The sequence below is a fragment of the Oncorhynchus clarkii genome, chromosome 12 (genome assembly GCF_045791955.1).
Source record: "Oncorhynchus clarkii lewisi isolate Uvic-CL-2024 chromosome 12, UVic_Ocla_1.0, whole genome shotgun sequence".
Lineage (NCBI taxonomy): Eukaryota > Metazoa > Chordata > Actinopteri > Salmoniformes > Salmonidae > Oncorhynchus > Oncorhynchus clarkii.
The window spans coordinates 69809652-69867096 of record NC_092158.1 but is presented as its reverse complement, the minus strand read 5'-3'; the positions used below and the strand labels follow the sequence as shown (position 1 = coordinate 69867096).

General features: G+C 44.1%; 3 protein-coding genes across 4 annotated transcripts; 2 read left to right on the top strand and 1 right to left on the bottom strand.

The window, feature by feature from the left end:
* Window positions 1-5141: 5141 nt before the first annotated feature.
* Window positions 5142-7548, bottom strand: LOC139421139 (large ribosomal subunit protein eL19-like). Its single transcript, XM_071171737.1, has 5 exons — window positions 6609-7548; window positions 6322-6444; window positions 6061-6181; window positions 5544-5654; window positions 5142-5346 (listed from the first exon to the last, which is right to left on the bottom strand). The coding sequence occupies exons 1-5, from the start codon at window positions 6712-6714 to the stop codon at window positions 5220-5222; spliced, it is 588 nt and encodes a 195-aa protein (XP_071027838.1). The 5' UTR covers window positions 6715-7548; the 3' UTR covers window positions 5142-5219.
* A 20443-nt stretch (window positions 7549-27991) lies between these two features.
* On the top strand, window positions 27992-51918 carry LOC139421137 (voltage-dependent L-type calcium channel subunit beta-1-like). Of its 2 annotated transcripts, none has more exons than XM_071171735.1 (12): window positions 27992-28156; window positions 39103-39222; window positions 39566-39688; window positions 40028-40164; window positions 40648-40715; window positions 44238-44266; window positions 47939-48019; window positions 48123-48181; window positions 48330-48439; window positions 50814-50965; window positions 51100-51195; window positions 51391-51918. In XM_071171735.1, the coding sequence occupies exons 1-12, from the start codon at window positions 28121-28123 to the stop codon at window positions 51673-51675; spliced, it is 1296 nt and encodes a 431-aa protein (XP_071027836.1). In that variant the 5' UTR covers window positions 27992-28120; the 3' UTR covers window positions 51676-51918. The 2 variants fall into 2 exon arrangements, with proteins under 2 accessions (XP_071027836.1, XP_071027835.1); XM_071171734.1 differs by lacking the exon at window positions 44238-44266 and adding an exon at window positions 43499-43659.
* A 257-nt stretch (window positions 51919-52175) lies between these two features.
* Window positions 52176-56225, top strand: LOC139421138 (voltage-dependent L-type calcium channel subunit beta-1-like). Its single transcript, XM_071171736.1, has one exon. The coding sequence runs from the start codon at window positions 54040-54042 to the stop codon at window positions 54457-54459; it is 420 nt and encodes a 139-aa protein (XP_071027837.1). The 5' UTR covers window positions 52176-54039; the 3' UTR covers window positions 54460-56225.
* Window positions 56226-57445: the final 1220 nt, after the last annotated feature.

Sequence of the window (57445 nt, the reverse complement as noted above, 5' to 3'; positions counted from 1 at the left end):
GTACAATTCTGGCAAATTAGTTCGCAATGGAGCCAGGCAGCCCAAACTGTTGCATATACCCTGGCAATGAACGCAAGAGAAATGACACAATTTCACCTGGTTAATATTGCCTGCTAAACTGGATTAGTAGTTATAACTAGTGATTATGATTGATTGTTTTTTATAAGATAAGTTTAATGCTAGCTAGCAATTTACCTTGGCTTCTACTACATTCACGTAACAGGCAGGCTCCTGGTGGAGTGCAATGGTTAGAGCGTTGGACTAGTCAACTGTACGGTTGCAAGATTGGGACCCCTGAGCTGACAAGGTACAAATCTGTCGTTCTGCCACTGAACAAGGCAGTAAACCCACCTTTCCTAGGCCGTCATTGAAAATAAGAATGTGTTCTTAACTGACCTGCCTAGTTAAATAAAGGTATAAAAAAATGTACAAATAAATAAATAAATCGGAAATCGGCACCCAGAAATACCGATTTCCGATTGTTATGAAAACTTGAAATGGGCCCTAATTAATCGGCCAATCGGTCGACCTCTAATACTTATCATTTATTTATAGGCTACATGGACCTCATCCACTGCAATTACGAACAGTCTTTTCTTGTAGACTTCAGATGCCGGCATGTTCCTCCACTTGTCGTTGAGGATCCACGCTTTGGTCTGTCAAACAAACTGACAACGGCTGTCCAGTATGTCAGTGTTATTGTTCACCCCAAACTGCATCGCCTACTTTACCTGGTCTTCCATCAGCACGATCAACGGAGATATGGCAATGATAATAGGCCTTTCACGACCCCCAAAAAATTGTATCAGGGGGCATAGCCGTGGGAAGTAAGGGTGCTGACAAAAAAATAACATCTCAAATAGTAGCATTTGAGAAGTCGCTGGGTAGATAAGTGAGCCACAAAGTGGATGTGATGTTTGTGAATAGCTTAGCCAAGCAAATCCATTTGGACAGTTAACATTTTCCATTTGGCTCTATATACCAGCATTTTAGATTAAATGTTTCATATGAGGCGACAGTAGTCACCTTTTGAAGGTATTTGCATTAATATCTGTTTTAAACACTATGCACCTAGTCCCCCATTTGAAGTAATTTGGACAAATTCACTTCTAGTGTATGAAAGTACTCAAAACTTTAGTATTTGGTCCCATATGCCTTGCACACAAATTACTACTTTGTGACTACGGGAGGAGAGTTTAGTAGGAAGGATAGAGCACCCTACTTCAGCTTCTGCGGTCTTTGTGCACAAATGTTGGAATAACACTTGCACTTTTTCTACTAGAACAGACTTTGCTGATAACTACTTTGAGAAAAATGTACTTACTATGATGTGGTTGTCTCGCCAAAGTAAGTCAAAAACCAAAGTTCTCTTAATCCCAATACCACACAGTGTTTACGGTTCTTTAGTACCGATCGTATTATTAAAAAAGGGGTTTAGATGATAAAAGTACAATAAAACAGAAGGACAGGCCGGGGCACACTCACACCACTAGAGTCCATAGTTGTTTGGCATTGGAGCGTTGGTCACGTCAGCATTGTGGTGTTCTGATGCAGTAGTCGTTGCCTCAGCAGTCTTGTCATAGCAGGCCACTTCTGGAGAGGGTGAAGAAAGCTTCATCAGTAACATCACAGGGGCCAGCTTGAGCCTTTTGGGGGGCCTAAGAGAGTTTGGATTGCGGGGGCCCCTGCCCTCGCGGCAAACATTTGTGCTTCACAACATACTCTTTGGGCTTGGGCCTGGATTATATCTAGCTTTTTAAAAGATGTCTGAGCTGGTGATCCAGACGCTACACTTAACAGCACTATATACAGTTGAAGTCAGAAGTTTACATACACCTTAGCCAAATACATTTAAACTCAGTTTTTCACAATTCCTGACATTTAATTCCCTGTCCTAGGTCAGCTATGATCACCACTTTATTTTAAGAATGTGAAATGTCAGAATAATAGCAGAGAGAATGATTTATTTAAGCTTTTATTTCTTTCATCACATTCCCAGTGGGTCAGAAGTTTATATACATTAAATTAGTAATTAGTATTTCTTTAATCCATCTGGAGGCATTTTGCCTCAATAAGTGAGCCTTCCTTCAAGTGGTCCTTTATTTCTTTCATGTTAACAATTTCTTAAACTTCTATAATAACTCCCTTCCAGTTTGATCCAGCATGCCACTATCAACCACACGTTTACATACCTGCTTGAGTTTGTGAGCCTTCTCATACGAAGAACTTTAGCAGAATCAACCTCTCCTACTTTTCTCTCCATATCCCCTGGTCAACTTGATCAGACTCACCGCAGTGACCCCATCCTCGTCCTTAAATTTCACCAACACCATGAACTCCACTTATCTCAGTACAACACTGCGAACTGAAAATGCCTCATCGCAACTCTCCTCCGACAAGAACTCCAAAGACTCCTCATGCTTCCTCTTCTTAACCTTTACTCTCACTACTCTACCTCCAACTGTTCCCACTCTACTCCATCCCGTCTTCTTACCCCCTACCTTTCCAGACATCTCTGCGCCAGTAACAGTCCAGTGTTGCTCAACCACCTCGACAGGATTTCTCTCTCCAAACCACTTTCATGTTCGTTAAAATTTTGGCAACTAGACATAACATTGAACAGATCTTTCACTGGTCTTCATTCAGCACATTCAGGTGCGAAACATGTATTTTGAGGGCTTCCTTTGTGCAGGGTCAGCTCATTAACCCCCCATACCCATTAGGTCCCTAATTAACACTCATTCACATGAAACAAATGTTCAAATGGGATTAAACAATTCAAAGGAAGTCACATAAGCAAACCAAAACCCAGCACACTAAATTAATAAATATGAAAGCGCCTAAGTAGGGAAAATGACTAAATATAATCATAGGTGACATATGCACTAACTGTAAGTCACTCTGCATGAGTCTGCTAAAAGAATCAAATCTAAAATTGCAGTGTAAGGCTGACCTTTAAAATATAATTGTTCATCTAAATCAGCATACAGTGGGGCAAAAAAGTATTTAGTCAGCCACCAATTGTGCATGTTCTCCCACTTAAAAAGATGAGAGAGGCCTGTAATTTTCATCATAGGTACACTTCAACTATGACAGACGAAATTAGGAAAAAAAATCCAGAAAACCACATTGTAGGTTTTTTATGAATTTATTTGCAAATTGAGAGATGTTGATTGATGTTGTCCAACATTTGTGATAAATTGGGGTTTGGTTTATCGAACTGTTCGATAAACCAAACCTCATTAATCTCGCTCTCTTCTATCAGAATTTAGGAATAGTTACTATTGTGACTCTTGATAAGTTATTAGGTCCCACATGTGAGCGAATTATCGTTCCTAATGACTCTTGACTTGTTAATGAACCTTTCCCTTGCTGATATTCTTACTATAATTTTGTCCTACGGTATATTCTGACAATCTACGTATATACCTCCTTTCCATTAGTTTCCCTAGGTTCACAAATAGTTTCCATTCATTTGTAATAGCCCCCTATATCTCGTCTCTTAATTGACCCACTAATATACTCTTGATCAGGTTCCACCTTAGATCTCAATATTAATTAGTTTACATTGGTAGTGCAGATAACCTAAGTCGTTTCGGACCTAAGTCGCTGAGGACTTTTCCCTTCCTAGGTGGCTTCTAAATCCAATTCCTGTCTTCCAATTGCATAGGACACTACCTATATCAGGGTTCTCTACACAAAATTCTAAAAACAGGTCACCAGATCAGAATGCCCCATGGATTTTTTTAAATCAACGCCCAAACCACACAGGAGTCATTAAACATATTTCTCCAAACGTAGCCCGATCATCAATTCCCCAAATAAAGTTTTACTGACCTTGTTTGTAGGCTGGGAAAAGCTATGTTCGTGAGATTCCGTCACCGTCTCTGTCAACCTTAGATATATCGGCCTGTTTTTTTAAACTCCAATTTTCAGGTGCCAGGTCTTTAAATAACGGGTCAAGGAGGCAGGCTTCCAATTTATTTGCGAGAGCTCTCAAGTTTTCACAAATACATTCCTTATACCATCCTAAACTACGCACATACATACACACCAACATGGATTTTCTCAGTCTAACCACAGTTTATCACCCCTCAGCTGACAGTTCCAGGCTCCCCCAGACACCATAACCCTGTCCTCATCTCCACATACATTCCTTTCTTCCTAGGTACATGCCATATAACCCCTTCCTAATGAACAAACATTAATACAAGACAGGGTAGAATTCTTGACAGTTATAGTGCAGTATACCTCATTTAGTCATTATAAAAATCCCATAACACAATGGGAGTCATATTAGTGACTAGTGTTGCGAAGTAGGTGCCACAGTGACCACGAGATCATAGCAATGATTCTACAGGATCTGTTTTGTACAACAGGTAGTCCTACCAGGGTCGATGTAATGATAGCTTATTCCAGAGGAAACCCCACTAAAAGGATTGAAAGTGCACAAGTCATACAGCTTTTCATTTTGTACTTGCAAATGTTTGATAATTTCAAATAAACCATTTCACCATTGGCTTTAGATGAGTCAGCTATTGTACAGCTGAAAAGTACATTCTTATTCCATTCCTTTACTTAGATGTGTGTATTAGGTAGTTGTGGAATTTTTAGATATTGCTGTACTGTTGAAACTAGACTCAAGCATTGCCTTAGTCGCATTATCTGCTAACCACGTGTATGTGACTAATACAAATGTATTTTAAAAGGGTAGGGATACTGTCAGTCGGACAATAAAGGGTACCACATACAACCGCACCCCGCATATCCAAACCACTTGAATATCACCAACACTTATCACATTCTAACACCTTGTGACGAGACAGTTCTACCAACTGTCCTCATAGCTCAACAATGTGGACTCACAAGTTAATAAAAAAAAGATTCTTAGCTCATCATACAGCAAATGTAATGTCATGTAAGGCTTGTCCTGTCAATTTCCTACACGCTTTTTGAAAAGTCTGGACTGAGAAAAAACAGTGAGATCAATCACACAATGTCATTTGTGTAGGACAGGCTATATCCTTGTAAATAGAAGCAATCCAATGACAGTTCAGAACTGCCCACACAATTGATAAACCCATGAAACCATGTCAGGTAGTGTACATCACAGGTGTGATCAAGTAAGAGTGGACTCAGGGTTGTCTTTCATACACTTTTTATTGTCATCACTTGACAGAGGGAAGGGCAGGAGGTGCATGCCAGGGACAAGAAGCTGTTTACTTCTTGGTGGTCTCCTCCTCCTTTGACAGGGTCTTGATGATCTCCTCTTTCTTTGCTGCCAGGCGCTCCTCTCTGCGCTTACGGGCCTCCTTTGTCTTGGAACGACGGGCCTCAGCCTGGTCACTGCAGAGAGAAAAGTGGTCAAACACGAACTTATCTTTTGGCTGAAAACAAATGTACATCTTACCATCTATAAACACTCCCATATAAAGATCTGCTTTCAAGTGCTCATCAGCTCAGTTCCTTCTCCACTAATACAAAACATTGCACATAGAAAAGTCTAAGGCAGATGGGAGTTGTAGTTTTGGTTTTAGACTTACCACAGAAGCTTCTTGCGGGCCTTGTCTGCCTTCAGCTTGTGGATGTGCTCCATGAGGATACGCTTGTTCTTGAACACATTACCCTTCACCTTAAGGTAGAGACTGTGGTACCTGTGGGGAAGGGGCAAAACAAGATGAGCAAATTAATCTAGAATACCAACAATATACGCTTTAAACAATTAAATAAATACAAAATGAATAATTTAGCAATTAATGAACTACATTTGAAATTCCTTCCTAAATCAAATAGGAATTTGAACAGGGGTTCATCAGATAACCAAGAGAAACATGACATCAAATTTCAACAAAGTTTGCAAAACCATTCTCAGGAAACATGTTTACCATTATAACTCTGGGTTGATTGTTAGCCATTATCGCTAGCAAGTTCAGCCTAGGCTAGTAGAGTTAGCTAGTTCAACATAATCCATGTGCAAGAGACATCCTTGAAATGGACACAATAGGAGTTGCTATATACCTTGTGAATCTGTATACTCGAGGGTGGATGTGGAGAACTTACATGTGCCTGTCAATCTTATGGGACTCCCTGTAGCGACGGAGAAGACGACGCAGGATTCTCATGCGACGCATCCAAGACAGCTTCTCTGGCATACGGGCGTTGGCTGTACCCTTTCTCTTACCTGGTAGGGTGAGCAGAGGAAAGGATGGTGTTAGGCCTGAGATTAATACACCCCATAATTCACAATCCTGTTTTCAGTACAAATCAGTTACGTAAATAAAAACATCACTAGTCGATATAGCTACCACAGCATTCACTCACCGATTCCTGTGTGCCTTCCCTTGCGACGCGCCAGCGTGTTCTTGCGGCAGCGGGCGCGAGAGTGCACCGTGACAGGCTTGCGGATGATAAGACCATCCTTTACCAGTTTACGGATCTGCTGGCCTGAGGGGGGACAGAAAATATGGGTTAGACAAAGCAGGTGAATTTACAGCAAAAAAAAAATATCAATATTCAGTCAACTACTGGGTGGATTATGCACAGGCTACATTAACTTCATCACATAGTACCAGAATAATGTGCAAAACACAAATTGGCTGAATCCTTACGGGAGTTGGCGTTAGCAATCTCATTGGTCTCGTTTGGGTCCAGCCATACCTTCTTCTTGCCACAGCGCAGGACGCTGGAGGCAAGCCTCTTTTGAAGCCTGAGCATGCTGGGTTAGAAATTAAGAGTTAGCTAACGCATTACATTGTGTGTAACGCATAACTATGTTGCTAACAACATAATTTAAATGTTTGTAGTGTGAACAGGGGCTAATCACAAATTTGAGCAGTTTGCGAAACCATTCTCAGAATCATCATATTATCCTTTATCCTATATAACTCCGGGTTCATTGTTAGCCATTAGAGCTAGTTAGATGACTAAGAGTTACCTTGGCTGCAACTGGGCTAACGTTACTCGACGTCGGGCTAGTAACGTTAACTACTATAGTCGTATAGCTAAATATCATCCACACGGTTACGGTTCTTAGAAAGTGACATGGTTGACACTGAATCTTACAAGACACAAGTAACCAGTTCGCTAATACAAAGCACCGGGGAACATCAGTCAAGACCAGTGTCCAAGTAGGTGTAGGTAATGTTAGCTGGCAAATGCTAACAAAATGTGGTAGACCAAATGTCAACACTCAGATTATATGTAACATGGATATCGTTGATACCAACTATATGGGAATCAGACGTGTTTTAAACGATCATAATCTAGTCACCTATGATAGCAAAGGGGTTTAACGTTAGGCCTGAATGCCTCGTCTCAGAAATCTTGGTCGACAACATGGCCTCCCTGGCTCGGAACATCGTGTGGCACATTTAAATGAAATGTAGCTTTTCCAATATGACATTTGTTAAGGGACTTTGACGGTAGTGTCGCGTAAAAATGCTGGGACAACCTTAGTAAACGTTTAATGGGCAATTAATGTTTATTTTATAAAAAATATGCGAATTTGGACTCGCACAAAGTCGGTTGGCTTACCTCATGGCTGCTACTGCAATAGAAAAAGGAAGAGTCGAGGGACGGACAGGGCCGTACCATTAAAGCTACAGGAGAATCCAAAATGAGATATACAGCGATTCTTTTGTGAAATAAACGGAATATGACACACATATAATATTTTTCATGTGAAGTGTTAGCATTAAAGTACTAATTGGTAGAGAGAGCGAAAGTAAGAGAGAGCAATATTGTCTGAAATCATAAGATAACGTAAATAGAAAATATGTTCTCCCCTTATCTGGGAATAATAGTATATTCCAAAGGTGGGGAGTGATTTCGCACTGCATTGTGGGTGAAATCATACAAAATGCAGCTCACTACTCCTCACAGGAGAACAATGTCGAAGCCAAAGACTAAGACCGTTAACAGCTGACTGACACTGTCAGAGGAAACGTTTCTGTAAGACTACGTTTAGATAAGCAGCCCAATTGTGATCTTTTCCCCCCATTAATTGGTCTTTTGACCAATCAGATCACCTCTGAAAACATATGTGAAAATATTTGATATATAGCATTTACTTTTACTCAAGTATGACAATTTAGTAGTTTTCCCCATCCCTGTACATTTAAAACAAGATACTTTTCGACTTTTCTCAAGTAGTATTTTACTGGCTGACTTTTACATGAGTCATTTTCTATTAAGGTATCTTTAATTTTACACAAGTATGACAACTGAGTACTTTTCCCACCACCTTGAAGGAGACCCTAAAGTTGAAGAGAAGTTCGTGTGACATGAATGCATTGTGTGATTTCCTCTCTGAACTGAAAGAGATGGAGACCCGCACACTGTTGAGAAAAATAATAAATCCAGAACTGAGGCTTGAATGCAAAATAAAGATTTTTATTAGAACATCATGATGCCCCCCAAAAATCATAAATGGAATGTGAAAACAAAACAAACGTTTTGGTCTCAGGCCATCCTCAGTGTAAATCTTCAGCTTCACTCACTCACACCTGGCTTCCATTTCAAGGATAATTGCATATGCTCAAGCAAGACAGAAAATCAATAAATCTGTACCTAGTACAACATAATGCATGTTCTAGATTATATACAAAAGGTACAAATGCGGACAGAGAAATATCATCAATCATTGCTTTGACATAAACCATGTGAACATTTCCTCTGAATAAATAACACAGGATTGTAATAGAGTATGAAGCTGAAGAGACCACTAGATGGGGCTATCGGTCACCAATAAGAGGCAATATACCAGCTACAGGAAACACTTCAATAACAATTCTTAATTAATAAAATAAAATAAAATGTTATTTGTCACATGTAGTGACGATTTTGGCATGTAAATCTTGGTAGGGCAAAAAAAAAAAAAGTGGATGCATGCCAACAAAGCCACTATAAAATACAACACTAAACAATACACGAATTGCACTATAACGGTGACATACGGTGCCCACAAACTGTTAGGACCTACAGAAATCTGTCCCAACAGCAGTTCCAACATCTTACCACTGCTACACCTGGCTATCAGCGGAGCCTTGTCTGGCAGTGAAACAGTTCATGAAATGCTTACTTACAGGCTCTAACCAATAGTGAAAAAAAGGTATTAGGTGAACAATAGGTAAGTAAATACATGTGGTTTCTAATGACAATTGAGATGTACAAACTATTACATAAGGGGATGACAAGCAGATAAGAGGCAACCCCTAATTTCGATTAAGAAATTAATGAGCAAGCTAGGACGAACGTAGTCAATGTAACTATTTGTTTAGCACTTTTGAAATGTACAGCAGCAGAATTCAGAACATGGGCCGTTCTTACAGTGTTCTCCCTGTGCTCCTAGACCTTAGTGCTGCTTTTGATACATTCGATCACCACATTCTTTTGGAGAGATTGGAAACCCAAATTGGTCTACACGGACAAGTTCTGGCCTGGTTTAGATCTTATCTGTCGGAAAGATATCAGTTTGTCTCTGTGAATGGTTTGTCCTCTGACAAATCAAATGTAAATTTCGGTGTTCCTCAAGGTTCTGTTTTAGGACCACTATTGTTTTCACTATATATTTTACCTCTTGTGGATGTTATTCGAAAACATAATGTTAACTTTCACTGCTATGCGGATGACACACAGCTGTACATTTCAATGAAACATGGTGAAGCCCCAAAATTGCCCTTGCTAGAAGCATGTGTTTCAGACATAAGGAAGTGGCTGCAAACTTTCTACTTTTAAACTCGGACAAAACAGAGATGCTTGTTCTAGGTCCCAAGAAACAAAGAGATCTTCTGTTGAATCTGACAATTAATATTAATGGTTGTACAGTCGTCTCAAATAAAACTGTGAAGGACCTCGGCGTTACTCTGGACCCTGATCTCTCTTTTGAAGAACATATCAAGACCATTTCAAGGACAGCTTTTTTCCATCTACGTAACATTGTAAAAATCAGAAACTTTCTGTCCAAAAATGATGCAGAAAAATTAATCCATGCTTTTGTCACTTCTAGGTTAGACTACTGCAATGCTCTACTTTCCGGCTACCCGGATAAAGCACTAAATAAACTTCAGTTAGTGCTAAATACGGCTGCTAGAATCCTGACTAGAACCAAAAAATTTGATCATATTACTCCAGTGCTAGCCTCTCTACACTGGCTTCCTGTCAAAGCAAGGGCTGATTTCAAGGTTTTACTGCTAACCTACAAAGCATTACATGGGCTTGCTCCTACCTATCTCTCTGATTTGGTCCTGCCGTACATACCTACACGTACGCTACGGTCACAAGATGCAGGCCTCCTAATTGTCCCTAGAATTTCTAAGCAAACATCTGGAGGCAGGGCTTTCTCCTATAGAGCTCCATTTTTATGGAACGGTCTGCCTACCCATGTCAGAGACGCAAACTCGGTCTCAACCTTTAAGTCTCTACTGAAGACTCATCTCTTCAGTGGTCATGTGATTGAGTGTAGTCTGGCCCAGGAGTGGGAAGGTGAACGGAAAGGCTCTGGAGCAACGAACCGCCCTTGCTGTCTCTGCCTGGCCAGTTCCCCTCTTTCCACTGGGATTCTCTGCCTCTAACCCTATTACAGGGGCTGGGTCACTGGCTTACTGGGGCTCTCTCATGCCGTCCCTGGAGGGGGTGCGTCACCTGAGTGGGTTGATTCACTGATGTGGTCATCCTGTCTGGGTTGGCCCCCCCCCCCCCTTGGGTTGTGCCGTGGCGGAGGTCTTTGTGGGCTATACTCAGCCTTGTCTCAGGATGGTAAGTTGGTGGTTGAAGATATCCCTCTAGTGGTGTGGGGGCTGTGCTTTGGCAAAGTGGGTGGGGTTATATCCTTCCTGTTTGGCCCTGTCCGGGGGTGTCCTCGGATGGGGCCACAGTGTCTCCTGACCCCTCCTGTCTCAGCCTCCAGTATTTATGCTGCAGTAGTTTATGTGTCGGGGGGCTAGGGTCAGTTTGTTAAATCTGGAGTACTTCTCCTGTCCTATTCGGTGTCCTGTGTGAATCTAAGTGTGCGTTCTCTAATTCTCTCCTTCTCTCTTTCTTTCTCTCTCTCGGAGGACCTGAGCCCTAGGACCATGCCCCAGGACTACCTGACATGATGACTCCTTGCTGTCCCCAGTCCACCTAGCCGTGCTGCTGCTCCAGTTTCAACTGTTCTGCCTTATTATTATTCGACCATGCTGGTCATTTATGAACATTTGAACATCTTGGCCATGTTCTGTTATAATCTCCACCCGGCACAGCCAGAAGAGGACTGGCCACCCCACATAGCCTGGTTCCTCTCTAGGTTTCTTCCTAGGTTTTGGCCTTTCTAGGGAGTTTTTCCTAGCCACTGTGCTTCTACACCTGTATTGCTTGCTGTTTGGGGTTTTAGGCTGGGTTTCTGTACAGCACTTTGAGATATCAGCTGATGTACGAAGGGCTATATAAATACATTTGATTTGATTTGATTTGATTACACCAAGTCAGAACCGTAGGATAAATAAAGGGGGCATATAGGCAGGCAATGAAAGCTCTTACAATATTCAGTGATTACATTTCTCAAAAACAGGTAGGCTACATGTGCACCACCAAGTCAGAACAGTAGGCGAAATTAAGAGGGGGTAAAAATACTAAATTATTAGGGTGAGGCACATGGGCTACTAACATCTTACTACACAACATACACTTAGTATTACTTTCTTAGCTACAGTATTCATATATCCCTGGCATATTACATCATTTATGCAGCAGCATACAATACATTTTTGGACTCACCTTGTTTTGCAGAGCTCACTTGAACAGGAAGGTGGCGCGGCGGTCCTTCGTGGGCAAATTTTGGCATCAAAGTCTGGCATTCTCTGGATTTATGGTGCTGGGAACTCTGAACAAAAACAAGGTTCAATCATGATGACATCATTGATCTTCAGGTCATAGCTCTAGAAAGAGGCCAGATTTACAATTTCGAGTTGGATGACCATTCAAATCGTATTTTCCAAATCGGAGCTCATTTATTCCCGACTTCTCAGTTGTCTTGAACTCACTGAAGTCAAGTTTTCGCAGTTCCAAGTTAACAGTTGTTTTGAGCACGGCACAAATCATGCTTCATTGACAGCATGGCCAATGTTAAATGTTTAATCCCAGATTTGGGACCACACAGCCACTCCACTGAATAGCAGGCTAGGGATTGCTTTGCAATGCTTGCAGTTAGTCACTGATTCCTTCCAAACTACTCATTGTTGAATTTGCGATATCCAACTTGTTGTATAATGAATATGTCCAATGGCCGATGAGCACCAATACGTTTTATCTATAATTTCTCTTCATTATTTCTCTTCATATGACAAGGATTAAAAATTATTTTCCAGTAGATTGTCGGCTTGATTCATGATGATGAATGCTAGCTAAGATTTTGAAAGCATGATATTGACATGTCAGTCCAATCAAAGCTACTGTACATATAACGTGATTTGACGTAATTTTATCTGTGGCCAATGACCTTAAGCCTTCTTGGATGAGCAGTTCTAATGTAACTCTATGGAGGCACCTAATTTGTAATTTGTAAAGTGAATAAGCATAGATAATAAACAGTGAGTAGCAGCAGTGTAAAAACAAAGGGGGTCAATGCAAATAGTACCGGTGGCATATTTGATTAAATGTTCAATTGTTCAGCAGTCTTATGAATTGGGATAAAAGCTGTTAAGGAGCTTTTTTTTTTTTTAAATGTTTTTTTTTATTTCTTTTTATTTTTTTGAATTTTACCCCTTTTTCTTCCCAATTTCGTGGTATCCAATTGTTGTATTAGCTACTATCTTGTCTCATTGCTACAACTCCCGTACGGGCTCGGGAGAGACGAAGGCTGAATGTCATGCGTCCTCCGATACACAACCCAACCAGCCGTACTGCTTCTTAACACAGCGCGTATCCAACCCGGAAGCCAGCCGCACCAATGTGTCGGAGGAAACACTGTGCACCTGGCAACCTTGGTTAGCGTGCACTGCGCCCGGCCCGCCACAGGAGTCGCTGGAGCGCGATGAGACAAGGAGATCCCTACCGACCAATCCCTCCCTAACCCGGACGACGCTAGGCCAATTGTGCGTCGCCCCACGGACCTCCCGGTCGTGGCCGGTTACGACGTTAAGGAGCTTTTTAGGACCTAGACTTGGCGCTCTGGTACCGCTTGCCGTACGGTAGCAGCGAGAACAGTCTATGACTAGGGTGGCTGGAGTCTTTGACCATTTTTTAGGCCTTCCTCTGGCACCGCCTAGTATATAGGTCCTGGATGGCAGGAAGCTGGCCCCAGTGATGTACTGGGCTGTACGCACTACCCTCATTAGCGCCTTACGGTCGGATGCCGAGCAGTTGCCATACCAGGCGGTGATGCAGCCGGTCAGGATACTCTCAATGGTGCAGCTGTATAATTGTTTGAGGATCTGGGGACCCATGCCAAATCTTTTCAGTCTCCTGTGGCAGAAAAGGCATTGTCATGCCCACAACTTTTTTGGTGTGTTTGGACCATGATAGTTTGTTGGTGATGTGGACACCAAGGAACTTGACATTTTCGACCCGCTCCACTACAGCCCCGTCGATGCGAATGGGAGTGTGTTCGGCCCTCCTTTTCCTGTAGTCCACAATCATCTCCTTTGTCTGGCTCACGTTGCAGGAGAGGTTGTTGTCCTGCCACCACACTGCCAGGTCTCTGACCTCATCCCTATAGACTGTCTCATCGTTGTCGGTGATCAGGCCTGCCACCGTTGTGTCATCAGCAAACTTAATGATGGTGTTTTAGTCGTGCTTGGCAATGCAGTCCTGGGTGAACAGGGAGTATAGAAGGGGACTAGGCACGCACCCTTGAGGGGCCCCCGTGTTGAGGATCAGCGTGGCAGATGTGTTGTTGCCTATCATTACTACCTGGGGGTGGCTAGTCCAGGATCCAGTTGCAGAGGGAGGTGTTTAGTCCCAAAGTGATTAGCTTAGTGATGAGCTTCAATTGGAGTATGGTGTTGAATGCTGAGCTGTAGTCAGCATTCTCACATATGTGTTCCTTTTGTCCAGGTGGGAAAGGGCAGTGTGGAGTGCAATTGAGATTGCATCATCTGTGGATCTGTTGGGGCGGTATGCGATTTGGAGTAGGTCTAAGGTTTCCGGGATGATGGTGTTGATGTGAGCCATGACTAGTCTTTCAAAGCACATCAATGCCTGATGGGTGGAGAGTTATAAAGTATAACATCCACCTGCATTCTGTCTGGAGAAGACTAAGTTCAAGATTACTACACCACGTGAATGTTTTATCTGCTGTGTAGAACAGGAGGACATGGAGGAGACGGGGTGACCAGACTGAAGCCAATTTCCCATAAAACTTCTACCTGCAACTAGCCTCTGCCACAAGCTTTCACCTTCAGGAGCGAAGCCGGGGAGCTAACCTGCTTGCTTTGTTCATGTTCAATTTGATTTGATTTGACTTTTGACTTAAACGCCCTCGAAGCCATTCAGGCTACCCAGCAGCATAGAATGCAACTGACATCTCTCTTCTTGATAAGAAGGCGTACCAAATGGGTTACTGTAGTAATTTTCTTGACCAAAAAATAACTGTATGACATTGCCATCTGAATCAGGAATTGAATGGACATCAGTAGGCAAACAGCTGGAGAGAAGGATCTCACCTGAATGCTAAGCCCTTCTGCAGCCCAAATGAATGAGTCAATTAAGCAATAAGGCATGAGGGGATGTGGTATATGGCCAATACACCATGGTTAGGGACTGCTCTTAAGCACGACGCAACGCGGAGTGCCTCGATTACAGCCCATAGCCATGGTATATTGGCCATATTCCATGAACCCCCGAGTTTCCTTATTGTTATTATATACTGGTTACAAATGTAATTACAACAGTAAAAATAAATGTTCTGCTATACCGGTGCTATACGGTCTCATATACCACTGCTTTAAGCCAATCAGCATTCAGGGCTCAAACCACCCAGTTAATAAAGGCACATAACCTACACACACACACACACTGCCACTCAGGACACACACACCACAGAACTGCACTGATAAAAGGGACATTCCTTGCACGAGGACCTCACATAAATACTTTACACTGGACAGAAGAAGGGGACGAAAACCAATCTACACTCTGTCACACCCTGATCTGTTTCACCTGTCTTTGTGATTGTCTCCACCCACCCCCCTCCAGGTGTCGTCCATCTTCCCCACTTATCCCCTGAGTATTTATACCTGTGGTTTCTGTCTGTTTGTGCCAGTTTGTCAAGCAAACCAGCGGTTTTGTGTCAGCGCCTGCTTTTCCACAGTCTCTTTTCTCATCCTCCTGGTTTTTGACTCTTGCCTGACCACTCTGCCTGAGCCTGCCTTCCGTCCTGTACCTTTGCCCCACCTCTGAATTACCTGACCCTGTCTGCCTGCCGTCCTATACCTTTGTTGCTGTATTAAACATTTTCACTTCGACACGGTCTGCATCTGGGTCTTACCTTGATACCTGATACACTCAATACATACCTGTGTGATTTACATTCATGCACCTCCCCCAATGAAGAACACTACTTATTCAGACAGGATTTCCTCTCTATTTTATTTTTGTACTCATTATTGCTACTACTATTTTTATACAACAAATTTACATTTTCATTAAGCATATTAATGGGGAAAATGTATTTGTGAAAACTGAATAAATACTGAACTGAAGTTGATAAATACACAAAGGATGGCGGTCAGATTCAGTAAGAACATAGTAAAAAGTTCTAGATGAACCTAGCTGGCCACATCTGTACTGCTAAGCTTCAATATTATTTGACTATATTATTCCCCTGAGTTCAGCCATGTCAGATCCTTTACTGTGCATCAGACTGTAAGGAGGAATGGACTACAGTATGCCTGTGCATCGCAGTATGGACATGAATGGACATCTATGTACAGTACCAGTCAAAGGTTTGGACACCTACTCATCCAATTCATTCTTTATATTCACTATTTTCTACATTGTAGAATAATCGTTAAGACAGAACTATGAAATAACACATATGGAATCATGTATTAACCAAAGAAGTGTTAAACAAATCGAAATATTTGAAATTCTTCAAAGTAGCCACCCTTTGCCTTGATGACAGCTTTGCACACTCTTGGCATTCTCTCAACCAGCTTCACCTGGAATGCTTTTCCAACAGTCTTAAAGGAGTTATCACATATGTTGAGCACTTGGCTGCTTTTCCTTCACTCTGCGGTCCAACTCATCCCAAACCATCTCAATTGGGTTGAGGATGGATGATTGTGGAGGCCAGGTCATCTGATGCAGCACTCCATCACTCTCCTTCTTGGTCAAATAGCCCTTACACAGCCTGGAGGTGTGTTGGGTCATTGTCCTGTTGAAAACAAATGATAGTCCCATTAACCGCAAATCAGATGGGATGGCGTATCGCTGCAGAATGCTGTGGTAGCCATGCTGGCTAAGTGTGCCTTGACTTCTAAATAAATCACAGACAGTGTCACCAACAAAGTGATCACACCACCTCCATGCTTCACGGTGGGAACCACACATGCAGAGATAATCCGTTCACCTACTCTGCATCTCACAAAGACATAGCGGTTGGAAGCAAATGTCTCAAGTTTGGACTCATCAGACCATAGGACAGATTTCCACCGGTCTAATGTCCATTGCTCGTGTTTCTTGGCACAAGCACGTCTCTTCTTATTATTGGTGTCCTTTAGTAGTGCTTTTAGGCAGCAATTTGACCATGAAGGCCTGATTCACTCAGTCTCCTCTGAACAGTTGATGTTGACATGTGTCTGTTAATTGAACACTGTGAATAATTTATTTGGGCTGTAATTTCTGAGGCTGGTAACTCTAATGAACTTATCCTCTGCAGCAGAGGTAACTCTGGGTCTTCCTTTCCTGTGGCGGTCCTCATGAGAGCCAGTTTCATCATAGCGCTTGATGGTTTTTGCAACTGCACTTGAAGAAACTTTAAAAGTCCTTGACATTTTACGGATTGACTGACCTTCATGTCTCAAAGTAATGATGGACTGCCATTTCTCTTTGCTTATTTAAGTTGTTCTTGCCATAATATGGACTTGGTCTTTTACCAAATAGGGCTATCTTCTGTATACCACCCCTACCTTGTCACAACACAACTGATTGGTACAAATTCATTACGAAAGAAAGAAATTCCACAAATTAACTTTTAAAAAGGCACACTTATTAATTGAAATACATTCCAGCTGGTTGAGAGAATGCCAAGAGTGTGCAAAGCTGTCATCAAGGCAAAGGGTGGCTACTTTGAAGAATATCAAATATAAAATATATTTTGATTTGTTTAACACTTTTTTTGGTTAGTAAACACAGAAAAAAGAAGAAACGTCCTCTCACTGTCAACTGCGTTTATTTTCAGCAAACTTAACATGTGTAAATATTTGTATGAACATAAGATTCAACAACTGAGACATAAACTGAACAAGTTCCACAGACATGTGACTAATAGAAATGGAATAATGTGTCCCTGAACAAAGGGGGGGTCGAAATCAAAGTAACAGTCAGTATCTGGTGTGGCCACCAGCTGCATTAAGTACTGTAGTGCATCTCCTCCTCATGGACTGCGCCAGATTTGCCCGTTCTTGCTGTTAGATGTTACCCCACTCTTCCACCAAGGCACCTGCAAGTTCCCGGACATTTCTGGGGGAATGGACCTAGCCCTCACCCTCTGATCCAACAGGTCCCAGACGTGCTCAATGGGATTGAGATCCGGGCTCTTTGCTGGCCATGAAGGAACACTGAAATTCCTGTCTTGCAGGAAATCACGCACAGAACGAGCAGTATGGCTGGTGGCATTGTCATGCTGGAGGGTCATGTCAGGATGAGCCTGCAAGAAGGGTACCACATGAGGGAGGAGGATGTCTTCCCTGTAACGCACAGCATTGAGATTGCCTGCAATGGCAACAAGCTCAGTCCGATGATGCTGTGACACACCGCCCCAGACCATGACGGACCCTCTGCCTCCAAATCGATCCCACTCCAGAGTACAGGCTTCTGTGTAACGCTCATTCCATCGACGATGAACACGAATCCGACCATCACCCCTGATGAGGCAAAACCGTGATTCGTCAGTGAAGAGCACTTTTTGCCAGTCCTGTCTGGTCCAGCGACGGTGGGTATGTGCCCATAGACAATGTTGTTGCAGGTGATGTCTGGTGAGGACCTGCCGTACAACAGGCCAACAAGCCCTCAGTCCAGCCTCTCTCAGCCTATTGTGGACAGTCTGAGCACTGATGGAGAGATTGTGCATTCCTGGTGTAACTCGGGCAGTTGTTGTTGCCATCCTGTACCTGTCCCGCATTTGTGATGTTCGGATGTACCGATCCTGTGCAGGTGTTGATACATGTGGTCTGCCATTGCGAGGGCGATCAGCTGTCCGTCCTGTCTCCCTGTAGTTTTGATGTCTTCACTACTTTTCTACAATGTGGAAAAAAGTACAAATAAAGAAAAACCCTGGAATGAGTAGGTGTGTCCAAAGTTTGACTGGTACTGTATTTATGACCATTATAACAATGTAGTGCTCATATGGGGGAAATAAAATGCAATGTACCTTTGTTTTTCGTGTCTCATGATTTTAATGTAATGAATATTGACTTATCTGTATAACATTGGAATCAATGTACCGTATAATTATCATCTTCAGGACTATATTGATGCTTTTCATGTTTCTCTGATCGCATTGAGATGAAGTGAGCGATGCGATAGATAGAATGTATATAAGAAAAAACAGTAAGCCAACAGGCTACATATCCTCACTGATGTACCACTGCTGACAAGTGCCTACAGTGCTACTTGAAAAGAGGTGAGCATCTAAAAATGTGGATATAATCTGTTGTCAGACCAGGTTGCAACCTAGTCTAATTGCCTTACCCATTACCCAATCACAAGACATCCCTTCCGTGTTGGTCTCTCGTTGATTAATCAGTGATGAGGGTGGGGCCTGGTCAATGGGGCGTGGACCTATTCGGTTCGCAGCTGGAATCTCGAGTGGAGCGCCCCGTCCGTATTGTCTGAGTGAAGAAAAAGGGGGTGGTGGGCTAGGATAGACTGTAGACGAAGCCGCTATTGCTATTGTACTTGGGAAGCACCCTCGGGGAAACAACGGCAAGTAATTCGTTGACAATGACAATAGCGATATCATCATAAATATAGGAATTAGAAAATAGGATTGAAAAAGTAAATCAATGGTACAGAAAAGTAGTATGTCCAGGACGCCTTCGACCTCAACCCAGGAGATCCAAATGGACATGTTTGATCAACATCCACACGCACAGGTAAGCAGTATAGGCTACCCGGGAAATCCCACCGTAGGTTTGATGGAGCCAGTCCGCCTGTTGCTGAAGCTTTTTCTTTAGACATTTTGACAGTCCACAGTTTGACTTGTCATAACAGGGTCTATACAAGCAGGGAAGCAGGTGAACGAACCAGCTGCGAATAAGATTTAATGGACTAGGTTATAATTCCCTGACACGTTTTTGTTGCTATGTGAACTTATCAGTAGGCCTAATAACCAGGGTAATAACAAAGTAATGCATGTATTCTTCATCTATAGTAAAAGCATTGGTTTGGTCACAGTGGGCCATTAATATGGTAACTGTGGCTGCTGTGTGTCTCTTCTTCCGTTTCTCATTACCATCTGCAGCTGTTCCACTTTCAAATAGAACCACAGGAATTATAGACTATGACATTTTTTATTTTTTTATATATATATTTTTTACAATTTATGTGTTGTAAAAGTGTGTGTTATTTATGACATGACAATGACTATTTTTGGTTTGACCATTTGATGGACAATAATACACAAAGCTGCCTATTATTGTAGGTGAATGCTCAATGATGATTGAACTAACTCTGTCCGCAATTAAAGCGCTATGTGCTACATGTTACTAGATGGATGAAGTCCACAAGTGATGCAAGCCACGCCCACGTATTAATGGACTGTGTGGACAGTGGACACGATTTTCTCGCTCATCCGTTTTGCCTTCATGCAGGAGTAAGGACACCAAACTCTGTTTAATGGCTTTATAGCCTACTCATAGCTATTGCATTGTTATTTCTTTGCTGCCAGGAACTGTCATTGACTCAAGGTGTTGCTGATTAATGATGAGGATCACGAACATCCTTTTTCCAGAAATGAGAGGGGATGAATGCCATACACACTGGCAGACACATTTAATGGAATAAGATCGCACATAATTATCATATCATGTGTTATAATGCTCTCCCTTAGAGCCATGCCTTTTCTGCCCTCCAAAAAAAACAGCATATTGGCTTTTGATAATTGCTATATCTGTGCTCATGCAATGTTTTCTTACACAACACTTGTTCTTTTAGAACTCTAAATGTTCAGAATGTAACTTTTTCTGTAGCTATAGATGGCATTCGGGAAGATACAGTATATGTTAAAACTGGTTACGTGGGCATGATTGGTCATAAAATCGAATTGGGGGGGGGGGGGGGGGGGGGGGGGGTGAGAATGACCAGAACAAACCCGCCCACGCTAAGCTCCATCGTTGTCTCTCCACGGAAACCGCGACATCACAGAAAAACAACACGTGCTGTATACAACCCAACACCTCAAGCCATGCCAAGTATGCTTCCTGCACGCCTCACTCTCCCACTCTTTCTCTCTCCATCTCTCTCTCCCTTCCCCATCATTATTTCTCTCTCTCTCTCGCTCTCTCTCGCTCTCTCTCTGTGACTGTTTTTAGATGTCAGATTTCTATCCCTTGCGTGTTAGTGCTGTGCTGAGAGACAGATGGACCCCCTTCTTGTGTAATGTGGTGGGGAAGGGTTTGTGTGTGGCACTCGGATCAATTAGATATAAAGTTCACACAGACCTGCGGCGGGTCACGCTGGCATATTTATAACTCAGCTGTGGAGAGACGACCGGGGGACCACACTTGTAGACTACGTCCCAAATGGCACCACATTCCCTACATAGCGTACTTATTTTTGACTGAAGCCCTGTGGGTCCTGGTCAAAAGCAGTGCACTATATAGAAAAAATGGTTCCATTTGTGACCATACTAGTAATATCCTGGAGGAAAGGCCCCCCAGCAACACTGAATGGCAACAACCAACCCCAACAGAGATGGAAATATATGAGCAGGCGCCGGAGAATGCTGAACTGATCTATATCAAGCCTGGATACAATAGCTCAGATTATAGATTGTGTTTGTTCTTCTGCATGCAGCACCAGCGGAGGAGTGCTGTTGCTGTATGTTTGCCTAGAGAATGTTTGACTGTGCTCGGTTAATGCTGGAAGATGAAGACACACCACGGGCTTGTCCTCCCATCCCTCCCCAGTTTACAGTTCCTGTCTAACAGAGCAGCGCTCGCGTCGCACCCCCCTCTAATTAGTCACTTAGCCCTGGAGGTTGGTTACCGACAGGAAACCTCCCCTCCCTACTTCCACTCTATGGCATTTCCCTGCCCTTCACTGTAGCCAGCATCTCCCCATGGCCAGCTCAATACACCCCCCCCCCCCCCCATTTCCTACAACTCACCTGTCAAGGATGCAGAGATCATGTTGCGCTTTCTCTTTTCTTCATCCTCTGAATATGATCTATAGTGTGTAGACCACAGAGGATGCTGCCCATGTCCGGGCCAGCATTGTTGCGGCTGTTGAGGGCACATTTGTTTAAAAGTTGTCAGCACAGGCTGAGACATACCTCAGGGCACTATGGTGCCCCGGCTCAGTGATGATGAGAGATGGGAGGGGAGCTGGACTACAGCTGGACCTACAGCTTGACTCAAACTCTCTGACAGCTGGTCCACACTGAGGAGTATTCTGATTAGACCTGTTGTAAAGTGTACTGCTCTGATACATTTGGTCATAGCTGTGGGTGCAGGTGTGTGCGTGCGTGTATGAAGGTGGGGTTGGTTGGGTTGCTGGGAGCAGGTGTGTGGCGGCAAACTGTACAGTTTGTGAGCATGATTTTGTGAAAGAGAACATGGCTCTGAGAGGTTATTGATTGCAGGAATATGTCCCATGTGGGTGTCTACCTTTTGAACACTGCACGTATTCATGCATACAGTACATGTGTGAGTGTATTGTATGTTCCTATGTACTATTCTTGTGGCCTCCGCTCAGGCAGCGGTCCCTGTCCATCTGTGCACACAGGAGCGGCACAACCCACTAGTCTGATCCATCAGGCTTCCTGATTGCCAACAAATGCAATTATCCGGCACTGCGTATCCATGGTGACGTGGCCAGGGTGGGCTCTAATGCAGTGGAGGGCCCTGCACATGCCAGATAAGCCATTTGCCAGGGATCAGCCAATCACATTACAGGGTCCCAACCTACATGAATAATGACAAGTAATGGAGGTAGAACATGAAGCTGAGCTAAGATGGTGGAGTACACTGGTGCTGGGAGAGGATCAGGACACATTGTCTCCTTTTAACTCCCATCTCTGGCAGCGCTCCATCTGTTCTGGTCATTGTCTTCTACGTTCCTGAAGCTCTCCTGATCATAGAGTTCCAGTATCATAAACAATTGAATTTTGTGGACTTAAAAGTCTTGAGATGAATTTACCGCTAGAACAAAGCTGGGAGGTTTCGTTATGTTTTCTCAACAGAAAATATGTTTGTGAACAAAACTTTGTTCAAGTGTACTTTTTTATTAAGTCTTGCTTTGTGAAGCTTCTTCTAATGTCTCTTTTTTTTGGTTTCTTGTCTCCTTGTCTCCCTTCCTTCTAGGGAAAGTATTCCAAACGGAAGAGCCGCTTCAAGCGCTCCGATGGAAGCACTTCCTCTGACACCACCTCCAACAGCTTTGTCCGGCAGGTAAGACCCCCTATTCGCCTTATGCTGTACCTATACTGTACCGTATACTAGACTGCCTGATTCCTCTGGTGATTAGTTCAAGAGATTCATAGGTGAGAATAGCCCGATTGGATCAGTATGGATGTTGCTGCAGCGCTGTTAGCGCCTTCTCATATAAGTAACCCAAACACATTCACATGGTCACTCGCACACAGCCGTCAAAGCTCTCTGCAGTTTTACTTACATTACACGTTGTTATCCTCTTTCTCCTCCCCCTTTCCTTTCCTTCTCTTCTTTTTCATCTGTGCAATATGTCAAGGAAAAAAGAAATAAGACAGCTATCTCAGTCACCCCTCATTTATGTTGCTCTCATAAACACAATTGATGCCTCTGCTGTCCTCCCCAGTGGACGCCCCCACCTACTCAGGACTCAATGTTTTTCACTATGAATCAACAATAAACTGGTCAGATCGATGCAGCTTGGATAAGAACAAGACTGAGAGTGAGAGAGTGCCTATTAGGGACTCCAGGAGATAGATCCCACCAGTCCTGATTTGTCATGTCCTGGTTCCAGGTCCTCGTGTAGGGCTCAGACCCTCCCCAGCACGCCCTCCCCAGGTTCCCCGTGGTTCATTGATCAACACTGTCAGGGTGAGCCCATTGGAGCCTGCTATTCTCCAGCAGGAGAGACAGGCTTTAGGAAATATGTTTCCATGGGGGAAGCGCACCACACAGAGATACTTCCTTTCCGGGAGGTCTGGAGAGAGGGGAAGGTGTTTAAGGTGACACACGTGTCATCTCCATCACAGCTCATCATGCGGACGTGACATTTTATTAAAGCGGCCCTGTGTCATGCCATCATGTGTCCCCTTTCCCTCCCCGACCTCTTCATTTGAGGTAGGGGACGTTTTGCCCCTGCCTGACGACATTAACCTGCTCGCTATGGGTGTCACACAAAAAAACTCCCCTCTCTTGGCAGTGAACACAGGGAGTGTAGCCTTCCTGTGGATTCTAAAGGTTAGCTAACTTCATCCTCTGTGGCACCCCTCCCTCCCCTACTCACTGGCACATCTCCTCATTAACTCTTTGTAAGTCTGCTCTGAGCCGGACATGCACGGTAGCAGGCGCCATTAAAGTGTGTGTCCCAAATGGATACCAACCTGTATACAACCTCAATTTGCAGTAAATCCTTCATTTACATGTCATAATGCACTATGTAGGCAGGCCGTGTTATGTCTATGTATGCAGCTAGCTGCACTGTATATGTTTGCCCCCTCTTGCGCAACTGCGAGCTGAACACTCTTTCCAAGCTTTAAGTCTCTCACACACACACACACTGTCACACAATCAGCCAGCGGTGAAGCCGGTACACTGGTCTGGTTTCCATGGCAACCGGCACACCGAATCTCCCCTCTGTGTGCAGGCGCAGTGGGATGGAGAGGAGGAGAGGATGTTTAGATGGATTAGTGTGTGTGTGTACACAATAATAGAGTACTTTAGAATACACAGGGAGTGGCAGGCATGTAGTAATGAGCACCATTACTAGCTGTGATTGTAACCTGGGAAAGAAGAGGCAATATGGATGTAAAAGACACAAGATGTAGATCAGATGCACCTCTTGTGACCTCCTTGCCTCTTTTGAATTGTTCATTGCTGTTTCAATGTCTGGGCTGACTGAAGATGATTTGAGGATTCAATTCTACATCTCTCTCTTTATCTATCAATCTCTTTGTCTATTTCTCTTCTCTCACACACACACATTCAGATGGGTTTTTGTGATCAATACAGTTGACTGTCCGGCTGTCCGGCAATGCCCTCCAGCTATTCTACCATAGAGACATGAGATGAGCTGACCCCTACACAACACAGTCAGTGAAGGACCATAATCAACCTGGCATCCCCGGGGGCTCATTCGCCAGGGTTCAGGTTCCTTCTTTTCCCATTCCATTTAGAGCAACTGTGTCAGTCCAATGCTATTAGGTCATGATTAATCGTTATTTTTGATGGCACCAGGGTCAGGTCAATTGGCTGTTTCACAATAGAGGGGGCGACTTGTGTTACGTAAAAAAAAGCTGCTCCAAGCTCAGGACAAATAAATGAAATGCTACGACCGCAATGTTCACAGGATGAAGCCTATCTTAATAATACACCCTGAAATCACCTCTTCTCATTTGAGTGAGGAGAATTTGATAAACCGATAGTTACAATTTCCTCCGTCTGAGTGGCAGTTAGTCATTTTTCCTCATTTCTTTTTCGCCCTCATATTTTCTCAGCTGTGTGGGAGAGAAATCCTGCGATGGTGTATGTTCCCTTTCCATTGGAAAGGAAAATGTAATCAGTCCTTCTGTCAGTGCAGCCTGGCAGTAGGCTGCTTCTCTTTGAGGCGAGGGAACCTAACAGTAGTCTGAGTGGCTGACACTTGGGAGTGGCTCTTAGAATACTAGCCTGCCTGCCTCTCTCTGGCAATCTGTTCCTCATGCTGTGGACCTGGCTGGCTGGCTGCCTGTTCATCACCAGTCAGTCAACCACTCCTGCGTCGCTATGGCGAGGCACCTGTCACAGTGTCAGAGGTTGCCCTCTGCTGGTGGAATAGAGAGACACCAGACACCCTGCTCTCCTTAGCTTAGGCCTAGATTCAATCAGATCAAGCGTTAACCGGTGACAGCCGACACCCACATAGCTGATGTACACTGACGTAGCACTCACCCCCATGAGCCCCCACCCCCCCACAATAAAACCCCATCAACACACTTTTTTTTCTCATTGCAAAATGTATAGAATAGCAGGAAATTTGCTCAGGGATTCTTGAAGGTTGGGACTGTCCTTGTCTAGCAGGGAAACATTTTATTTTATAGTTTAAAACAATTCTTTTGTTGCATTATTTGTGCTTAAAATGTACATTTTAATTTTTTAATTTTCAAACTACTTTCAATATTCATTTCCATGTCTGCCCTATGCCTGGAAATGCAAAGGATCCCAATTTCATAATACAAATTTCAATAATGGATATTAAACAAAGAAGTATCTTTCTTGTGACTATAAAGAATATATATTTTAAATTGTTATTCCTAAAAGATGTGTTCGGAGATTTGCCAACAGCGTCAGATTTGTCTAAAATCCTTATTCATGTCCTCATTACATATAGGGCAATGCATGGAAAGTTCTCTACTTTTGATAGATTTAAACAGACAATATGGGAATCACCATGGTCACAACCATAAACTGTCAACGCCATCTGGAGTATGAATGTTTGTTCAAATATGTTACATCTAATTAGCTTTTAGTCATAAAGCAACTGAGGAAAAAAACAAATTGCTGCGGTCTAAACCACTTGAAGACGAAAAATGCCATTTTTGTTAACTCCGTGAAACATCAATTCTATCAGAGTGCTGAAAGATCTGATGGAATGATCGTTTTTTATTGGGGATTTGCAAATTAATGATTTTCCATATTTTAGATGTTTTGTATTGCACTTTTGTTTTTAGAGGCAAAAATATGTCTGCCTTGAGAAGTTGTCAACTCCGTCAGTGGCTTGCCAGCTATGTCTCAACCTATATCTTAACCCCTTAAGATGAAAATGTCATCACCGTTTTGCATCATATGCTTAAACAGTCAAAGTATTTGCCGCGCAAGGCCTAAGGGTTTGCTTTATACATTTTGGTTTGTGTTCTACATCTATAGAAAAACATGCCAAAATGCTAAAGAAATTAGCCCTGCAGCATTTAATAGTGCTATTAAACTTGGATTACATATTTGAATAATCTAACATTAGCTTTAGAATTGCTTGGACCACCTCGCTAAATTGTGCTACGCCACTGCTGATGTTCTGGCGGTGTCACTGGTGGAACCGCTGTGGAACCGCGTCAAATCGATGAGCAGCTGCTCTTGTGATCATTGTTACGAAGCCACATCCGTTCAACTCGCATTAGAAATTAAAAACAAGAAAGTGTAGGATATATAGAAATCATTAAACAAAATAATGAGGATTTCTATCAGCCTAATCGAGGTGTAGATTACATCTCACATTCCAGTGTTCGAACTTGTAAACAAGCTGCATGGGATTTCGCTTAGTGCGACTCCGTGCAGCCAATGGCAATGTCCGCTTTAGGTACAGTATAATGCGAGGAGCCACTTGTGGGTTGGACAGCTCTAACGCAGTTCCACCTCCGACACGTCAAAACATCAGCTATGCGGCTGTTGACTGAAGCAGATATGATTGAATTGGGCACCTTAGTTTAACAGGCTGGAGCCATTTTAACTGACTGACTGCTGCCTGGCTGGCTACCTCACTGGGCCAAAGAGTTCAAGTTCAATTAATCTTCACTAATCTGCCGACTCGTCTTGACTTATTTGCTGACTACTTGAAATGATCTAAGTTTGCGTACCTGCTTTCAGGTTGATGAAGTATGATCATTACATAAGGAAGTATGATCTGAAGAAGAAGGGACATGTTCATGATAGTAGAAGCTGAAATAATCCATTGAAGTGCAACACTTTAGAACAGAAAGCTAGTAGGTATTGTATCTAGTTTGTGTAGCTGGAACAGGTATGCCAACTGTTGCCTGAACTTAATCAAAGAGTGTGTGGCCTTGAAATGTGTCAGTTTTATTTCCCTTGTCTTTAGGGGACACTCACCTCCTATGTGCTGACTGGTTCCAAGTGTGCTGTCATATTATTGCGCACTGGATGTCCTTGTTGCTGCCACTGATACACTGTTCACCCCCCCAATCTAGTCACTTCCTCCCCTCTGACCCCATATTATCCCCTTGTTTGATGTCCTGTTCTGGGTATAGAGAGAAGGAGAGGGCAGGATAGAGGACAGTTTTTTTTTTCTCCCCCCCTCTGCCCCAGCCTCTCTCCCACGTCAGTGGGGGCATTGAATGACTGACGGCTGCATACCAAGCCTCCTTCTGGGGCTCGCTGTGTTGCGTTCACGGTCCTGTTTCTGTCCTGCCAGGGCTAAATATAATTCCCCAGTTTGCAAATGTAGCACAAGTCCTGCAACCTGACCCCCCCCCCCCCCCCTCCCCCCAAGCTCCCTCACTCCCCTCTCCTTTCCTCATACACAAGGTTCAGGTTCTTGGAGGTGGGGGGGGGGGTGTTAGGAGGGTTAGGAGAGCACTCTCCTATTTTCACACATACAGTACTCTCTCTCTGGCTCTCTCTCTCTTTCAGACACACATACTTTTGGACTTACACACTTGCCGGCACAGTCTCTCTCTCTCTCTCTCTCTCTCTCTCTCTCTCTCTCTCTCTCACACACGCACACTGCTGGTCGTTGGTGTGGACTGTGGCTTTGCCCGTCTGGTTTGCCGTGGTGTGGCAAGCGCGGTATGGAGCAGACCGACAGGTATCGCAGGCCCGGCATGGTAAGACAGACCTGGCTAAACCTAAACGCATTACACTTTTGGTGAGTCTGTTTTGGCACCTGTTCCGGGAAGGGCGCCTTGCCGTACTGTAGGAGTGTGTGTGTTGGAGTATGTCTGTGAGACTATGTGGGCGTGTGTGTCAGAGAGGGTTGAAATTTAGGTTGGTGGACAGGACACATTAACTTAAAAAAAAGTTTTTGATGCGCCATTTCCTGGTCTCTCTCATTCTCGCTCTCTTTGATCCTCTTCTTTCGCCTGCGTTCTGTGATTCCATTTTGGGCTAGGCCACAACTGCAGGGAGGGCGCTGGGTTTTTAATTAGACTTCCAGTCCCCCTGGTAGACTGCCTGCCTGCTGAGGGACCCGCCAGCCTCACTGTCCCAGACCCTAGCCCCTACAGCCATTTTATGAGGCTTCTTTCTTTCTCTCTCTCTCTGTCCTGTCCCAGCTGGTCTCAGCCTGGATCCCCAGAGACGCAGATCACATCGTGCCTAACGTCAGTGTTTCCTAACAAAGTGTGTCCATGAGAATGTAATGGTTTTGACCTCCACAAGTTTCAGACCGAGTGCTACATTTATGTTGCTGATTTCTTGATAGATGGACCCCTAGGAGGGTATTTTTAGTGCTTTTTATTGTTACAGTTCCTAGGCGTATTGTTGTTGTTTTGGTTTCAGAGTACCTTTTTAAAAAAAAATGCTGTAGGTCTCAACAGTATAATTAGACTTGCCTAGTACTACTATCTGCTATTAGCTTATCCTTTTTCAAAAAGTTATTGTTGATGTTACTTCATCAGTGCCCACTTTGAGCTGAATCACACCTCTCTGTGTATTTGCGGTGAGGTCTGTACATGACCCACTTCTTTTTGTTTTTGTCTCTCTCCGCAGTGCAGGACCTTTTTTAGATAGCAGTTCACAAAGACATGGTTGTCCGTCGTCCAGCCCGTTGTCATGACAACGGCAGGCATCGTGTGCCAAGCACATGGCCATTTAGACATTGGGAAGCGCCACTGGCCATCGCGAGACACGGAACGTCTCTAACGCTCCTCTCTTAGTACACTGTTAGCTACCAACCTGGCATTCTGCTTCTCAATACCTGTTGCTTTTTTAATCCTCTGGAAGAGTGTTGCTTTTTGTTGTTGCTTGTTGTTCTTCTGTTCCACCGCTGACTGGTGTTGTACCTACTGTTTATGCCAGTGCTGCTGTTGTGGGTGGTGAAAACCTCCTGTAGAATAGGGATTGAGCCTGGGCTGATCATTCTGTCCCGTCTCCCTCTCTGCTGGCAGTCTGAGTGTGTGTTTGCCCTGTCTCTGACTGTGTTTACAGCTGGGCAGACTGTTTGCTCCGATCACACAGAGGGCTTGGAGGGAGGGCTTGGAGGGAGGGCTTGGAGGGAGGGCTGGGGCAGAAATACAGCCTAGAGGAGTAGCGAGAGATTGTGATCTTGTCAGGATTAGAATGTCATAATTAATCATACCAGTGGTTTGGACCATTATTGTATTTCACTTCGGTATCTTTTCTTGCCATCGTTTCGATCTTATTTCACTCTGCCACACACACCGCCTTCTCACTTTGAATCGTAGCCTGTTTTTATCTGTACATCTTTATATCATCATGAAGGCCAGGCATATGACTTTACAATACGTATTCTATGTTTTCAGACAGTCACAAAGGAGGACACTAGATAGATGCATATAATATTCACCCACACATACTGGATACAGTGAGCTCTGAAAGTATTGGGACAGTGACACGCGTTGTTTTGGCTCTCTTCTCCAGCACTTTGGATTTGAGATGATACAATGAGGTTAAAGTGCAGACTGTCAGCTTTAATTTGAGGGTATTGTCATCAATATAGTCGGGTGAACCGTTGAGAAATTACTTCACTTTTTGTCCCCCATTTTAGGGGACCAAAAGTATTGGAACAAATTCATTTATATGTGTATTAAAGTAGTCAAGTTTAGTATTTGGTCCCATATTCCTAGCATGAAATGATTACATCAAGCTTGTGACTCTACTAATTTGTTAGATGCATTTCCTGTTTGTTTTGGCTGTGTTTCAGATGACTTTGTGCCCGCTAGAAACAAATGGTAAATGTATTGTCACTTTTATTGAAAATAAGAAATGAATGTGTTTCGAACACACTTCTACATTAATGTGGATGCTACCATGATTTACGGATAATCCTGAATGAATCGTGACTAATTAGGAGTGAGAAAGTTCCATAACATGCGTCTGCTGTAACTTATGTGGCGGTAGACTAGCGGTCAGTGTTGGGACAGTAACCGAAAGGTTGCTTGTTCGAATCCCCGAGCCGGCATGGTGGAAAAATGTGCCGAATATCATGCGTCTGTAACTTATGCTGTAGCCTGTAGATGCATTCTCCCTCCTCCATCATGCCATCACGTATTGGAACAGTAAGGGCTTCATTGCATCAGAAGAGGCAACATCATTAACATAATTTCTCCCCTCAAGGCAACGCTTCTCACCCCTCATTATTCAATGCTCTTGTCTTTCACACTCCCACTCTTTTCCCTCAGTTTTTAACTGAAAGCATTTCTTACTGTAAATTGTATTTAATGGATAAGGATATATGTGTGTGTGTGTGTGTGTGTGTGTGTGTGTGTGTGTGTGTGAATATTTGCCAAGAAAATCTAGTGTGTGAAACCTTCTGCCATGGCTCAGCTTTGAAGTGATTACCCATATCCTCGTCCTCCTTCTCTCCTCCACCGCGACTCTACCTCTTCCTCCTCCTCCTCCTCCCCTCTGGGGTGGCAGGTAGTCTAGCGGTTAGAGTGTTGGGACAGTAACCAAAAGGTTGCTTGTTTGAATCCCTGTGCCGGCAAGGTGGAAAAATCTGCCATTCTTCCCTTGAGCAAGGCAGGTAACCCCCACAACAGCTTCTCCTCAGGCACCAATGATGTGGACATCATGTCTAATAAATAAATGTATTTGGTGCCATATGTATTACTGACTATTTCTAGGGAGAACATATACAAATATTGTCAAATTCTTCTAGATCTTTTCCATACGGGTATGGAGTGACATTATCAGAGATGTGTGTATTATGAAACATTCTGTCTTATTGATTTGGGTGGGACCCAGTCATCGTTATATAAGTCTATGGGCCCAGCTCTATAGGCAAAGCCTTGAAGCAGGATGTTTATCAAATACAAGCTCAGCTGTAGCCATTAGTAACCAGTTGAGTGTGTTTCTGAGAGCATGTTAATCTAGCCATTTCTTCTGCCTTCACCACTTCCAAAAGTGAGCGGTCCTATTCTGATTCTCTCTCTCTCTCTCTCTCTACTAAGCAACTGGGCTGGTTACTATGACACTACTGGGAACTCTGGCCTGGCCAATGGGAGAGCAGCTATGGGATCAGGTGGTCTTTAGCTATTTTGAACAGGAGCTGTGAGCAACTAAATTAGTGACAGAATCCATTGACAAAGAGAGGGAGTGGAAGAGGGAAGGACAGTATGCAGTAAAGGAGCATGTAGAGAGGCGATGGGAGAGAAAGAGAAAGGTGGAGGAGAGAGAGGACAGTAAGGAGAGAAAGCGTAAGGGGGAGGGTAAGAGTAATTAGAGGTATCCATACTGCCTGTTGATCGGTACATCACCCTGGTCTCTGCCTCACACTCCCCCTCCAGACTTTATTTGTTTAGTCAAGGATTGATTAAGTCCCTAATTGTGTCTCCCTCTCTCTTTTTCTCTCCATCGATTTCATTCCCGTCTTTCTGTCTTTCTATTCTGCGGGTTTGTTATGTGGCGTGACCAGGTTGAGTGAGTGAGTCACGCATACTGTAAACACACGAACGCGCACACACACATACACACACGCAGACTCACTCATCCCTCTTGCTCCCTCTCTGCTGCTTTCACTGCATCACAGACCTGTTGCAGCAGTCAGGGAGTTGCTGTTCTGTGAGTTATTCTGAGGCAGTAAGCTATTCTCTCTTTATTCTCTCTCGTAGACAGACACAGTCCTCTTGGTTTCTCATCTAGCTTAATTAACCTTTCTGTAATATTCAGCTCTCCATGTTGGGATGCACCTGTATGGGTTAGAGGATGACTCAGAGCCGGTAAGTGGCAACGGCTTTTATCATCATTATTAAACACTGCATGTCTGTGTCGGGGAGATGGGCAAGGGTGTGTGTGTGTTTGTGTTAACGAAACAGGAAGTAGGGATGGTCGGGTGGCTCCCCTGGAAGTTTCACTGTTGCCTTGGTTACCGGGCGTGGCATTGCTAAGCCACTGATGATTTTGATGCGACAGGTGGCTGCACTAGAATCGACGTTCTGTTTGTTATTCATTCAAACCGTATGAAGTGACACAGTAAATATCAAAGTACCGATCTCTCTCTCGCATACAGTATTTCTGTTTGTCAGCGGCAGGTTGCCCTGGTGTACATTTAGCCCTTCAAGTCCTGTCTGGTCTCTATTGCTCTGGAGCAGAGATGGAGGCTGAAGCCGCTGAAACTTCCCCTCCGATCCCTGACCCTGTTTACCTTCTGGGGCATTCTGGGACTCGACCCTTCTTTTAATTTCTTCTCTTCTTTTCACACGGTTCTATGCGTAGCAACAGTACCTGTAGTTGCTGTTGTAACAGCCAGAGACCAATAGGGAGTCTGAGTTTTCTGATTTTGTTATGGCACATACTTATGTGCTAATTACCAAATGCCCACGTATTTGAACTCGTATTTGAAATCATTACATATGGTGGATGTCAATTCTCACCACATTCTCACCTCTATTTTAAAACCCCACACCTAATGACTCACTCATTCTGCCTTGCACATTCAGCTGTCCGCATTCTTGTCTGCACCTCCCACGGGTGTATGCAGCAAGCGAGCAAGAGAATCTGACACCTGGAAAAACAGAACAAGTGAGATAGTTACATAAAGAGAGCACTCAAACATTTGACAAGGGAGCCAGGCTGTACTCCCAGTGCTGGGCTGTAGTGTACAGTATACCAGGCAGGGAACGCTCCGCTCTGAGCAGAGCCCCCCCAAGAGAGGAGGCCAGGCCAGCGTTTTTATTGTGTGGTATGGGTGGATTAGGGTCAGCCAGAGAGGCTCAGGTTACCAGGCATCACGGGTGGTGGAAGTGGACGAAACCATAGCCACTTCATGAGTAATTTATCAGTGCTAATATTAAATCCGGGCCTTTTTATCTCTATCTCCCTCTCTCTCGGACACGCCCACACTCAAACACATCAAAGCGCCTGATCAGATGTGATTCAGGTTTGCATATGTGTTTTGATGCATCCACTTCACACTCATATCACACCAGCCAAGTGTTATGTGCCAGACAGTAATGTGTGTATTTGATGAGTAGGCTTGAATGTAGCCAGGCAGCCAGGCAGGCAGGCAGCCAGGCAGGTTCCCTTTGTGCCTCCAGGTTATTAATAAAGGGTGAAACAAAAGAAATGCCACAGAGAGGTGGACCTGATGACAATTATAGGTGATTGTTTGGGATATTTGCCTCGAGCCATTCAAAATGAGGTAGGCACCAGGCAGTAGTACAGAACACACTACAGTACATATTATGGTTTAAACAGAGATGGACAGAACACACTACAGTACATATTATGGTCTAAACAGAGATGGACAGAACACACTACAGTACATATTATGGTTTAAACAGAGATGGACAGAACACACTACAGTACATATTATGGTGTAAACAGAGATGGACAGAACACACGACAGAACACACTATAGTACATATTATGGTTTAAACAGAGATGGACAGAACACACTACAGTACATATTATGGTCTAAACAGAGATGGACAGAACACACTACAGTACATATTATGGTCTAAACAGAGATGGACAGAACACACTACAGTACATATTATGGTCTAAACAGAGATGGACAGAACACACTACAGTACATATTATGGTCTAAACGGAGATGGACAGAACACACTACAGTACATATTATGGTCTAAACAGAGATGGACAGAACACACTACAGTACATATTATGGTCTAAACAGAGATGGACAGAACACACTACAGTACATATTATGGTCTAAACAGAGATGGACAGAACACACTACAGTACATATTATGGTCTAAACGGAGATGGACAGAACACACTACAGTACATATTATGGTCTAAACAGAGATGGACAGAACACACTACAGTACATATTATGGTGTAAACAGAGATGGACAGAACACACTACAGTACATATTATGGTCTAAACAGAGATGGACAGAACACACTACAGTACATATTATGGTCTAAACAGAGATGGAGCAAAGCATAGTGAGATGGGAAAAGCCAGGCAGTGGAAAATAACATGTTGAGAGAAGGGACAGAGTGAAGGAGAGATAAAGCAGAGGGAGAGAGATCCCAGGGGAGGAAAAAACGGATTATCACGTTGGGCACAAGGCCTTGATTGTGTTATACCACAGAGATGAAACGGTATGAAAATTTCATATCACGATTATAGTGACCAAAGTGATCACGGTTATCAGTATTATCGCGGTTTTGTTAAAATGTGCTGGGAATGTTCAAAAAGTAATGATACACTGAAATCGTTTTATATTGAAAACCAACAAAAAAATAAAAAAATAGCAGCACTGCACTTTTTGTGTGTATAAACGTTAAAATAATAACATTAGCATTAAAGATGGCACCATGTGGCCATGAGAGTTTAACGTTTCAACCTCCATCAGCCTCAGAAAGCCAGGCCTCTCAATTTGAAATGGCATCATGTCCTTTGCAATGTGTAATATGAAAGGCCTGCAGTGAGGTCTTGAGCATTTTTTTGATGTGGGTGCATGAGCCTGCCTTTTCAAATGCTCGAGTGTCTGTGTCACAACTGTAGATGAGGGACCAGTAGCATCACTGGGTTTGCCTGCTGCACGCCTGTAAACGAGGGAATGGCAAATGTATTTATTATTATTATTATTGGTGTCGTATTATAATTATTCACTTACACACACACACAGTCAATCTTCTGTGTTGCATTTGAGTGTATGCGATGACCCCATGCACTATTGACATAAATACAAATGAATCTTCAGAAGACCGTTATAGTAATTGCAATGAGCCTAACAATTGAATCCTACAGACGAAGAACCATATATGTGACAATTTTTCCATTTTAAGATAATCAGTTATTTTTATATTATTAATTGTGTGTACCACATTAGGTGTTTTATGGTTGAGAAATAATTCACCATACCCATATCTTCCAACAACAATTTATATTTTTTTGTTATTTCAAATAATACTTTTTTTTATTGCCGTTTTAATTTTTAGAATGTGGAAGAACAGTATATCTCCAGTGATGATTTCAGTTTGTGGAAGAACAGTATATGTGACATTTTGCATGACTCTTGTAAGATGTCCTGTTTTAACACCTGATATGATGTTTTAAGTACTTTCAAGTACAGATGCCCTTCATGTAAATAACGTAAATGCCTTATGCAGTTCATTCATTTGTATGGAGGTTCATTTAAAGGTGGTCTATCAACTTTAGCACTGATGACTATTCTGAAAAGTTGAGTCATGAAATCTTAGTCTCATTTAAAATAAAGCCCTCAATGTGAACATACCATAGAACTACCAAAATAGAATACAATGAAATTAATTAAATCAAAACAAGCACAACTTGTACATATCAAATAGGGATAAATGTGATGTGCCAATATGCATGTCCATTATGCAGGTCCCGAAGGTCAATATTACAAAACGATAATGTATGAGTTAGTAGCCAACGAACTTTGGCTAATATGTTTTCTTTATAGTTACAAATTAGACAACCCAGAACATACATGTTAGTTACTGTACTCTATAGCTAGCTAGCTTGATTGTTTGATATACGGTTCTTCCACATACCTCATTTGGACAGCTTTTCCCAGTTTTTTCTTGACCCTTACGATTTGTATAGGGTTTTCCCGCATCCCGTAAGATCTACCTTTGCCTGTCTTTCCATTCTTTTAGTTTTGTTTTACGTTTCTTTCCCACATTTCTGCGATTTTCATCAGCAACAGAAAAGTTGTGCGCTTGTCCGTCCATTCTGAGTGGTGCACATAAACGGTTATTCCACGAGAGCCTATCTTTAAATTTAAAATGATTGTTAATTAGCGCGTGGAAAGCTTGTGAAACCGGTTCACTATAGAAAAATGGTGTCCAATAATGATTTTTCATGTATATCTCTTTTTTTTTTAAATGTCACATATATGGTTCTTCGTCTGTACGATTCAATTGACCTAAATACAGAAGTCTTCTATAGGATTCTATAGTGTTTCTGCTGTTGGAACACTTTTACAACCCAAGTCGACGTCTGCCGGATTTTTAAATTAACAAAATATGTTGATTGGGTGACTAAACTCAGCAAAGAAATAAACGTCCTCTCACTGTCAACTGCGTTTATTTTCAGCAAACTTAACATGTGTAAATATTTGTATGAACATAACAAGATTCAACAACTGAGAGACAAAATGAACAAGTTCCACAGATATGTGACTAACAGAAATGGAATAATGTGTCCCTGAACAAAGGGGGGGGGGGTCAAAATCAAAGTAACAGTCAGTATCAGGTGTGGCCACCAGCTGCATTAAGTACTACAGTGCATTTCCTCCTCATGGACTGCACCAGATTTGCCAGTTCTTGCTGTTAGATGTTACCCCACTCTTCCACCAAGGCACCTGCAAGTTCCTGGACATTTCTGGGGGGAATGGCCCTAGCCCTCACCCTCTGATCCAACAGGCCCCAGACTTGCTCAATGGGATTGAGATCTGGGCTCTTCGCTGGCCATGGCAGAAGACTGACATTCCTATCTTGCAGGCAATCACGCACAGAACGAGCAGTATGGCTGGTGGCATTGTCATGCTGGAGGGTCATGTCAGGATGACCCTGCAGGAAGGGTACCACATGAGGGAGGAGGATGTCATCCCTGTAAAGCACAGCGTTGAGATTGCCTGCAATGACAACAAGCTGAGTCCGGTGATGCTGTGACACACCGCCCCAGACCAAGACCGACACTCCACCTCCAAATCGATCCCGCTCCAGAGTACAGGCCTCTGTGCTCATTCCTTCGACGATAAACGCCAATCCGACCATCACCCCTGGTGAGACAAAAACACGGCTTGTCAGGGAAGAGCACTTTTTTCCAGTTCTGTCTGATCCAGCGACGGTGGGTTTGTGCCCATAGGTGACGTTGTTACCGGTGATGTCTGGTGAGCACCTGACTTACAACAGGCCTACAAGCCCTCAGTCCAGCCTCTCTCAGCCTATTGCGGACAGTCTATGCACTGATGGAGGGATTGTGTGTTCCTGGTGTAACTCAGGCAGTTGTTGCCATCATGTACCTGTCCCGCAGGTGTGATGTTCAGATGTACCGATCCTGTGCAGGTGTTGTTACACGTGGACTGCTATTGCGAGGACGATCAGCTGTCCCTCCTGTCTCCCTGTAGCGCTGTCTTAGGCATCTTACAGTACGGACATTGTCATTTATTGCCCTGGCCGCATCTGCAGTCCTCATGCCTCCTTGCAGCATGCCTAAGGCACATTCACAAAGGTGAGCAGGGACCCTGGGCATCTTTCTTTTGGTGTTTTTCTGTAGAAAGGCCTCTTTAGTGTCCTAAGTTTTCATAACTGTGACCTTATTGGCTACCGTCTGTAAGCTGTTAGTGTCTTAACGACCGTTCCACAGGTGCATGTTCATTAATTGTTTATGGTTCATTGAACAAGCATGGGAAACAGTGTTTAAACCCTTTACAATGAAGATCTGTGAAGTTATTTGGATTTTTACGAATTATCTTTGGAAGACAGGGTCCTGAAAAAGGGACGTTTTTTTTTGTTGCTGAGTTTACATAACGTGTTATCGTGTGCAATGGGCAAATAGTCTGAAGACACACAACGCATGCAGCTGAACAATGTGTCGTGTTTTTACAAGAGTATGTAACACTGAAAGCTTCAGTTTACATTATTGACAAGCTATTTGCAAGTGAGACAGACAAACCATTACATTTTCCCCCATTCCGAAGTCCCCACATCATGCATTGAGCTAAAAGTGAATTTGCCTTGCATTCGCTATAAAGTTATGGGTGGTGGCCACAAAGATGACTCGAGATTTGAAGTGTTGCCCCCTTTCGGAGTGTTTTTTGTTGTTGTTGCATGTTCTGCAGACAGGGTGACCATCTTTGATTTAAGTTTCCCTCAGCACTCTTGTAAAACCCAAAATACAACCACACTTCAGATTTGGTCCTCTTAGAAGGCTGAAAAATCTCCCGAGCGCCGTCACTGCCTTCCGTCATGTTTTCACACAAAACAAAACCCACGTTGCATGCTGCGCCTGCGTCAGACGGTTGCTAACTTTGGTTGATGCTGGACAGTATTTACCTTGAGTTTTTCAAACTGTGGCAATGAAACACGGTTTTAATGATAATTAAAATTTGAAATGGTATACTAATAGTCGGGAATTTTAGCTTGGTTTGTCATGAAACTGGTAACTGTTTCATCCCTAATTCCACACACACCTCTACAGTCAACTAATTTCTCTCCCCCATGTCTGTCTGTTGGTGTTTGTTATGGGGAGGTGTGTGTGTGTGTGTGTGGTTCCAGTAATACTATTGTTGTCTTTATTGTCCTTACTGGCACAGGGGTTTTATTCAAGGACGTGTGGTCATGCCATAGAATACGCTTGTGTACACACACACACGCACGCACGCACGCACGCACGCACACACGCTCGTACAAACATACAGCACACTAGAAAAAATGACCATGCCACCATCTCCCACATTCTCCTTCTTTCCTTCTCTCTATACCTCCTATCTCTCTGCCCTCTTTCTTTCTCTCTCTCACACATAAACCCTCACTCACTCACTTCCTTACTATGTCCCTGTGTGTGTGTGTGTGTGTGTGTGTGTGTGTGTGTGTGTGTGTGTGTGTGTGTGTGTGTGTGTGTGTGTGTGTGTGTGTGTTGCAGGGCTCTGCCGACTCCTACACCAGCCGGCCGTCGGACTCAGATGTGTCCCTGGAGGAGGACCCAGAGGCGCTGCGGAAGGAGGCAGACCTACAGGCCCTCGCCACCCTCGAGAAAGCAAAGGTCAGAGGTCACCATGGCCCTTCCCTGTGACCCTGTCCCTCTGTTATACAGTACAGCCATACAGAACAGCACAGTCTTTAACCATTCACCCCGACCCTAACTATACACCTGACTATTCTCGCTAACAGTGTCCCCTCAATGTTTTAGGCACACGGTTAACACATATTATAACATATATTTCTATTCAATTAACATTCATTAACAGTCTTCGTGACATACTAGACATTGAGCGACATGAGTTTAGTATCTCATCCTGCCTTGTCCACTCTGTCGCCCTCATGTCATTCTTATCCTCTATTCTCATTCTTTGTTCTGCCTTTTTCTTTTGCTCCCACCTCCCCAGACCAAACCAGTAGCCTTCGCTGTGCGGACGAATGTGGGCTACAACTCTGGGCCCAACGACGACGTCCCAGTGCAGGGCATGGCCATCTCCTTTGAAGCCAAAGACTTCCTACACATCAAAGAGGTACCGGAGCTGCGTAAACAACACTGGGCCGCCTTATTTCTTATTGTTAGATTGTTTCTGAAGATGAGTTAGTCCCCATGCCCTTGAGCTTTACGAAGACGGCGGGATATTGTTCAGTTATAGTATGAACATCCGGTTCTATATATATATATATATATATATATATATATATATATATATATATATATATAATCTGATTGATGTGTCAATAAGCAAGCTAAGATGGCGGCGGTGGTTGCCTTGGCAACAACAGCAGGGCCCTGAGCGAGGGAGGAGAAGACCGGTGTGTGTATTATTGGGTGGTATTGAGGTGTTTTTCTGTCTGTGTGCTCTGTGCAGAAGTACAATAATGACTGGTGGATTGGGCGTCTGGTGAAGGAGGGCTGTGAGGTGGGGTTCATCCCCAGCCCAGTCAAACTGGAGAACACCCGGCTACTGCAGGAGCAGAAGATGAGACAGAACCGCCTCAGCTCCAGGTACTGGCTGCTGCCCACACCCGCGTCCCCTGGCACACATCACCCTGTCACTTTACGGCAACATAGATCAGTTACCTATCGGCTCCGTCATATCAGAGCTGTTATCCAACAGGGTTGGGCTCAATTCGAATTGAAGGCAGTTAATTCAGAAAGTGATTTGAATTTGAAATAAGTAGTGTCTACTTTTCCGTTTATTGAGAAGTCATTGGAAATAAATGCCCTTTTTTTGATTATTCTATTGTCATTTTAGTTCACTTTCTAAATTGACTGCCTTCAATTTGAATTGAGCCAACCTTGTTATCCAATTAGCTTCCACAGTGCATGCAACATAATACAGTACAATGATCACCAAATCAACAGTCACTACTTCACAATTAAAAATAGGAAAAGTTCAATTTATTTTCAATTACCATTTTTTTTCAGTCCACCTCACTTTTCACCAGTAGCCATCCACTCATTGTTCTCTCCTCCACCCTCTTACAGTAAATCTGGTGGCAGCTCCAGCCTGGACGTTGCCACTGGAACACGCAGGCCCACCCCTCCTGGCACAGGTAAGGTCAGGGGTGGGGGGGGGTCATCTTCACCTCTCGGCTGGCTAGAAGAGACACACACACTACAGCACTGTGTGTGTGACGATAGATATAGCCCTCTGTCGCGGCCTGTCGCTAATATTCCGTGTAGATTTTAATTGGATAGTTGGTGATCCATGATGAAACGGATATCTGCAGTGTGGAGGGGAGCGTCTCAGTGGGTGTGCTGCTGATACTGGAGTGAGATAGAAGGAGAGGGGTCCTAGCAGGTCATTAGTATGGCTAACAGGACCAGCCTGAAATAGAGCGGAGGATATAGTGCTCCTCTCATTAAATCTGATCACTACGCTTGGCCAGACCAGGGAGGTATCCCAAAGGGCACCCTGTCCCCTACATCGTGCACTAGTTTTGACCAAAGCCTTATTGGCCCTGGTCAAAGGTAATGCACTTTAATAGGAATAGGGTCCGATTTGAGACTCAGCCCATACCTTATGTGTTAGCACTGAGCAGCAACAGTGTAGTTCAGTTCAGTCATGCTGCTGGATAGACAGTACGGTTCACTGAGACGGAGGGAAATAAATAGACAGAGACAGAAGGAAAGATTGATGGTGTGGAATTACAGAAATATATACACTACTGTTCAAAAGTTTGTGGTCACTTAGAAATATCCATGTTTTTGAAAGAGAAGCACATTTCCTTGTCCACTAAAATAACATCAAATTGATCAGAAATACAGTGTAGACATTGTTAATGTTGTAAATGACTATTGTAGCTGGAAACAGCAGATTATTATATATTTTTTTTCTTTCTTTTTTTAAATGGAATATCTACATAGGCGTACAGAGGCCCATTATCAGCAACCATCACTCCTGTGTTCCAATGGCACGTTGTGTTAGCTAATCCAAGTTTAAAACACCAGTCTCAACGACAACAGTGGTGACTCCGGGATGCTGGCCTTCTAGACTGAGTTCCTCTATCCAGTGTCTGTGTTCTTTTGCCCATCTTAATATTTTCCTTTTATTGGCCAGTCTGAGATATGGCTTTTTCTTTGCAACTCTGCCTAGAAGGCCAGCATCCCGGAGTCACCTCTTCACTGTTGATGTTGAGACTGGTGTTTTGCGGGTACTATTTAATGAAGCTGCCAGTTAAGGACTTGTTAGGCATCTGTTTCTCAAACTAGACACTCTAATATACTTGTCCTCTTGCTCAGATGTGCACTGGGGCCTCCCACTCCTCTTTCTATTCTGGTTAGAGCCAGTTTGCGCTGTTCTGTGAAGGGAGTAGTACACAGCGTTGTACGAGAACTTCAGTTTCTTGGCAATTCCTCGCATGGAAGAGCCTTTATTTCACAGAACAAGAATAGACTGACGACTTTCAGAAGAAATGTCTTTATTTCTGGCAATTTTGATCCTGTAATTGAAGTCACAAATGCTGATGCTCCAGATACTCGACTAGTCTGAAGAAGGCCAGTTTTATTGCTTCTTTAATCAGAACAACAGTTTTCTGCTGTGCTAACATAATTGCAAAAGGGTTTTCTAATGATAAATTAGCCTTTTAAAATGATTAACTTGGATTAGCTAACACAACGTGCCATTGGAACACAGGAGTGATGGCTGCTGATAATGGGCCTCTGTACGCCTATGTAGATATTCCATTAAAAATCAGCCGTTTCCAGCCACAACAGTCATTTGCAACATTAAAAATGTCTACACTGTATTTCTGATCAATTTGATGTTATTTTAATGGATAATTTTTTTGTTGCTTTCTTTCAAAAACAAGAACATTTCTAAGTGACCCCAAACTTTTGAATGGTAGTGTACATGTTTTTATCAGATAAGAACTGACTGGGAGTGAGTTCATTGAATAATTGAATTGAAGACAGACGGACTAGATCAGACACGTAGATTGACTGTAACTGGCGTTGTTTCTCCAGTGATGGATGACCTAACAATGATGGATGTGTTACGTTAAAACACGATAGTTATAGTATGGTTCTCTGTATCAACCATATTTGTTATACCTGAACTGATATACCAAACCCCCCTTCCTGCCTGGCTGTGCCGGCTTAAAACACCCGTACCTACATCCAAAACACAGAGCTCTCACCACCGTAACCAGTCCCAGCGCACAGCAAACCCCTCTTCCTGCCTGGCTGTGCCGGCTTAAAACACCCTTACCCACATCCAAAACACAGAGCCCTCACCACCGTAACCAGTCGCAGCACACACAAAACCCTCCTCAAGGCAGCTACACACCTTTTTCTGCCTCCACCTCCTAGCACCTCTTCTTCTCTGCTCTCTCTCTGCTCTTTCTCTCTCTTTCTCTCGTCTCCGCCACTTCTTCTTCAGCAGTGGATGGCTCTCTCTTCCACCTCCTTTCTCTCCACATCTCTCGCTTACTCACTGTTCTGTTTCGATCGCTGTTTTTCTGACCTGCTCATACACTGATTTCATAGTCACCTATTGACTTTTTATTTCAGCGCTGTTATTTCTGGTTCAGAACGCTGTCATTTCTCCCATTTCTAGATCTCAGATCGGAGTCTGTCCTACTCTCTGCTTTTGATTGCCTTGTCTTTTATTGATTACCTTTCTTATCATGCCTTTCTTGTCCTCCTTTTTCTCTTTCCTCCTTTTTTTCTCTGTCCTCGTTTCTCTGTCCTCGTTTCTCTGTCCTCGTTTCTCTGTCCTCGTTTCTCTGTATACATCTCCACCTTTTCTTCCTCTTTCACTATTGCTCGATATTCTTTCTCTCTCTTTCTATCATTCCCTGTCCTCTCTCTCTCTCTACCCCACCCCACCCCTCAGCTCATGTGGACATGTCCACGATGGCTTTTGACCTTGACCCCCTGGACCTGGATGCTGAGGAGCCCCCTGAGCCCCAGGGTGACCCTCGCTCCCCCAAGGGCAGCGCAGGCAGCGTCACCTCCCCCCAGGGCCAAATCCACCGCCTGCCCTTCTTTAAGAAGGTAAAGCCCTCCAGGGGCCCCAGGCACCACGGCTGCTTCCCCTCCCCTCCCCACCTCCCTTCAACCAAACCCCCCCTACTGCACGCAGCTATGGCCCAGTCCTAGGCTATAATAACCTTTGTCTGTCCCCACTAGCCCCTCCTACACCCCATCATCTCTGACTTACTGCCCTAAACTGACCCACCGTTCCCGCCGCTAGCTAGCGCCTGTCTGACTCCCTAATCCCGATTGGCCCCTCTGTCTCTGGTCACCATGGTAACACCAAGTTATGTTTGCCTGTGCGTTTCTGCGCTGATCAACTGGGGGAGGGGTTGAGCTAAAGACGAACCTGAACATGTTCATACATTCACCGATGCAAAAGCGATGTATGAATATTCGCCGACGGTGCGACTCTAAACAATAAATGTCATTATCGATCAGACTACAGTGGGTGTGGCCTCCGCTGTCCTATTGAACAGCTTCCCAACTAATCGTCACCTGTCAATAACAACACGTCCTCTGTCTTTTGTGCTTTTTGTCTCTTTTTGTCCCTTTTGCTCTGTCTTCTCGTGGGGGTTGTGTGCGGAATGGTACTGTAGGTGGTCCGGCTAAACAGAAACAGAAGTCGGTGAGTTGGTGCTGACCTTTAATTCACCTTTACCTTCTGTTCTGCCTCCTCCTCTTCCTCTCTGTTGTCTCTCCATGTTCCTCAGTCTGCTCTCATGTCAGCTTATGCTAGAGCGAGTGGGAGGTGACTGGATTTGAACATTTCCTCATTTTTGTCAAGTTTTTCACTTATTCCCCAAGAAGAAGATTTCCGTGTTGCAGTTGTCCCCAGGGATATTGTGTTCCAAAATGATCAATTAAGAAATTCTGGGAAATTATAGGGAGGAACGGTAGGAAGGGAAATGTTAGTTCCACCCCCCAAAATGCCAGCAGGGCTTCCATTTGTCTCTGTCGTCAGAGCTGATTGGGTAAACACGGGCTGTCAGTATGCAGTCAGAGCTGATTGGGTAAACACGGGCTGTCAGTGTGCAGGCGTGTCACGGCCCCTGTCACACACGGTTCTGGTGAACGTTAATGCTCCCTGATGTGTTTTCATTCCCATTCTGGATGGCTGCTTTGAGTGACAGCCAATAGCCTATCATCAGCCCGCCTCGCTATCCCTCCCTATCTCAGAGCTGTCAACACAGCTTTGATCCCGTAGATACAGGAGACTGTGGAGGCAGAGGCACGCTTTGTCCTCCAATAGCAAAAACACTTTCTATAGATTACGTGAAAGTTCATGTTATTCAGAAGAAGCAACATAAATAGTGATCCACAGTACACCTCCCTCAGCACTGCCCCTCTAGAGATGAGCACCGTTTGGAAAAGTTCTTAAGTGTATTTTTTAGATGTAGTGAATCGTAATGAGGTGAACTGCGTCCACTGCCTGTTTGTGGAGGTGTGGCTTTATGTAACGTAACGTACCTTAGTGGAGGAGAGCTCTTCAAGCCTCTATGCTACTGCTCTCAGTGCACTAAAGTGCTGCATGGAATACAGAGGAGAAGGCGTGCTGAGAATACAGAGAGCTGACACCGAATACACACGAGCACCCTACAGGTGTAGGATCTTAATTGGATCCCTTTTTGTTGCTGAGAATCTTGAAGCTCATTTGCATTTCCTGCAGCGTGATTTACATACATTTACTGAAAACCCACACTAGCACACCGTTATATTAACAGTATTGCACTTTTCATGCACACTACTTTTGGCCAGCTAATAGCCTAACCATGGACAACTAACGTTATGGACTAAGCCTTCAAATGGGTCAAATGAAGAGCCTACATCTGTATTCTCCTCATGCCTTCCTATCTGTTAGTGGATAGACCATGGGACCTGTTCTCCTCTCACCTGTCATTCCAAAACAGGACGCTTTCTATAACAGAGCAGATGCTTATAGATGCGGTGTTGGGCAGATGAATCATGCTCCTCATGATTCATATTGATGGAATGTTAATGTATGCGTTTTGTTTTACTTGTTAGAATATTGATTGACTGTGTGTGGGTGTTTTGCGTAAGAGTGCATGTCATTTTCAATGTTATTGGAGTGTTTGAAGTAAGTGTCTTGAGAAATGTATGCTCTGTATGTTGGTTCAAAATTAGGTATCTTTTTGTAGGTTTAGTGTGTGCTTGTTGTCCGTTTTCTCTGGGCCTAAAACCACATTTGGCTCAGTGTCTATCTGGCTTCTTTCTATACAGCAATTGGGGTCTACCACACAGATACAGTGGGGCAAAAAAGTATTTAGTCAGCCACCAATTGTGCAAGTTCTCCCACTTAAAAAGATGAGAGGCCTGTAGTTTTCATCATAGGTACACTTCAACTATGACAGACAAAATGAGAGAAAAAAATCCAGAAAATCACATTGTAGGACTTTTAATGAATTTATTTGCAAATTATGGTGGAAAATAAGTATTTGGTCAATAACAAAAGTTTATCTCAAAACTTTGTTATATACCCTTTGTTGGCAATGACAGAGGTCAAACGTTTTCTGTAAGAATTTTGGCCCATTCCTCCATGCAGATCTCCTCTAGAGCAGTGATGTTTTGGGGCTGTTGCTGGGCAACACAGACTTTCAACTCCCTCCAAAGATTTTCTATGGGGTTGAGATCTGGAGACTGGCTAGGCCACTCCAGGACCTTGAAATGCTTCTTACGAAGCCACTCCTTCGTTGCCCAGGCGGTGTGTTTGGGATCATTGTCATCCTGAAAGACCCAGCCACGTTTCATCTTCAATGCCCTTGCTGATGGAAGGAGGTTTTCACTCAAAATCTCACGATACATAGCCCCATTCATTCTTTCCTTTACACGGATCAGTCGTCCTGGCCCCTTTGCAGAAAAAAAGCCCCAAAGAAAGATGTTTCCACCCCCATGCTTCACAGTAGGTATGGTGTTCTTTGGATGCAACTCAGCATTCTTTGTCCTCCAAACACAACGAGTTGAGTTTTTACCAAAAAGGTATATTTTGGTTTCATCTGACCATATGACATTCTCCCAATCTTCTTCTGGATCATCCAAATGCTCTCTAGCAAACTTCAGACGGGCCTGGACATGTACTGGCTTAAGCAGGGGGACACGTCTGGCACTGCAGGATTTGAGTCCCTGGCGGCGTAGTGTGTTACTGATGGTAGGCTTTGTTACTTTGGTCCCAGCTCTCTGCAGGTCATTCACTAGGTCCTCCCGTGTGGTTCTGGGATTTTTGCTCACCGTTCTTGTGATCATTTTGACCCCACGGGGTGAGATCTTGCGTGGAGCCCCAGATTGAGGGAGATTATCAGTGGTCTTGTATGTCTTCCATTTCCTAATAATTGCTCCCACAGTTGTTTTCTTCAAACCAAGCTGCTTACCTATTGCAGATTCAGTCTTCCCAGCCTGGTGCAGGTCTACAATTTTGTTTCTGGTGGCCTTTGACAGCTCTTTGGTCTTGGCCATAGTGGAGTTTGGAGTGTGACTGTTTGAGGTTGTGGACAGGTGTCTTTTATACTGATAACAAGTTCAAACAGGTGCCATTTAATACAGGTAATGAGTGGAGGACAGAGGAGCCTCTTAAAGCAGTTGTTACAGGTCTGTGAGAGCCAGAAATCTTGCTTGTTTGTAGGTGACCAAATACTTATTTTCCACCATAATTTGCAAATAAATTCATTAAAAATCCTACAATGTGATTTTCTGGATTATTTTTCTCATTTTGTCTGTCATAGTTGAAGTGTACCTATGATGAAAATTACAGGCCTCTCTCATCTTTTTAAGTGGGAGAACTTGCACAATTGGTGGCTGACTGAATACTTTTTTGCCCCACTATACATACTGAGAGAGTTATCTTTGACTGGAACCACACTTACGTATGCCTTTTGGCTGGACGAAAGCTCCTGAGAATTTTAAGATATCAATAATGGCTCTTACCATTCTCCATAGCTCATTCTGATCCAGTTGAATTATAGTTTATTTCATTTGCTATGACTGGGAGAGCAGACTTGAGAAATGGAAATGAGTGCTTTCTGTGAACATTTTTTTGCGCTTGGTCTTGGTGCTTTTACCTTCTCCAAGAAAATAAATGGTCTCTGTCTGAAATGCTTTATATATCATTCTTACTGTACAGAGAAAAGGGAGAGTGTTGACATAATGTTGATTTATGTGTGTGTTTCTGTGGCCGTAGGTTGTGCGTCTCAGAGTATGCGTGAGCTCTGTTCGTGTGCATGTCTTTGTTCAGACACAGTGGTTATAGTGTCTCACCCCGCTCTTGGGGCTCTCCTGTCTGACTCAGATGGAGCATGTCCCCCCTTACGACGTGGTCCCCTCCATGAGACCCATCATTCTAGTGGGGCCGTCACTGAAGGGCTACGAGGTAAGGCTACTGTGTAGCTCAATCTCCCCAACTGTCTTCATTGTTTATTATACCGGTCATATCCCACGCCTCGGTTGTTCTTCTTCTCCTCGTCTCCCACCAGGTGACTGACATGATGCAAAAGGCTCTCTTTGACTTTCTCAAGCACAAGTTTGAGGGCAGGTGAGTTTCAGGCCAGCCAGAGAACATGACTGAAATATTTTTACCATATTTAGTAAAGGTTGAAAACGTCTTCAACTTAGTATTTAGTTAACCTGCTTTTAGACGTTTCCAGTTCTCAGCCCTGATTGGTTGATCGTGTTTCTTCCAGGATATCCATCACCCGGGTGACCGCAGACATCTCCCTTGCCAAGCGCTCGGTCCTCAACAACCCCAGTAAACACACCATCATCGAGCGCTCCAGCACCCGCTCCAGCCTGGGTAAGACAGGACCAGTAGGGCAAGACATCCTTGTACCTTTGATCACAATAAGCGCCAGGACTGGCTCTGTGCCTTTCCAACACACACCCACGTGATCCATTTCCAAAAGCTTTGTTTGTTCATGTTTCTTATCATACGTTGGGCCATTGTGTTGTTACCTTTCACTATCAGTGTTGTCATATATCAATCTTAGCTTGTGTAAGTATTTGATCCAGCTGATGACCTGCCTGACTCTAAATGAAATGCCAGTTTGTACTTGGACAATGACTGGTGTTTACCTGTCACCGAGTATTGGGATAAAGATATTTAAAAGTATTGTTTCTGTTGGTGATAGCTACCTGGTCAGCGAAAGGTCAGGGAATATTGGATGTTAGCATCTATTGATAACATACAGTAGGGAGCCTCATAGTCAATTGAATTGAATTACACAAATGTTTTTACTTAGGTCATCAATCCGTTCCTTTTGGCATAGATTCGATATCAGTGAGTAGGGCTAAGCACAGGACAGCAAGGCCCCTCTAGAGGAGAGGCTAGCTGAGCAGAGAGGGGCAGTGTAGCCTGTCCATGGGAACCTGAAAGGGTTGTTCTACCTTTAATTACTCACTGCCCCTCTCTGATCTGGCCTCTTCTCTTTCTCCATCCTGTCTTTTCCTACCCTCTACCCACCTGTCCCTCTCTCCCACCTTCCCTCCCCTCGCTCTGCGTCTCTCAGACGTACTGGGTACGTATGCTCTCAACCCCACGAGGAAGACAACCAAGAGCTTTTTTTCTCTGTTCTCCTCCCCTGTCTGTCTCTCACTACTCTCCTCATACACTCATACCTCATGCATCTGTCTGCCTGTCTGTTCCTCACACATGTTTGTGAAAGCCTGTTGCTTGCAGTAATAACAATTTGAACTAAGGCTTGGAAAGAGTAGACTAATTACACAGCAGAATGAGTGCTCGGTGGGTCTGGTGGCTCTAGGCTGCTCAGCTGAGCGTCTGCCTGCCTGCTGTCTGTCTGTCTGTCTGTCTGTTTGTCTGTCCGGGGTTATGGGGAAATGTGATAGCGGGTCTGGGGGGGGGCAACTGTGATCAGGGAGGAGTGTACAGGGGAAGTTGATACTCCCCCCTCCATCCCCCATTGCCTCCCACCCTGTGGCCCAGAATTAGGGACCCGACTGTAAAGCAACATGTAACAACACTTTACCTACAAGGAGCCTGTATGCATACTGAAACTAAAGCACAATTAGACTTTCATATATGAATGTGTTTTATATACCATACATCATTGGTTACTACCAATCTCTGATACAGGGAACGCATTCTTCACATAGATGCAGTGTAAATAGAGGGAATTTGGAGGTTAATAAAAGCTAGGACAGTTTGTTAGGTTTTCATTATTTTAGGTAAAGTTCATTTCTCTTATCTCTCTGCGGAGCTTCTGGTCGCTGCCTTCCACCTGCAGGTTTAATTCCCTTTCTACTTCAGCCCTTCAGAGGGAGACCGTCTGAAGCCCGCAGCCCCTCTGCAAATTACCTGTTCCCTGTTTATGTAATTGTGGCTGGGGTTGCTACCAGAAGCTCCACAGAGAGATAATGTAATTGTGGCTGGAACACCCCCCCCCCCCCCCCCCCCCCCCCCCCCTCCAAAGAAATTGTACACACATCTGAGCGTATGATAAATGGGGACAGCCACGCTGTTAAAACCATACAGGCTCTTCTAGGGTTTTGCTGAAGGAGAATAGGAGTGTACAAAGCCGAGAACATCCTAACAGACTAATACGTTTGCTCTGCCTGATAGCTCTAACAGCGAATGCTATCACACTTCATCACTTTCAGATGGTTTTATTCGCTGACATGTTCAGAACGGTATATCAAGTGCCACCACATGCATCTCATTCTTACAAGCCTCCTTCCTTCCCGAGTTTGAGTTGATGTAAAAAGTTGTGTTAGAGACCATGTTTACCAGTTGCAAAACATCAGTTACTGCTCGTTGGAATGTGGCAACAGAATGAGAATGCCCTTATGTTCCATTTAGTGGTGTGTAAATGGAATATCTAATGCGATGGGTTCTGTTTCACATGCACCGAACCTCTTGCCAAAATGTTGACATGCATGATAGTGTTAACATGCCACGTTTTCATGTGCTTGTGTGTATCCTGTTTATTTTGAAATGGTGTGTGTGTGTGTGTGTGTGTGTGTGTGTGTGTGTGTGTGTGAAATATGAGTTATCAACGTGGCAATAGTCACACAGATCTCCCTGTATACTCCAGAAGGGATTTAAATGTGGACAGAATTGAGATTTGACAACCAATTCAATTTGTATACTCTGTGTGTTCAGACACCTACTACACCCTGTTAGTTATTGCATTTCCGTGTTCTCTACCACATAGCGGAGGTGCAGAGTGAGATTGAGCGTATCTTTGAGCTGGCCCGCACCCTGCAGCTGGTTGCCCTAGATGCAGACACCATCAACCACCCCTCTCAGCTGGCTAAGACCTCCCTGGCTCCTATCATTGTCTACATCAAAATAGCCTCACCTAAGGTACCCCCTGAATTTGTGGTCGATTGACTTCCTCTATCACGTCCTACTGAAATTGAATGTATGTGACTGAAATGTCTGTAGATGTGACATCTCTGTCAGTGACCAGCTGTATGTTGTTGCCTGTTTCCCTTCAGGTCCTCCAGAGGCTCATTAAATCCCGGGGGAAGTCCCAGGCCAAACACCTGAATGTGCAGATGGTGGCAGCAGACAAGCTGGCCCAGTGCCCCCCTGTGAGTGTCTGTCTGTGGCCCTGGATTCCATGGCCGAAAGACATGCTGTTTGCCCTGAACAAATTAATTCACAATTACCAGTCTGAACAATGGCATTGGCTTAACATTGAAATGAATGCCCTTTTAGGTAGCTGGCTGAATCTCTGACGTTGACAGGTGAGACACTAACATAATGTCCCTCTGTGTTGTATGTAGGAGCTGTTTGACATCATCCTGGATGAGAACCAGCTGGAGGACGCATGTGAGCATCTGGCTGACTACCTGGAGGCCTACTGGAAGGCCACCCACCCCCCCAGCAGTAACCCCCCCAACCCCCTCCTCAACCGCACCATGGCCACGGCCGCCCTGGCCGCCTCCCCAGAGCCTGTCTCCAACCTGCAGGTACAGGTGCTCACCTCCCTGCGCCGCAACCTGGAGTTCTGGCCCGGCCTGGATGGCCCCGGGGCCGAGCATGGGAAAGTGGCCGAGCACGCCCTCTAAAGGCCAGCTGTGGGGGACGGCTCAGGGGGAGCGACACCGCCTTCCTAACCCAAACCCGGCTGCCTGCTCTCCAGATATATCTCCTCCCATCCTCCCTCTCTCCATCCCTCCCTTTGACCTGAAAGAAGAAACCTAATCACATTGTTTAGACCACGTTCTCATTCATAATACTGTATAGAGAAACACTACATACATGGAGAGATGTAGGGGGCTGTTAACTGGAGAGTGTATACTGGGTCCATCACATTGTTTAGACCACATTCTCATTCATAATACTGTATAGAGAAACACTACATACATGGAGAGATGTAGGGGGCTGTTAACTGGAGAGTGTATACTGGGTACATCACATTGGATCCAATTGAGCACAGACATTCATATTCACACACACACACACACACACACACACACACACACACACACACACACACACACACACACACACACACACACACACACACACACACACACACACACACACACACACACACACACAGAGTGCTCAGAACAATATAGGCCCCACACATTACTGTGAAAGCCTTCTGAATTAGAAAACACCCACACACAAACAGAGAGCTTCGTCCTCTTCGAGAGAACCTCTCTGCAAATGACACAGAGCAACACACACAGCAAAATTAGCAAAGGAGAGTTTATATGGGCAGGACACTGGTTCCAGACCAAACCAACACTGGGGAGGGTTTTCTGTGAGAATAACACACACACACACAATCACATTGGAGTTGTGAAATGAATTGACGGGCGCAGTTATTGGATGAAATGAAAATCCTCCATCTGTCCATCAGTCAGAGAGGTACAATACCTCTGTCTCTGGTCTGCTGCCGATTCCCTGTTTACTGTAATTGGTTGAGAAAATGGAGTTGTGTGCCCCTTACCCAACCTCAGGGCTCCATGCCTGGCCTCCTTTCTTCAGCACTCCTTTATCGTCGGGGAAACGGTGTCCAGTTTACTTCCCTTCTCCGTGTTGCCATGGCACCGTCCCTGAAAAGGAGCGAATCATCTCGGCCGCTTGGCCAATGTGTGCCTTGTTGTTGTGGCATCATTTCTAGTTTTCTGATTTGTGTGGCGTGGCAGGGATGGGCTGTGTGTGTGTGAGAGCATGCATATGCGTGCGCGCGTGTGTGTGTAAAGTGATGTGGGCCATGACTAATAGGAATGTCCTATTTCATGAATTCACACAGGAAACTCTAACCAGCAGAAAAATGATAATCTTGGGTCTCATCTCCAATCAGCCACTGGCTTCAGCCAAATACATACAGCATGACTCATGACTGTCACAGTCCAAGACCTTGTGAAAGTGTCCAAGCTGCTTCCATATATCAATGAGTTATACCCACAGAATTGATTTAATCGTGTTCATTTAGACATAAATGCACTATTATGAACAGTGCTTTCTCTGATTCAGTAGGTCATATTTTATATGGTGCGGCTAGCTGTACATTGTCTTAAGTCAGATAGCGCGTCAATTCGGCCTGCACTGATCTGTCTCGGTTGAGGGCCGAGCGTCGCGTGGGAGTAACACAATCTGACAAAAGAGAATGGCGGCTGTATAGATTCATTAGAATTCGTTCAGTTGGAGGAGATTTTGTTCAGTTATTATTTTACTGTCCATGGGTGTGACTAAGCTCTGCCTATTCCAAGTCATTAGCAAGGATCAGCCAAATGTTGGCTTCACCCAACTCTAAAGTGTCTTGTTAAGTGTGCTGAGTTAAACGGAATGTAATACTTACTCCTTAGGATGAGGAACATGCTTGTGAATGAAGAGATATCAGAATTAGTTGAAACATCATTTTAGCTGCTGTGAAAGATCAGCCATAAGAGGGCACTGTTGGTTCTGCAGCCAGGAGCTGAACATGGAGTTTTGCTTGCCTAATGACTGCATAGCTGTTTCTCTTCCAGATGATGAATGAACACATTTCTGTAGTCTAATGAAAAGAGTCTGCGTGCATGTATTAAATACAACAAAGAATGTCACTTTGACCAAGTAATTATTTACACGGTGTGTTTTAAGTACTGCATAAATATATCTGTTGTTATACTGTAAACCTCTATGTGTTGCATTGTGAACTGACTGACTGACATTACTGATATCCTGTTTGATCTAACTGCACCCTAACCTGTCCTAACCCTGTTGACTAACCCACTGCCCGGGCCTTGTTCTGTCTCACTGTGTCTCTGCATGGCGTGTGGTGTGGGCGGGGCTCGCTGCAGGGGCCGTACCTGGTGACCGGAGAACAGAAGCGGGAAGGGCCTCTGTCGGAGTGCGGTGGTAGCGGCAGTCTCCATGACTACCAGAGTGACCAGGGAGGGAAGCAGCAACCGCAGCAGCAGAAGCAGCAGACCTACATGCACTCCTCACGGGGTCAGCTACGGGCAGGGGGTGGGAGGGGCCTGTCCCGGCAGGACACCTTCGACTCTGAGACTCAGGGCAGTCGAGACTCGGCCTACACTGAAGCAGGGGACTCTTGCATGGACATTGAGACCGACCCCTACGAGGAGTCTGAGATGTACCGCGGGGTAGGGGGCGGGGGCAGCCGCCTCCACCTGGCCCAGCACCATGGCCGGCAGGCCTCCTGGGAAGACGAGGGGGCCGAGCCGGACCAGGAGAACCTCAACCACCCTCCCATGGCCTCCCATACCCAGCCTGGGCAACATGGCCGGGCCAAGCTAAGAGAGAGGTACTGCCAGGAACCCGGGGACACCGGCACCAACATGGGCCGCAACAAGAATCAGGAGGACTGGGGGAGGGACGTGTACATCCGCTGAACACACATCACAACACATGGGCTAGGAGGCTGACGGACAGACTGGGGGAGGAAGGGGAGGGAGGGAGGGAGGAAGTTCACGGTTAGGGCTAGGGGGTTAGCGGGAGAGGATGGTGGGTTTGGGGGCCATGCCAATCAGAGGCTCATGATTTAATCTGTTTACAACCCTATTAAAGAGGTACTTTTCTCATTGTTGAGTACGCTGTAAAGAAAAAAACAACTGCCAGACGCCATCCACCTCATCCAGATATTTTAGCTATATTCAATGAATTTATGTTTTGAGAAAAAAAGCAGTTTGGTTGGTCTCTTTTTAGTTTATTTTGTTAGTACTACTGCATGAATACCATGGAATCCTACTGAACTGACAGCACGAGGACAGTTATCATTATGATTATGAATTCATCATTGTGTGATCTGTATGGCTTAATCTCTGTAGTGTAGAATGTGAAGGCTGATAGAGCTGTAGTCTGTCATGTCTGTCCTCTGCAGTCTTAAACAGGGTTGTATGTCCCATGTACAGTACAGAGCATCAGGGTCTCTATCCCCACAGCTTCAGGCTCAGCTTCAGGATTCAGACACTTTCCGGATGGATCCTAAGCTTTTTGAGTCCCTCTCCTCCGATTCCTCATCACCCAGACCTTAAAAGCTATCTGGATGGAAAAGTTGCCATAATGTCTTCAGAATAGTTTAAGATAATTGGTTTCTTCGTTTGACGCTTACCTTAATGTTAAGAATAAAAGGAAACACCCCAAAGATACTACTTCTTCTTCCGTAACCGACTTCAGCCATAGCATTGCAATAGAACTGTATTTGTCTGGTCTGGTTGTCCCCATCTGTTTACTGCTATTTTAGGGATACTGTCTGTCTGTGGGTGATAGCTTTGCTCCTGTAATATACATTTGTCTTTTTGAACGTGGTACAGTTCATAAGCAGCACTACAGTAGTAGTCGCGTGAATGAAATGTCCTACCTAATAGTCTCTCACACCCTCAGACTTTACTTCAAGAACTCCAATCACAAGTGCCGGAATGTTTCGCCAAGCCACGCCCACCATTGTCATGGCGGGATGTCTTATCTCTTGTCACACTCACTGTTTTCATATGTGTGTCTTGACTGTATGTGTCTTCTTGGCAACTACCCTGCACTGTAGCCCACCCTGTCGCTCCACGATGTCCACCATCATCTTGTTTTCTCTGCACCAGCTTTGTGTTGTCTACGTGTTACAGGGCACACTAACAGTTATGTAAGAGTTGTTTTACGTGGTAAATCACCCCAAACGTTCAACCAAACGGCTAGCTTGCCATGCACTTCACTTCTTGATTTCTGACTGACTTTAGTGGTGTTTTTTTCCCTGTGGACATTTGCATTTTATAAGGTCCTCAGTTCTTTAGCGCTAGTGAGAAGAGTGTAAAGGGGGGAGGGGGGGGGGGGGGGGGGGGGGGGATAGGTACAACACATGGTCTTTAACTCAGTTAACTAAATGGAGGATCCACAAATGTCTTTGGTGGGCTCCTTCTGCCCACCCCTTCAGTCTAAATAAATATGAAATAATAATTCGTAAATAATGTTTATTGTTGCGTTATCGCAATTGTTAAAAAGATGGAAGAACATGTATCATTGGTGCCTGATTGTAGCTACATTTTGCTTTTTCTGCCTTTCATTTTTAATCTGTGGATAAATTCGTATTTTAATTAAAATTTTAATCAGAAGAAAAAGGTGCTTGGGAATTTCATTGTGTCACTCCTTTTGATCAAATAACATTTTATTGGTCACATACACGTGCTTATCAGATGTTAATGCGAGTGTGGTGAAATGCTTGTGCTTCTCGTTCCGACAGTGCAACAATATCTAACAAGTAATCTAACAATTCCACAACAACTACCTAATACACACAAATGTAAAGGGATGGAATAAGAATATGTACATATAAATATATGGATGAGTGATGACCGAGCGGAATAGGCAAGATGCAATAGATGGTATAAGATACATTACTCATCCCATATGTATATACTGTAAGATATGTAAACATTAAAGTGGCATTATTTAAAGTGACTAGTGATCCATTTATTAAAGTGGCCAATGATTTAAGTCTATGTAGGCAGCAGCCAATCTGTGTTAGTGATGGCTGTTTAACAGTCTGATGACTTGAGATAGAAGTGTTTTTTCAGTTTTTATTTATTTATTTTTATTTCACCTTTATTTAACCAGGTAAGCTAGTTGAGAACAAGTTATCATTTGCAACTGCGACCTGGCCAAGATGAAGCATAGCAGTTCGACACATAGTGGGGCAAAAAAGTATTTAGTCAGCCACCAATTGTGCAAGTTCTCCCACTTAAAAATATGAGAGGCCTGTAACCAAAGGAGGAATTGGCTTTGGGGGTGACCAGTGAGATATACCTGCTGGAGCGTGAGCTACGAGTGGGTGCTGCTATGGTGACCAGCGAGCTGAGATAGGGCGGGGCTTTACCTAGCAGAGACTTGTAGATAACCTGTAGCCAGTGGGTTTGGCGATGAGTATGAAGCGAGGGCCAGCCAACGAGAGCGTACAGGTCGCAATGGTGGGTAGTATATGGGGCTTTGGTGACAAAATGGATGTCTCTGTGATAGACTACATCCAGTTTGCTGAGTAGAGTGTTGGAGGCTATTTTATAGATGACATTGCCGAAGTCTCAGTCTTCAGTCTCTCGGTCCCAGCTTTGATGAACGTACTGACCTTGCCTTCTGGATGATAACGGGGTGAACAGGCAGTGGCTCGGGTGGTTGTCCTTGATGATCTTTTTGGCCTTCCTGACATCGGGTGCTGTAGGTATCCTGGAGGGCAGGTAGTTTGCCCCCGGTGATGCGTTGTGCAGACCGCACCACCCTCTGGAGAGCGGTTGAGGGCGGTGCAGTTGCCGTACCAGGTGGTGATACAGGCCAACCGGATGCTCTCAATTGTGCATCTTTAAAAGTTTGATAGGGTTTTAGGTGACAAACCAAATTTCT

Excerpts from the sequence above, each read along its gene's own strand:
- LOC139421139 (XM_071171737.1), bottom strand. The coding sequence starts at position 6,714 with ATGCTCAGGCTTCAAAAGAGGCTTGCCTCCAGCGTCCTGCGCTGTGGC. Across the intron at positions 6,445-6,608 it reads GATTGCTAACGCCAACTCCC|GCCAGCAGATCCGTAAACTG; the intron begins GTAAGGATTCAG and ends GTCCCCCCTCAG. Across the intron at positions 5,347-5,543 it reads GCCCGCAAGAAGCTTCTGTG|TGACCAGGCTGAGGCCCGTC; the intron begins GTAAGTCTAAAA and ends TTCTCTCTGCAG.
- LOC139421137 (XM_071171734.1), top strand. The coding sequence starts at position 28,121 with ATGGAGCAGACCGACAGGTATCGCAGGCCCGGCATG. Across the intron at positions 28,157-39,102 it reads GGTATCGCAGGCCCGGCATG|GGCTCTGCCGACTCCTACAC; the intron begins GTAAGACAGACC and ends TGTGTGTTGCAG. Across the intron at positions 43,660-47,938 it reads GCCTGCCCTTCTTTAAGAAG|ATGGAGCATGTCCCCCCTTA; the intron begins GTAAAGCCCTCC and ends TGTCTGACTCAG.
- LOC139421138 (XM_071171736.1), top strand. The coding sequence starts at position 54,040 with ATGCACTCCTCACGGGGTCAGCTACGGGCAGGGGGTGGGAGGGGCCTG.